The sequence below is a fragment of the Gadus chalcogrammus genome, chromosome 8 (assembly GCF_026213295.1).
Source record: "Gadus chalcogrammus isolate NIFS_2021 chromosome 8, NIFS_Gcha_1.0, whole genome shotgun sequence".
NCBI classification, from domain to species: Eukaryota; Metazoa; Chordata; class Actinopteri; order Gadiformes; family Gadidae; genus Gadus; species Gadus chalcogrammus.
The window spans coordinates 28,450,605-28,522,693 of NC_079419.1; the positions used below are offsets into that span (position 1 = coordinate 28,450,605).

At 45.3% G+C, this 72,089-nt stretch overlaps 2 protein-coding genes across 4 annotated transcripts; both read left to right on the forward strand.

The window, feature by feature from the left end:
- The first annotated feature begins 2,097 nt into the window (after positions 1-2,097).
- Positions 2,098-17,576, forward strand: ripk2 (receptor-interacting serine-threonine kinase 2). The gene is given in 13 exon segments (XM_056595903.1): positions 2,098-2,516; positions 2,753-2,906; positions 4,205-4,360; positions 4,921-5,078; positions 5,527-5,576; positions 5,827-5,988; positions 6,566-6,651; positions 7,073-7,168; positions 7,491-7,584; positions 14,365-14,589; positions 17,003-17,052; positions 17,055-17,282; positions 17,284-17,576. Coding segments are annotated over 13 exon segments (1,800 nt in total). The 5' UTR covers positions 2,098-2,307; the 3' UTR covers positions 17,416-17,576.
- Positions 17,577-18,601: 1,025 nt separating this feature from the next.
- On the forward strand, positions 18,602-59,361 carry LOC130386968 (Y+L amino acid transporter 2-like). Of its 3 annotated transcripts, none has more exons than XM_056595880.1 (10): positions 18,602-20,811; positions 20,917-21,633; positions 22,091-22,216; positions 22,327-22,471; positions 23,277-23,400; positions 23,666-23,769; positions 23,943-24,039; positions 24,599-24,748; positions 56,699-56,882; positions 57,434-59,361. In XM_056595880.1, the coding sequence occupies exons 2-10, from the start codon at positions 21,132-21,134 to the stop codon at positions 57,526-57,528; spliced, it is 1,527 nt and encodes a 508-aa protein (XP_056451855.1). In that variant the 5' UTR covers positions 18,602-20,811; positions 20,917-21,131; the 3' UTR covers positions 57,529-59,361. The 3 variants fall into 3 exon arrangements, with proteins under 3 accessions (XP_056451855.1, XP_056451856.1, XP_056451853.1); XM_056595881.1 differs by having other exon boundaries at positions 21,114-21,633; XM_056595878.1 differs by having other exon boundaries at positions 21,129-21,633.
- The last annotated feature ends 12,728 nt before the right edge of the window (positions 59,362-72,089 follow it).

Genomic DNA, 72,089 nt, shown 5'->3' on the forward strand with positions numbered 1-72,089 from the left:
AAAAAAATAAATAAAAAAAATTATAAAAAACAAGCAAAGGAGCAGGCAAAAGGCTGGGATATGGTGGGGATTGGTCACGTTGACGGGAATGTTTAGTGACATGAGGGAGGGTGGAGGGGGTTAAAAAAAAGTCTCAATCACTATTCGACGCGCATGAAAACCAGCCGCGTAGTTATGAGGGAGGCCGTCCTCACACCGATCTTCCTCATCGTCATCGTCCTCAACGTCCTCCGGTTCAAGCAATGCCACCCCAGCCTTAGCTGCAATGTTGTGCAACATAGCCGTCACACATATCACGGCGCATGACTTGGCCGGAGAAAACTGGAGCCCTCCGCCTGACTTGTGAAGGCATCTAAAGAGCAACTTCCACCTCCCGATCGTGCGCTCAACGATGCACCGGGCAAGACGGTGGGCTTCGTTGTATTCCTCATCATGGACGTCTCCCGGGTTATTCACAGGTGTGAAGAGGAATTATTTAAGGGGGGAAAATGCCGTGAAACGCACAGTGCATTCAGGATTAGGACTGATATATGTCGGTTTAAGCCTAATCAATTGTGTTTTAATGTCTTTAGCATTCATATAATTGCAGTCTATTTTTTTCGTAGGCTACTCTGCTGTTGTCCTTGATGGGGATATATTTTAACCCTTTTTAACACAATTTTCCTGCGACATTCCTGCATCTCCCCCTCCTACGGAGCCCATTTCAGCACCGTGTCAGTAGACAGTTACAATCCTACGACGTCGTGAGTGCAGCGAATGCGCGTTCACGTTAAGAGGAGTTTCGGGAAACGCTCCAAAGAAATTGACGATGGATCGCAAGATCCATCGTGAGAATGATCGTACGAGCGTGGATCCATCGTTATCGGGAAACGGGGCCCAGCTCAGTTCCGAGGTCGCGTTTCCACCGCCGACAGTACCCTTTAAGGTAGGCCCGATGTCGATCGCCGCGGCAGCTACGTAAACATCGTAAACAACGTCTTCCTCCCCAAGAATGCAGACGAACGTCCCCACCTCCTTGTTCGCCCAAGCAAGCTTTTTTACGGGACATGTTAATTGTAAAGAATAATACCTCGAGGCTACTGTTTGTTTGTTTTTATCCCCACGTCGCCCGGAAGTGATGATTCTGTCGACCAATCAACGGAGGGGGTGTGTAGCTAGAATTTCCCGGGACCCTTTCAGGCGTCTCGTCTCGTTTTCAGTACTGAAAACGAGGCCAAAACGGATACAGCTAAGTCCGGGTCACGCGGCATAAAGTGAGTGTCGTGGTACCATTTAACTCTGATTGCGAGTTGCGGCTCTGTCGAGCCAGGTTTTCCCAAGAAAGCCTGGGTATGTTCAGCGAGGTTTGTGGTATACCCCCCGGCTTTCGTTTAGAAATGTCAACAATTTATTTGGGATTTAACATTGAATATTTAACATTCAAAATTAAAAAAAACTTGAACAAGGAAATGTTACATTCAACATCAATACAACCTCCTGCTTTCTTCGTGAGTGCCCGGTTTGTTTACATGATGTGGGCGCATCTGTCTGCGTCACACAAATACCCAGCGCATTTACTGACGCAAATGACGTTTTGAAATGTTCAGCGTAGTGTCCGAATTCTCGTTTGTTCGTTCCCTAAATAGTGCACTATATCATGAACACTATATAGGGAATAGTGAGTGAGTGAATAGGGAACGATTTCGAACACAGCTATGGGCTATAATGTGTTGCCTTAAGTCTTTCAAACTTAAAATATAACTAACCAAATTTATTCACAAATAATGGCAATATTGTGGTTGTTGTTGTTGTTGTTGTTGTTGTTGTTGTTGTTGTTGTTGTTGTTGTTGTTAAAAGGTGCTTAAAGGTGTTAGTTTGCTTTTGGTGGAATAACGTGAACGGACTGGACTGTTGACTGACCCACACACTCAGACAAACACGGTTCTTAATTGATAAGGTCATTTAATGCTCATAAATGTATCGCACAATAAATTAATAATAAGACAAATTATAGAAACAATAACAGCTACATTATTGCGTAAGCTACCGGAAGAACGAGTCAGACCTCCCCACAGCCCGCCCCCTCAAGGGCTTTCACTTCTGTCATCTGACGGGACAGAAAGACAGACATTGTGAACCAGAGACGGGCTGACGACCCTGAGCACACGGGCTTTACTGGAAATGAGCGGCTGATTTCCCCGTTGAACTCGGTTTAAAAAAATGCGTATTATATGTTAACAGTAAGCCTAATCCTAATGTTGAATTGCTCATCCAGTAGTTAGGTTATTACTTGGTTGGAGTGAGTATCGGAGGGACGTGTTGAAGAGTATGGACCACAACGCACACCACACGCATATCGGCTGTGTGAACATCGGCACCCTGACGAGCACCCTGCCGGTGATCCCTTATCAGAAGCTGACTGATCTACACTACCTCAGCAAAGGAGGCTTCGGCACTGTGTTCAAGGCTCAGCACTCGGACTGGCGAACCTCTGTAGCCATCAAGTGCCTGAAAATCGACTCTCCAGTTGGCGAAAGGTACGCTATTTTTCCCTAAGCCCCCTTGATACATCTCATTCTTATGTTAAACGAAACTGATTTGTTCGCAGTAATCTTTAATATTACTTCCTTAAATCAAACTGGCTACGGAAAACGCGCGCGCGTGTGTGTGTGTGTGTGTGTGTGTGTGTGTGTGTTGTGTGGTGTGGTGTGTGTGTGTGTGTGTGTGTGTGTGTGTGTGTGTGTGTGTGTGTGTGTGTGTGTGTGTGCTGCAGGGAGAGAAATAGCCTGCTGAAGGAGGCTGAGGTACTCCACAAAGCCAGGTTCAACTACATCATCCAGATCTACGGTGTGTGCAACGAGCCAGAGTTCTTCTGTATCGTCACAGAGTACATGTGCAATGGTTCTTTGGACCGCCTGCTCCACGAGGTAATGACCTTATTTAGGCTTACTGGTATTTTGCAGTGGTTGGTTAATGCGTGGGTTAATGTGTAGGGATTTGCTGCTGTCAAGCTTAACATAACATTCACCCATTGATGGGGCCTGGTCTTTTTTAACATAAAGGAGAACTAAGTTATCACCGTGGTTCCTCATTCTTAAGTAATGTCTCCCTGAATGCAACGAAATGTCAAATGTAAACACTTTCTATTTGCTGCATTTATTTGTACAATTATTCTGTTTAATTACTTCGACATATTTGTGCCAACATGTTTGACATCGATCTGTTCCTTATTTCAGTTACATTTTTTCCGATGACAGTTTTGAATAGTTCTCAAGCCCGTATACATCTCATGTTTTATTTATCTATTTATTTATTCTTGGCCCCAGTGTTTGAAATTAGTAATTTCAACTCCTGCATTTGATCGGGTGAAGTTTCACTATGGCCAAAGAGAATATAGAATACTATTCTCGATCCTTTATCTCACAATAGCTTGTGACAACATAATTTACCCCCGAGGGAAAGTCCATGAGGGACTTTCCTGAATGTGGTCCCTGACTGCAATGTGCCCACAATAGCTATTTAAATTATTTAGTGAAGCATGATCATAGAAATCATCTCAATGAACAAATCTGTCTTTATCCCAAAGTCTTGTCAAAATGAGGAAAAGTTTTTAAATTGTGCTTTTCAAAACCACCTTCAACAAGAAAACATGACCTTCCTATAAACCTCACCTGTCTATAAACCACACAATATTTAACTGTTTTGGTCTTTGTGTGGCAAAGATTTTGCACAGCACACCAGGCCTTAACAAGGCACTAACCAGGCACTAACCTATTTCATTTCAAGCCAGTAGTGTTCCTCAAAACCGAACTCCAGGTTGACAATCCTAGCCCTGTGGACCTGGCCGGCTCTGGGCTCCCCCTCACCACAGGATATAGGATCATATTTAACATGTTCAATATTATGATTGCGAATGCGCGTTGCCTTGTCAGGTTTGGGGAAGAATAATCCAATCCTAACAGACCCCACACCATAGGATAATCTGCCGATTTATATTTACAGCAGTTATTGTAATAAAACAATACAATATAAAACAATAAATCAATGTCACTGACTCAGCTAAGTATCCGGAATGCAACACATACGCACTGGGATCCACACACCTGGAGTCGGCTCTTAATTTAACATAATGATAACGATAGTACAACCAAAGTGAAGATGGATAAATAACAACAGGTTAATCGCGATAATTGCTGAAGTGAGTCTTGGTCTATGTGTTGTACAGAAAGACTCGTATCCCCATCTCCACTGGCCCCTGCGGCTGAGGATCCTTTACCAGATCGCGCTCGGGGTCAACTTCCTCCATAAAATGACCCCGCCACTGCTGCATCACGACCTCAAGACACAGAATATCCTGCTGGACGGGGAATTTCACGTCAAGGTGTGTGTGTGTGTGTGTGTGTGTGTGTGTGTGTGTGTGTGTGTGTGTGTGTGTGTGTGTGTGTGTGTGTGTGTGTGGTGTGTGTGTGTGTGTGTGTGTGTGTGTGTGTGTGTGTGTGTGTGTGTGTGTGTGGTGCACGCATGATAAGGGAAATACAGCTTGAGTAGTGTACAGCCTTTTCAGTTTTGATTAAACCTTTTGTTGTGAGTGGAGGGAAAGAGTGGATTTGAATCTGAATAAGCTGTCATTTTCCAGCTCAGTTTATGGCTCAGTGGTCCTGTTGGATCTGTTGTGGAATCCCTTATATAGGCTTGTGCTCTTCTTTTCAAATGACCCAGGGTCATTCGAAAATACATCTTGTGATGGACTAAAAATGCATGTGATTGCTTAATGTATTATGGAAATGTATTTCCTTATGCAACAATATTGGTCTCCTTACTCAAGAATTAAGATGGATCATAGACAATCTGCAGAGTACAAAAAACAGTATTTAGATTAACTGAGTGAAACAAGAAATACATTTCTCTTTAAACTTGTAATGCTCATGTTCGGCTGCTTAGATTGCAGACTTTGGCCTGTCCAAATGGCGGCAGTTGTCCATCAGTAAAGGTTCTGGGTCCAAACCTACAGAGATAGGGGGCACCATCATCTACATGCCCCCCGAGGAGTACCATCCCAACAGGATCCGCAAGACGGACGTCAAGTACGACATGTACAGGTTAGAGAGAGGCCACCATGTCTATTAACATACTTATTGCTTTTCTTCCATGTCCAATCAGAAACATACTCATTCATAGTTCATTCCCAAAGCAAAGACCATTCAAAGTGCTTTACATGTGTAATAATAAACTTTTTAAAGACACTTGAAGCACCATCCATAACAGTGGATGTTAGCGACAGTATAGACAGACGGAAACGCTTTAAGCCCTGGTTTAAAAGAGTACACCGCGTTGAGGCAGACTTTCTGGAAGTTTGTTGAACCGGATTTTCAGCATACTGATAGACAATAGACCACACCATGGCATGGCTAAGTAGCTGCCAACCGAACAATCCAACCCACAGCCAGCTTTCAGAAGGTGAATTATTTTAAAGAAAAGGGGAATTACATTGGTGACACCATGCTCTTCGTCCCTCACGGGTTCCCCCCCTCTATGTTCACTTTGTAGCTACGCCATCATCATGTGGGAAGTGCTGTCCAGGCAGATTCCGTTTGAAGGTAACCAGACTGATGGCGTATATGGAAGTATATTTTTAAATTCACATTGAATAAAGTAGTTGAACAGCTCCTACTCTGAAACGGATTCCTTGTCAAAGTGCATTTAACTATCTCATTATCGTAGCAATACAAATTAATCATTGTGTGTGTGTGTGTGTGTGTGTGTGTGTGTGTGTGTGGTGTGTGTGTGTGTGTGTGTGTGTGTGTGTGTGTGTGTGTGTGTGTGTGTGTGTGTGTGTGTGTGTGTCAGACACGATCAACCCCATGCAGATTATGTTCTGCGTGATAAACGGGACCCGCCCTGACACGGGTGCAGGCAGTTTGCCGGACGACACCCCAAGTAGAGAGACCTTGGTCCGCCTCATGACCTGTGGCTGGGCGGGCGAGCCTGACGACCGGCCCACCTTACTTCGTAAGAACACAACACAGGGCCCCCCAAATAAAGGGGCTTGCAGGTCATTGGATTTGGTAAATAAAGCTCAGGGTAACAAAAACGTTCCAGTGGCACCGTACGGACGGCTCCATCTTTGGTAAAAGATTTGTGACAGCAAATACTGTTTACTATTTTGTTAATGCATATAGGAGACGCTTACATAATAAAAGCCATTAAGAAGCAGGTAGGGGTTAGGTGAGCCTCATCTAGTTAATCTATCAACACACTGTAGACTGGCCCCTCTAGATAAACTGTTCTTAAAGTTCTCTTCTAAAAGCTTCGCCCACTCGCACAAATGACTTGCTCTTCGGTAGAATAACCATATAACAAACGGGAAATAAGGCGTAACCCCGCCTCTTTAAGTTTTTGGTTCCTGGATAGGCTCAGTCACGCTTCTCTCTAGAAGTTCTTCTATAACATCGTAGCACTTGGCAAACGTCTTCATTGATCAACCTCAGTCAATTGCGGAGGAAATGCAAAATAGGCCCTAATTCAGGGACACATTTCTAACACACTCACTTGCTCACACTTTGAATGTGTACTGTGTGTCTCTAAGAGTGCTTGATGGAGCTGGAGCCCATGCTGAGGAGATATGACGACATTGACTTCCTAGAGGCCGTCTTTGAAATCAAGAAGTCAAAGGTTGGTCAGAAATCCGAGTTTTTGGGTCTGTGGTGGGTGTGTGTTTGAAGGCTTGTTTTAAAGCAGCCTCAACTGGTCAGGTCAAACTGATTAGTCTCTGGGGCTAGGTGAGGTTGCTCAAACCGCTGTGTACAGCGAAACGTTGCATGGTGTGGCGTTATGAAGACTCATATTGGAGATCATTTTGGGCAAGAGCCGTGACATAGAGTTTGAAGACGCATTTCATTTCCTTTCCTGTTGCAAATACCCTTCCTCTTTTCAGCCTCGGTTTCACATGTTTTATCTTTTAGAATAGTATTTTATTTTTGTCTCATTAGTCAGCATTTATCAAGTTTCACAAAAAGATTACAAAATAAAAAAATTTGGAAGGATGGTTCATCAAGCAAAAAGACCCTTTCTTCTTGTGTTGGACCCACCTTAGAGGAGGAGTGTGAGCTGCTCTCCGGGCCAGGCAGTCTGCCAGAAGGAGGCACAGAGATCCATGGACTTTCTGAAGGAAAGCCCCAGGCCTTGGCCGGTATGTATCCTGCTCTGATACAACCACCATGTTACATAGATAGACATTTAGTTTATTTTCAACTTTTTATTTGACATTCGTTCACTATTTTTTTATATTATTACTGTCCTGTACTTATGCAGTGTTCTATTCCACATTTCCAGTCTGGAATAAGTCAAATGTCTGATCTTAAGTGGCTGATTAAATATTCTGAAGGAATTATCTACCTGCCACAATAATTTCTATAATTACTATCCACATATTTAATTTTTTTTTCAAATGCCAACTCCAAGGAGTGTTGAGTGTTGCCGGTGTGTTTAGCATGTGTCTTCCCCTCCAATAGGAATCCTCCACCTCCTCAGGCTCCGCCTCCTCTCAGGAAACTGACATATCTCAGCCAGGGCTCCTCACCAGCATCGACGCCCCTCCAACTAAAGGTAATAAAGCCACTTGGTATGATGCCATGCAACGCATCTAGCATGCTAGCCCCTTACCATTTATGCTTTGGGCATTTAGCAGACAGTTTTAACCAAAGTGACTTACAAGAAGTACATTTGTCATAAGAAAGTGAAACAACAATATATCACTGTCGGTACATTAAGGATGTTCATAGAACCAAGCAGTGTTGGGGAGAAACGGAATACATGTACCGGCGTTACGTATTCAGAATACAAATTATAGCTTACTGTATTCCGTTACAGTTACAATTGAAATAGTTGGTATTTAGAATACAGTTACATTGTTGAAATCAATGGATTACATGAAGATGCTTCTGTTTCAGCAGTTTATTCGTGCTTTCACACCAACAGCATTTAGTGCGCACTAAACGAGTTTGGTCTCCTTGGTTCGGTACGTTTGCGTTGGCATGAATGCAACCACCTCACTTCGATGTGAACCAAATCAGCCGACCGAGACCTCCCTGATCAGCTGGTCTCGGTTCGCTTCCAAACAAACCCTGGTACGGTTCGCTTGATTTGTGAAAGCGAACGCACCTCGGTCCGATCCAGTTCTACAAAGCATATGTTTTGCCTCTTTGGAAGTAACAGGCACCCGCTCAGCCCCGCACATTATGGGAATTATTGTTTGATTGTCGGACGTCTGGGAATTTGGACAGACACCCACATAAAACGTCTCTCTCTCTCTCTCTCTCTCTCTCTCTCTCTCTCTCTCTCTCTCTCTCTCTCTCTCTCTCTCTCTCTCTCTCTCTCTCTCTCTCTCTCTCTCTCTCTCTCTCTCTATCTCTCTCTCTCTCTCTCTCTCTCTCTCTCTCTCTCTCCTCTCTCTCTCTCTCTCTGCGATTTTATAGGCAACACCTATGCACTTATTTTTCGCATAAACATGCCCTTATAGTCTTTGTTCCACTACAGCAAATTATATAAAATAGTTTACTTTCAGGGAGACTTGGGCTTAACACATTCAGCCAGTTTGAACAGAAGAACACACCAGAATAGGCCTGTTTAGTAAGCAGGATTTGATGCCGCATTCCTACACCTATAAAATGCAATTCACTGTGGAAGTAATCCAAGTATTCAGAATAATGATGAATGATGAAATGATGAAACGGAATACGTTACATATAACATATTTGGGCATGTATTCTGTATCTGGAACTGGATACATTTTAAAAGCAACCTTCCCAACACTGGAACCAAGTGCCAAGCACTAACAAGCATTAGGTTAACGCATTCACAGTACACAACAAAGATAGTGAGGAAAAAATGCTACACAACTAAGTACAATAATGAAGTGCGACAAACAATAAATGTGTACATTAAGTGCCAGGACGAACAACATACGATAAGTAGGAGGGGTGGGACGAGGTTGCTATGCAGAGTCTTAGCAAACTCTGAACAAGTGAGTCTTTTGCGGAAGCTGGTTAGCGACTCTGGGGCTCTGACGTCGGCAGGGAGCTTGTTCCAGCGCTGTGGTGCAAAAACAGAGAAGAATTGTGACTTTGATTTAGACTTTTGCTTGCTCTTGGTGATGGCGGTACCAGATGCCCAGCTGAAGTAGTTGAGCAGAGCACTCGTGCTGGGGTCTGTGGTTTGACCAACAGTTGGAGGTAGGCGAGGGCAGTTCCATTGACCGCCTTGTAGGTGACTACCATCATCTTTAATCTAATACGAGCTGATTCCCGGAAGAGGGGGGTCACATGGGAGAATTTAGGTAGGTTGAACATGAGGCGTGCTGCAGTGTTCTGGATACACTGCAAAGGTTTAATCGTGGAGGCAGGGAGCCAGGAGCCAGGAGCGAGGTGCAGTAGTTGAAACGGGAGATGACAGGCGCTTGGACCAGGAGCTGAGCTGCTTCCCTTGTGAGGGATTGCCCGATCCTCTGGATATTGTTGACGGCTAATCTGCAGGATCGGGCACGCGGTGATGCTCGTGGTGCAGCAAAACTGATTGTCCAGTACCCCACCAAGGTTTCTCGCGGTTGGTGATGAGGATACAGCGATCTCCTCGACAGTGACCAGTCAGTCAGTCCATGTTAGGGCAATCTTTCACTGGCATAAGGAGGAGCTCAGTCTTGTTGAGGTTAAGCTTCCGGTGACATTGTCTGACAGTGCTGATGTCTGCCAGACATTCTGAGATGCCAGACATTCCTTACCACATGTCAGCCTTGGGTTAGACACCCTGCACACATAGGCTCCGCTCACTATTCACGCCTTGTTGCCCAATTCAGATTTATTGCCCACATCTAACGTTACTGTTTGATTGTTCACATAATTTACTAAAATGTGGCCAATATCGGATTCCAGATCAAACTGGTCAGTCCGACAGACCCACATGAGCAAAAGATCAATAACAAAGAGGTCTCATGGCACGCTTCCATCATTGCACATGCAAGGATGGAAGCGTGCCATGAGACCTCTTTGTTATTGATCTTTCAGTGAAAATCTGTTTCACTGAAACAGATTTTGTTTCTTTTCATTGTCAAGGGCTATTTTCTTATCTTCATTACTGATTTTATAGACATTACTACTATTAACTCACTTGTCCCTCCAATGACCTCATTAGCAGCTCTTTTCCATGTTTGCATTCACTGTGTGTTCAGAGTGGTGTCAGAATGACCCAGTGACTGAAAGGTTGCCTGAACTCTGACCTGTATCTGATATAGGAACACAAATGTTCACAGAATAAATTATGTCCACTTTTGCTTGCACTGAACGAGGCCATATTCTATACCATTTACCGTGCCTTAGAAGGCATGGTATTGCATATGGCATGTAAATTGGCTAATGGACCAACATGCAATCATACATTTTGTTCGGAATTGCACCCTCTAGTTTAGAAAAGGTAATTCAAAACGGGAATGGGGGGCATTAATGGCTGCGCTGTTGGAATACCAGAATGGTCATTCAGTTTAACCTGATGAAACAAATTACTTGTTGAATCTTTGCAGTAGAATTACAGTGTGTTTAGGGTGCAGGTTTGAGTTGGCACCCATTGAGGAGATACATGTGATTCTTAGTCTCTCTTTATATATGTTGTAGCGGGCCTGTGGGTGTGGGGTTTCCACGCTACCAAGTTGAACAGATAAAACGACACAACAGCTCTAGCTCCAACTTCCCCTTCACATGTCTGTTTGCTAGCCCTCTTAATCCCCAGCACCCCTGCTTAACGATCCCCAGGCTTGCCTGGTTAAAAGGAGGAAGTCCATGTAAGGCTTTGGGGTGGAGCCAGCAGGTTTCCAGACCTACCACTCCGCTCACTCCTCCCTGCAGTCTGTCAGACACCCTCCACCTCAGACCGGGAGGGAGGGGCGGTCCGGCTCCCTAGAGCAACCCTCCTGGCCAGGGCCTCTGCAATCTCCTGTGCTGGGTCGTCCCCCACTGCGTCGTCTCCGTCTCCCACTGCGTCGTCTCCGTCTCCCACAGCGTCGTCTCCGTCTTCCACTGCGTCGTCTCCCACTGCGGCCTCGTTTCCCGCTGCGGCCTCGTCTCCCGCTGCGGCCTCGTCTCCCGCTGCGGCCTCGTCTCCCGCTACGGCCTCGTCTCCCGCTACGGCCTCGTCTTCCGCTGCGGCCTCGTCTTCCGCTGCGGCCTTGTCTCCCTCTGCGGCGGCGTCCCTTTCGGCGGCAGCGGCGTCTCTGGCGGTGGCGTCTCTGGCGGCGGCGTCTCTGGCGGCCCATCAGCTCCATGTACCTAGCCTGCTGCGCAAGGTTCGCGTCCACCAGTTTCCTCACCAACGCTTCCATCTTTTCTGTGTGCTGGTCTATCTATTCAACTTGGGATTGTTACTAGCACGAATCCTCCACAATATGTAGCGGGCCTGTGGGTGTGGGGTTTCCACGCTACAAGTTGAACAGACAAAACGACACAACACACAGAGAGCAGTTCAATTTATTCACCTTGTAAACAAAACCAGGGTGGGAAAAGGGTCATCCACTTCCTTTATGCTCCAGTCCAATGTCTGTCCAACACCTTCCACCTATCTCTCTCCCTTTTGGCGTACCACGCTGCCAGGCGATCACACAGATCCTGCCTTTCCTGTGCTTACCCTAGCCTCCCTAGCTCCAGCTCTAGCTCCAACTTCCCCTTCACATGGTTAAAAGGAGGAAGTCCATGTAAGGCTTTGGGATGGAGCCAGCAGGTTGCCAGACCTACCACTCCCCTCACTCCTCCCTGCAGTCTGCCACAATGTACACGTGGAATCAATAGCTGGAATTAGCACATTTTCAAAATAAACAAGCTGCAGATTCATGTCTTCAGACGTCCTGACTAGGGATGTCGGGAGAACCGATACTTCGGTAACAAGTCGATGCCACAATTCTAAAAACGTGACGGTACTCGTTCTTCTACAGTACCGTAGGTACCGGTGATACAATTCCCCCGAACGTCACATGGGCAGCATATACACCTACAAGTGTTGTAGTCTGCCGTCAAATGCCAAAGGAACACAGAAGATGGTAACTACAAGCTGTGACGGCTCCGCCTCGAAAAATAGCAAGAGTCTTTTCTGGAAGTACCTTGCGTTTGAGGCCGATGATCATGGATTAATAATAGATTCGCAAAACCTAAATGCAAACGGTGCCATTGAGCTTTTCAAACGAAAGGAGGAAACACTTCCAACTTATCGAAGTACCTCAAAGACAGACATCCAGATTTATTCAAAGAATTCAAGTCGACTTATCCTGAAATACACTGTGAAAAGCGAGGGTCGCATTTCCACAGAGCCTACCGAGTTTCCCCGTTTACCGTTTGCATGCACACATAGCGCCACACTACAAACAACCACCACACACCTCAGTTTAACCCACTTAATCCATCCACCATTTACTCAACATGATGCATATTTCAAGCCATCAACCATGCATTAATTTGTATATCAAACGCAACGCTTAAATTCATTAGTTTATAGTGGTACAACGGCTCACGGATTTCCTGTCATCCATACGGATCAACCCTCACGGTTCGGGACCTCACGGAAGTGATCTTCAGATCGGCCGATTATGCAAAAACAAAAATAAACTAGAACTGCAAGCAGTTTATGCAGGGGTCCAAGAAATGTGCATTTCGCCGGCACAACGCAAAGCATGTGTTCAAAACGCTACCGTGAACCTGTGGATATAAAGGTTTTGATTGTGGGAGGTTCGGTGTCGGAGTTATATCCCCAAACGCGTTTTCAGAACATTCCTTTGCCCAATTAGGAGATTAGGAGAACGATTTATTTTCGCGTGTGTCTGAAGATGTCGTGTGCAAAGTTTGGTGTCCATTGGTCAAAAAATGTGGCAAAAGGCAGTTTAGCAGTTTTCGCGATTTTGCGAAAAAATGCAGCAGACTCCAGTGAATCTGTGTGTCTAACGTTTTGGACTGTGGGAGGTTCGGGGTGGGAGTTATAGCCCCAAACGCGTATTCCTTGGTACAGCGCCACCTAGGGACCGTCGTGTCTGGATTTGGTCGTCTGCGGTCACCTCACTTACCTGGATCTAGTCATTCATTTGGCGTGTGTGCAGCATTTACGGTTTGGGCTGTGGTACCACTTCTAATGAAGGAAGTATAATAATCCCTACAAAAACAATAGGGATCCAACCTGTTGGCTTGGACCCCTAAAAAGTTGTCCGTTCACGTGATCGGCGCATGTTTAAATGACAATTTCGGTATTTAGCACATAGCCCCCTTTCTGGTTTGTCTAGAATGAAATATAGTGGCACACGCACACGCACACACCATGGCGGGTGCTGATTGACTGCGCACACACACAAACCCTGCTCACCGTTAGAAGAGCTGTAGGTGAAGTAGCCTCATCAGAGACTCTAATTGTATTCAACAGCAAAGTCTCAGAGATTGGCGACTTAAATCTTTTGTGGACTTTTGTCAGCAGCTCCTGCCTTTCTCTACGTGCAGTATCACACAAAAATACGTAATGTTGGGTCGCCTAGATTGTTGTATATAGGCCTATAGAGGGGGGGTCTGTTTAATTGAATATTGCATAGTTTCCAATAGCTCCCGCTCAGCCCCTCGCAGTTTACGTGTGACCGTGATGAGTGTGTCTCTAACCATCCTGGAGTAGTAGCAGGATTTGATAAAGTTAAATTCAAAAGCGGTTGTGAAAGAAAAATAAAGTTCACTGTATCCGGCCCTTTACATTTAAGCTAACAGATATAGATATTCGATAATCAATATTAAAAATAAAAAATAATATAACTTAATAATATAACATATAACTTCAGAATAATCTGTCTGGCGGGCCAGTTATGGCCCGTGGGCCGCCAGTTGCCGACCCCTGGTGTAGACTCTACACTCTCCCCAGGTAATGCAGATATAAAATAATTTCAAGTTGTTAATCCAGGTCTGCTGTGCTTCCTTTGGACGCAGGTTTTCTATTTTATTTACTATCCAGGTTTAAAAGAAGAAGGAATAATGCCTAATTTTGCACTTTATATTGTTTGACACTGTTCTTTATTTGTATTCCTTACTTGAAGGCTACAAGACATTGCCACTGTATTTTGTAATGTTCAAATGTTTTTAATAAATGATTATGTTGAAATACACGATTTATTGTTTTGTTTTAGTTTTTTTACCGTGGTATCGAATTGGGTATCGAGAATCGTGGAATTTCACTGGTATTGGTATCGACTACTAAATGTCTGGTATCGAAACATCCCTAGTCCTGACCAAACATGGGAATTCACCCGCTGCAGTTCTACTCTGTACCATGCTGAAGATTCACCCTCACTTTGTTGTTCCTCCTATTGACCTTTGGACCCCCCTTCAGACGGAGGTCAGGCGTCATTCCTATGCCTGACCCTGGAACGTCCGGCACCCCTGAGGGACCTAAGCCCCGACCAGGACATGAACTGTCCCCACGCCATGCCCACCAGGCCCATGAAGGACCCCGGCCAGGCCTACTGCCACGGGGGCGTCGCCTTGTGTGAGACCCTCAAACAACAGACAACGGACGACTTCCCCGTCATGCCCATCGGACAATTGCAGGAACAAGGTGGGGCCAAGAGTTATCTTGTTATTTTTCATCCCGTAATGTCTAATTTACTCATAATGTATCCTCTTCAAAATGTAACACAACCTAACAGGTTTTGGAAAGTTGTTCATTCTCATTAGTAGAGTGGTATGTTAGGAGTGGAGTTATCGCTTAACATCTATGAGCATCTATGAGTAATGATGAAAGGTGGAAATAATGTGTGTGATTGCATGTGTTTGCCATGAGTTACACACACCAAATCATTCACATACATAGGTTATGTAAACACACACCAGTGGTCCATATATGCTGTGGATGAGGTGTATTCCCAGGCAAGAGAATAAATGTGGTTGCAAAGCAAACCACACTATTGCTATCAGCTCCCTTATTATTCACAGTGTATCTGTGGATACCTATTGTCTTTGTAGGGTTTATGTATTATTATATTGGATGGTAACGAAACGCTTTAGAGCTCAGCCCCTGATTGCACAAAAGTTTTCAAATGCCAACGACATTTGTATTCCCAGGAAGGAGATGCTCAAAAAGTTTGGTGCCAAAGTTTCCATAGGTGGCGCTATAAATCGTGGTCAAAGTTAAATGCTCGGCATATCCGCCCCGATTGCAGAAAAAATCTGAAATTTGATGGTCTTGCCTTATTTGGCATGCTGAACATTTTTGGCTGATGGACCCATAATGTCAGCCAGGATATATATATTTTGCTGTACAGTGACATTTTCGTGAATTGTGTTTCAAACAGAATAATAATAGCTAGAACTGCCAAGCAGTTATCCAGGTGTCCCAAGCGATGTGCATTTCGCCGGCAACATCGGCGAATCATGTATTCAAACAGCTACCGTGAACCTGTGGATATAAAGGTTTTGACTGTGAGAAGTTCGTGTGGGAGTTATCGCCAAACTCGTTTTCTTGGTATAGGCGGCCACCCCGGTGACCGGCTGTTCTTGATTTTGGCGTCTGAGTAGCAGTACGTACTGGATCTAGTCATGCAATGGGCGTGTCTGCACAATTACACGGTTTGGGCTGTGGACCCACGTTTGAGGGTGGGAAGTATAAATAACAACACGTCGTTCGTTTATGGGCGCCGACTTGTGCCGTAATTTTCCGAAGAGAATTTTTCTCCTGGCGGAAATTTCCGAATTTTTTATCGAACGCCATTAAGGGTAGCACCGACATATGTGTAAAATTTGGACTCGATCCGATGTCTAATTGATGATTTTTTTAGATTTATGATTTTCCACGTGTAACGTAGCTAATAAACAAATATTCAAAACGCTACCGTTTCGTCGTCGATGGTCGGATCACAAAAGTGTTTGATTTTCTTTTTTTGTATGCGTCTGAAGATGTTGTGTGCAAAGTTTGGTGTCGATTGGGCAAGAAATATGGGGAGTGTAGCGAAAAGGCAGTTTAGCGGTCTTCGCGATTTTGCGAAAATGGCAAATGGGCGTGGCCTATGCCAAAATATGCAGCAGACTCCAGTGAATCTGTGGGTATAACGTTTTGGACTGCGGGAGGTTCGGTGTGGGAGTTATAGTAATAATAGGGGATAAGAATCGCTACAAAAACAATAGGGATCCAACCTGTTGGCTTGGACCCCTAATAATAATATGATAAATTGTTTTTTATTATTTATTTTATTTATAACATTTTATAATATTATTATTTAACATTGAAAGTGAATGGGGGCTTTGGGCCTTATCTGACATGCTGAATTGAAGATCCATAACATCCATCTCGATAGATTTTGCTGCACTTTGAAGGTTTTGGAAGAAATAAAAAAAATGACCCAAAATTTTGTCTACGTGCTCCTTGATAATGCCAAACTTTATGTCATCATAATTCTCTTGAATCTGTTAAAAAATAACAGTAATGACAGATTTACGCACAAATATGATTATGCAAATTAGCTGTCATCATTCAATCAATCACAGGTCTGCTTCAGAGAAATCCAGGGTCCGATTACTTGGTGGACCCCCCTTAGATATTGTGTAAAGTTTTGTGTTGATAGCGCATAGAAAGACGTCAAAGTGTAGGGGGGTACAGCGCTGAGTGTGTTTTGAGGAAAGCTGACTCCACATATTCCAGGTTTTGTTTCATGCCCCAACAGCCGCTCAAGAGCTGTGACTGGCACTACTCTGACGTCATTATTTGATGCTAAATGGTCTATCCGATAGAGCTGAAAGATGTTTTTTCACAATAAAAATAGGAAAACATCCCATGAATGGGCTATGTGAAAAACAGCATTGAACAGATTCTAGTATGTGTCCTATTTCACTGATAGTTACCGTTCCTTAGTGTTCTAGCCCAGATCTGTCAGAGGGGTGGTGGAAAGGGGGTCCCATTATCAGGCCCCACTGACACACTTTTTTTACTAAATATTTTGTATTTCTATAAAATAATGTCCCCTCTCCTCCCCCATGGGCTCCAGACTCGGCATTGGTTCATCAAGCAACAAGAAATCCCTCGGGGCCGGGCACAAGCAGGGCCCGGTGGGCCGCTGGATGACATCTCGCCGCGAGGAGATCGTGGAGAACATGACGGAGGCTTGCCTGAACCAAAGCCTTGATGCCCTTCTGGCCCGCAGCCTCCTGATGCGCGAGGACTATGAGCTTGTGCTGAACCAGCCCACGCGCACGGCCAAGGTACGTCAGCTGCTGGACACCGCCCACCGGCACAGCGAGGACTGCTGCCGCCTGGTATGTGCAACACCTGTACAGTAACCAGCAGAAATATAGACTGCAGCCATACCCAGCCGTGATCGTGTCCCCGGTGACGCCGGGGCCCAGCGCCCCGCTGCTCTCCCTTGGTGACACCGGCCCCGAGAGGAGGTAGCAGCAGCAGCAAAAGAAGATCAGCAGGGCTGCCTTGAAGTGGACTGATGGGGCAGCTCATGGAGGGAGCTTCCACAAAAATGGGTCAAATAAGGAGACTTCTGGGATTCTGGCGGACATCTTGGTTTTTTGGTTTCCCAGACAGACAGACAGACAGACAGACAGACAACAGACAGACAGACAGACATACAGACAGACAGACAGAACAGACAGAAAAGACAGCCAGACAGACAGACAGACAGACAGACAGACCAGAACAGACAGACAGACATACAACAGACAGTAACAGACAGTAACAGACAGACAGCGACAGACAGACAGACAGACAGACAGACAGACAGACAGACAGACAGACAGACAGACAGACAGACAGACAGACAGACAGAACAGACAGACAGACAGACAGACAGACAGACAGACAGACAGACAGACAGAACACCAGACAGACAGAACACCAGACAGACAGACAGAACACCAGACAGACAGACAGACAGACAGACAGACAGACAGACAGACAGACAGACAGACAGATCCGACAGACAGACAGACACACACACACACACACACACACACACACACACAGATAAAGACAGACAGACAGACAGACAGACAGACAGACAGACAGACAGACAGACAGACAGACAGACAGACAGACAGACAGAAGACAGACAGACAGACAGACAGACAGACAGACAGACAGACAGACGACAGACAGACAGACAGACAGACAGACAGACAGACAGACAGACAGACAGACAGACAGACAGACAGACAGACAGACAGACAGACAGACAGACAGACAGACAGACAGACAGACAGACAGACAGACAGACAGACAGAAGACAGACAGACAGACCAGACAGACAGACAGACAGAAGACAGACAGACAGACAGACAGACGACGACGACAGACAGACAGACAGACAGACAGACAGACATACAGACAGACAGACAGACAGACAGACAGACAGACAGACTAGACAGACAGACAGACAGCATACAGACGACAGACACATACAGACAGACATACAGACAGACAGACAGACAGACAGACGACAGACAGACCATACAGACAGACAGACAGACAGACAGACATACGACAGACAGACAGACAGACAGACAGACAGACAGACAGACAGACAGGACAGACAGACAGACAGACAGACAGACAGACTAGACACGACAGACAGACAGACAGACAGACAGACAGACAGACAGACAGACAGACAGACAGACAGACAGTACAGAATTCATAAAGTTGCACAGCGGTATGAAATGGTCGCAAGGAAGATGATGAATTCTTTGGAGTTGGCGTTGAATACGGTCGACTGCTTCCGTTATTGCTTATATGTTGTTTTTAAAAAAGTTTTATGGAGGTTCAGTTATGTATAGCTCTGTACATAAGTCTTTTTGTATGGCCATTTATTTATAAAAATGCTAAGTATTTTCAGTTGGTCTAAATTAGATAAGTATTTAAGTTGTGTTAGGTATAAATGGAAGAACAAGAGTAGCTGTGTCTTCTTTCAATGCATTTCATGGCAGTTCAAAATATATGGTTCATGATTTGTGATTTGTTATTAAGTGCGGCACTAAGGTAATGCTGTCATTAAGGTGCATAACTTGCAGTAGTTGAAGGACGGCTTGTGTTGGACTTAACAGGAGGCACCTCTACCATATTCTACTCAGTAGGATATATGGTGCCTTTTATATAATATATCATGTTCAGCATAATGTTGCAAACATCGTCGTTTGTGAGAAGCTAAATAAATGATCTGGACTGTATTTCACTGGATAATTGTGTTATTACCGTTGGAGCATCCAGTATTTATTACAGGTGACAGTGAGCATTCCTTCCATTCATGAGACAGTTTAATTAGAGTAGAACTGTAGACAGGATCAACTTGCTTTGTCTCTACTCCATAGCAACCTTTTGTTATGTATTTAAGGCTTTTTTCTTTTCATTTGCATTTGCAGTTTTTACACACATGAATAAAAATGTTCATAGTATGTGTGATTTTATAATTTTCTTTAAATGTGTGTTGAAATTGCGGTGCTCTTAACTGTTCCCCTTTCATCTTTAAAACAGACTGTGGCTGTAGGTGCAGATGGGTTCAGGACCGGCTTTCTGCCAACTGCATACCATTTCTATCTATTGTCCACATTTTGATTGGCTCTAGTTTTCAAAAGTCAAACCTCTGCATGGGGTTCACTTTTTTCAATCGCTGTGAAGAAAGCACGAAAGGCTGTCATCATGGCACAATGTCTGATGTCCATCAAACTGCACATCAAGTGCAGGTTAAACGGTCTCTCTTAGCCATCGTCTTTAATGGCTGCTTCGCGAAGCCGCATGCAGGAAGTTGCTCTGAAGATTCAGGCGGAATATGATGGAAACGACACAGAAGAAAGTCCTGTCTCTCTTTGGCACCATGAAGACAGGCAAGGCCCACAGACTAACTGACGCCAGCAGCTTGCATCTCCGCCAAAGCCCCTTCAGCAGCTGCCGGTCCTACTTGGGGCAGGGGACGCCTGAGGGATGGGATGGGTATGTCCGGTGTGGACCATGTGTTCCACAAGGTGTGTGTGGCCCGCATCGCCTCGAGTAGCAGCAATTTTTACCCCCAACATTTAAAAACACGCCATAATCCTTTTCGCGAACATAACCGCACCATCGTGGACCGCTATCATTTAAAGTTGTTAGTTACCATTGTCTAAAACGATGACATGACAGAAAGAGGAGTTATCTCCAAGGTAACCTAATAATTTCCAGGGAAGTGTAAATTACGCACCTTATTTTTTCTGACCTGTGGTGTGTGGGTGTGTGCTTTATTTTGCAGGCATGCAATGCAATGAATTAATTTACAAGTACATGTACATGGAGCCATGGTAGGGCTGGCCAGTGTGTCTTTGGCATGTTGTCAGAGCACACATTGTGTTTAGGACTACAGGAGAAGGCCTTCAGTAAACATCCTAGAGGACATTCTGGATACAGCTCTGCCATTGCAATGCCTGAAACTAACCCTAGTTCTTGTAGGTCAAAAGTACTGGGTATGCTGTGCTGCAGATATGGGAATGCTAATAATGAATTTATGACGAGACATCAGGCCTGTAATTGTGTCCCAGTTCCCTTTAAGGCTTCACGCAGAAAAGGAGGGGCCTTACTCCCTTTCAAAATAGACGGTTGGGGGACGGGATGTGGTGAGAAGTGTTGAGTAGTGTATGCTGTTGGAAAAACCCTCCTGGCTGGAACCGGGAGGCAGCGATTGCAACACTGACAGGCTTGTTGCTTACCCCCTCAGATGTGATTCATGTGGTGCCTTGCTCAATTTGACTCAAAACATTCCAGTGTAGTGCTGGCGTGAGGATTCCTTGTTCTCTTTTTTTATGGTGAACACACAAGGTGAGTTCCCTCTTGTTTTCATTCACGTGTTTTTGGTTTCCTGTCAGTGATATTGCAATTTATAAGTGTTAATGAATCAACATATTTTCTGACTCACCCTTGTAGGTGGTTCTTGAAGGTAGATGGAGCGTATATAGATCAACTGTTGTTTTAACTTTCACACGCTTAAGTGTTTAATCACAATTTAAAGGCATACAATCTGCATTTGAAATCCATCACATGAAAGTAAGACAACACAATCCACTCCACTTTTGAGTGTTGAACTGAACGTCTGACCTGTGGCACCGTGGTCTCGGTAACAGTGTGTGTTGGTGCAGGGTATGGGGGAAGGGGGTCAGAGTTCGGGGGCGCTATGTACCCGTCAAGCTCCCTCAGTCGAAGATCTCAAGGCGACGGGCGGGAAGGTTGAGAAGATGCAGATGAAGCGGGAGATCTCGCTGATCAACGGCATATGCCTCATCGTCGGCAACATGATCGGCTCGGGCATCTTCGTGTCGCCCAAGGGGGTTCTGATGCACAGCGGCTCTTACGGCCTGTCACTGGTCATCTGGGGCCTTGGGGGCGTCTTCTCCGTGTTCGGCGCGCTTTGCTACGCCGAGCTCGGCACCACCATCACCAAGTCGGGCGCCAGCTACGCCTACATCCTTGAGTCCTTCGGTGGTTTTCCGGCATTCATCCGCCTGTGGACGTCGATCCTGCTGATCGAGCCTGCCAGCCAGGCAGTCATCTCGCTCACCTTCGCCAACTACCTGGTGGAGGCCCTGTACCCCACCTGCCATCCCCCCTACGACGCCATCCGACTCATCGCTGCTGCTTGTCTATGTAAGGTCTATTTACTCCAGCTAGCAGAAACAAGCCTTTGAGCCATGTGTGACGTTTAGTTTAGACCGCCTGCATACAAGTTTAGGACTAGTGGTTGTAAAATAGGCAGCCATTTAAAGAGCTATGGCCCCAGTGTGAACAATTTGACTAAGTAAGCGGTATATGATACCATTTTCTGTTCCAACTTTCTATTCCAGCCCCCCCACCCAAAGATAGTAAGGCTATCTATTGTCTACCGCTCATGCACACAACTCACACACAGGACAATTTGGAGCAGAGCCACACACTTCTGCAAACGTATGTGTATTAATAGTTGTGCTGTACATTTGTCCTTTGCCCCTCTCCTTCACAGTGGAGCCCACTCTCATGGTTCAACGGAGAGTGGGTTTAGAAACCAGCTGACCTTATCAGCTAACCTCTTGTTGTCTCAATGTTCTCATTATATTGCTTGGTCCAGGTGTACTGATCTTCATCAACTGTGCGTACGTGAAGTGGGGAACGCTTGTCCAGGACATCTTCACGTACGCAAAGCTCATGGCGCTCATCCTGGTCATCGTCATGGGGATCCTCAAGATCTCTTCAGGTGAGATCAACATCGAGACACGGAGACCAGAGTGCATTGCGGCGTATGACGCCGGTGTCTGTTGAAGCACATCCTGTTAATGCCACGGTGGTTTTCTTGTCTCCTTCCAGGGGAGACAAGGAACTTTGACGCTCCATTCGAAGGGTCTTCTTCGGAGCCCGGAGCCATTGCCCTGGCTCTTTACTCTGCACTCTTTTCCTACTCGGGCTGGGACACGCTCAACTTCGTCACAGAGGAAATTCAGAATCCGGAGAGGTAGCATATCGCCCCCCCTCACACATTTTTACGCTACTATTCATTCAGGAAGCAACTTCCATTGACTTCAGATACAAGAGATTGAGGAGAATGTATAGGGGGCAGGCCTCTTACAGAAGGACTCCTACAGGCCAGGCGGAGCTACCAACATCTGGGATCAAACCCAGTATCTTTCGCTGGGGAATTTACCATAGCTACTACACTAAAATGTCCTGCTGCATTCGCAGGCAGGCATGCAAACAAACAAGTGCGTACACCACACACAAAAGCACACACAGAAGCATCCAGTCTTCATGGTTTTAATTTGTAGCTCAGTTTCACTCTGAAACTGATAGTTTACTCGCACACCCAACCTAACCTCTGATCTAAATGTTTCATACGGCCTGTTTACGGTTTCCTGTTTTTAAAAGGGAAACAGATGGGTCATTTCCAAATGACCCTCTGTCAGCTGCGGGTTTGGTAATATATGTTGGAGTATGTTATGAAACCTAAAACTGTTCTACTGAATAGGTGATGACATGATAAATACAATTATTATATATGCAGTATTTTAACACATAGTATTATTAGGCTTTGTTAAGTGTAGTATATGGCTTACTTGACTGATAATTTTAACACTGATAGCATAAAAGCCACTTACAAAAATATATTTTGTTGCATAGCCTTTTCCCATTCCCAGCATATGACATTCAGAACGCAAGGCCAATAAATAAATAGATTTTCTCTGGATAAACTATTGCAATTGTTTTATGAAACTGTTAATGGTAATAGTAATTATTTTTCAGTAGTGGTTGTTTGGTTTCAGGAACCTGCCACTGGCCATTGCCGTCTCTATGCCCATAGTGACCATAATCTACCTGTTGACCAACGTGGCGTATTATGTGGTGCTGGACATGCCGTCCCTGTTGGCTAGCGATGCAGTGGCTGTGGTATGTTACTAGGCTATATTTAGCATGGCTCTTCTTAGAACAGTTTAATTTCATAAAGCATATGCAACCCTGATAATAAGAACATAATAAGAACAACGCCTTGGCATATTTGAAGATAGACGACCCAGTAAATTAAAGATACGTCATTTTACTTTAAAATGTATTATTCCCCAAATAAATACTCCACAAATGTCTATGCTAGCATGAACAAACGCTGAGTCCCTCTGATATTAAGTGTAATGACTCTTTTGTATCCGACCGGCAGACCTTTGGGAACGCCGTCTTGGGCCCTTTCAGTTGGATCATCCCAGTGGCGGTGGCCATGTCCTGCTACGGAGGACTCAACGCCTCCGTCATCGCCGCCTCGCGGTGATCCCCAAGCCCATGTTTAATGATGCCTTTATCTGTTCTGACATCTTACACAGAATCAATGTGTCTTTAGGCTCTAACGTAGTAAACACATGTATATTCATGTGTTCATTTGAGGATCTATAGCTGTGTTAACTCTGCGCTGATGACTCTAAGCTAATGTTGTCATCCAGGTTGTTTTTCGTGGGGGCCAGAGAGGGCCACCTTCCAAACAGCCTGAGTTTGATCCACATGGAGCGATACACTCCCATTCCTGCACTGCTGTTCAATGTGAGCATTCATGCATTTTTACCAATGATGAAATGTTTTTATTACAGAATAGCTACACAACAACACATGCATGTGATTCAAATATATTTTCAAAAAGTAAAATAATAATGAATCAAAATAATTACAAAAATAATAAATTCATAAACTAAAATAAATACTAAATTCAAGCAATGTTTAAGGAATTTGCAAGGTGATGAAATGCGCAAATTTGTATGTGGTACATGCAGGATATGGCAAAAGCACATACAGTAATCAAAATTGTGAATATCACAAACAATGATAACTACTGTCAATTGTAATATATTGCAGGTCACTCATGTAAAATCAACCTAGATATGATCATATAGGCCCATTCAGGTGTGAGAACAGAAGTGGAGGCAAATTAGGTGAAGATAAAATAAGATTTGAATAAAAAAGTGGACTGTCAACTGTCTGTGTGTGTATCAAGAAACTTAAAATTAAGTACAGGGTTGGCCATGGAAACCTTCCGTGTGCATGTATAGTAGTGCGTTATTATGTCTGTGTTTGTGTGGACCTAATCGAGCTTGTTGGGTCTCAGGGCCTGATGGGCCTGATCTTCCTTTGTGTTGAGGACGTCTTCCAGCTCATCAACTACTTCAGCTTCAGCTACTGGCTCTACGTGGGCCTCTCCGTTGCCGGCCTTATCTACCTGCGCTACACCCAGCCGCTCAGACACAGACCTGTCAAGGTAGGACAGACAGACACCATGCAGACTCACTAGATTGAGGTACAGACAGGGAGGCAGGTAGACAGGCAGAGACAGACAGACAGACAGACAGACAGACAGACAGACAGACAGACAGACAGACAGACAGACAGACAGACAGACAGACAGACAGACAGAAAAAAGGAAAGGCTCAGAAGTGTCAAGGTAGAGGATGGTCTTCCCCATCCTCTAGTGTGTGAGTAGCCTGTTTCTGGAGCTAATTCCTCTCTACAGCGACACCATTAACTCCCTCAGAGGGATAGGGATCGCTCTCTCTGGGGTCCCTGTCTACTACGTGGCCAATTACCTGCCTGAAAAAGACAAATAATAAGACAGATAAAAGTAGAACAGGAAGTCATACAGATTAACAGACAGGCAGGCAGGAAGGCAGGTAGATAGACGGACAGGTTATGTCAAGGTAGAACAGATGAGTAAGACACTTCGGCAAACAGCAGATGCCTGTGCCCCTGTCCAAGATCCAGGTGCGCCGAGATCGTCTATTGGCCTGTGGAATGTGCCACCGCGACCACTGACATACCATGGCATATGCCGTTCAGGAACGGTAAATGCCGTTCCCAACAATGGTATATGATACCAGCACGCCCGCCTCCTCCCTATAATTTCACGAAAAGTATTGCCCCAAATGTAAAGCTATATATATTTGGTCTTTATTGACACTATATCACAACATAGCGCCGTAAATAAAGGGATTCATATGTTTCTCTGGTCCGTTCTGTTGTTAGGATATGAGCGATCTGTTTGTTGTTGCTTTTGAAATGACAGATGCTTTTGAAAACAGCCAGACTTGCCCCGGTGATGGTGGTTAGCCTAGCCACCTAAACAGGTCTGACTAATCGATAAGAGAGATTTAAAGCTATACAGTCTATGTCTACAGAGGCAGGTCCCTATACCTACAAGGGGGTGGCACTGTAGCCTATGGCTAGACATTCATCAATTTTTTCCCCGTGTTTTATCAAGGTGTCCTAGTAGCCTATATAGCCTACTGTATGACTATTCAATAGGCCACATTTTAAGTTTTGCATTTGTTCTTATTGGTGTTTAAACAAAAAATACAGTAGGCCTACAGGTTCCTATCATTTAACACCGATCCAGTGTCATAAACCTTCCTAAACGACATGATCCAGTGGTATCATGGCACATAGGCCAAGCTACCATTTCCTACTAGAACCTACCGTTTTTCCACTGGCATGCCACTCATGTAAATGGTATGTACCATTCCCTACTGGCACCTACCGTCTTTCCACTGGCATGCCACTCATGTCCTATGGTATTTGCCAGTTCATACTGGCACCTACCGTTTTTCCACTCGTATGCCGCTCATGTAAAACGGTAAGTACTAGGGATGTGCATTTCTGGCAAAAATACAATTCAATATTCGCTGAGAAGTATTCGAATAATATTAGAAAATCGGTCAATCAAGAACCCCCCACGCAAGCACGCACACAAGCACCTCGGATACACGCACACACAATGACACAGAGAGAGGCTTTTATGATTTGTATGAAATCAATCTGTTCATTTCAACAACTGCACCATCAACATTTAAAGGTGCCATGGCATGAAAATCTCACTTTATGAGGTTTGATAACATAAATATAAGTTCCCCTAGCCTGCCTATGTTCTCCCAGTGGCCAAAACTTGCGTTCGGTGTAAAACAAGCACTAGGTGATCTGCTCGCCTTTGAAAAAAACGGAGGCTCAAGCGCGCTGATTTGGAATGTGAGTTTCTTATGGCGTCACACTGCAGTAAGCTCCTCCCCTTACTCTGCCTGGCCCGCCCAGAGACATGGCCCGCCAATGAGACACGACCGTGCGAGCGTGTGTGTGTGTGTGTGTGTGTGTGTGTGTGTGTGTGTGTGTGTGTGTGTGTGTGTGTGTGTGTGTGTGTGTGTGTGTGTGTGTGTGTGTGTGTAAGTGTGTGTGTGTGTGTGTGTGTGTATGTGTGTGTGTGAATACACACACTGTAAAGTGTTTCTTGTCGGTTCTTTGACGTCTCTTGTATTTCCACAACGAGACTGTAGTGGGGGTTATCTCAGCCAAGTTTGAGAAGGAATTGGGGGAAAGGAACTTTGGCTTTGACTCCCTGAAGTACATGAACTGCGACATGCCGCCGGTTGCCGCGAGACACCACCGCCGCGAAGCACCACCGCCCGGCAGCGGGCAGCCGGCAGCCGGCAGCCGGCAGCAGGCAGAGCGCTGTTCAGTCGTGAAAGTGGAAGAACCAGAGACGTCGCAGAACCCGACGAAGTCGTCTGTGATTCATAATATCGTCTGGAGGCGCACACAGCTTTTGGCCGTGATAATATGTATTATATGATATAGATATCTATGTATTATATGATATTATTTGGATATAGAGCTCCAGGACTGTAACGCAAGTGTTGTACACTTCCTTGTTATATGTATAACCGTTCTGCTTTTTGTGTTATTGCGCATAACACGTCGGACTCTCGTCTCTGGTATTTTACAACGAGTATTGTAGAATGTATGTGTGTGTTTGCTTGGATCACTTTATCCAGGACGGTAACTCCGGTCAGAGAGTAGACGCATACACAGGGAACAGTTCAGGATGTTTATATCTCTTGCAGACGAATGACATCAATGATGGCTTCAATAAGCAACCGAATGAATGACGGAATGGATGAACAGATGTAGGAATAAATGAATGATGTAGGAATGGTTTTTCTGTAAGACAGAATAAGAAATAGACAAATGGTTATTACTAGATTTACCTACTAAAACACCGGGCTCTAGTACTAACAACATCTCATAAATGCTATCTAAACATAACTGGCATAAATAGCTGCCACATGCACACGTTAACACAATAATGCAATAGTGCAATATAACGGCCGACATGGTGCGGCTGCGTGACGCACACGTGCTACACGAGGTGCAGGCTAATACACTAGCTACCCAATTCATGAGTAAATCAATTAACACAGTAACAGAACCACACAAATCACGGCTACTATAAGGAACCGAGTTACGGAATGTATATAACATTTATATAACGTAGATACACGTAGTTCAATATTACTCACTCTTCACGAACGCATTCTCTGTCATGGCATGTTAAGCAGTCGCGCGCAACGAGCTCTGGCGCAGCCCCGTACAACTCGTAACACTAGGACCCTACGGCGCTACCTGGGCTGCCCAAACTGCCTGAATAGAAATAACGCTATATATTATACGATACGATATTACAAACTATAGGGAATTTACAACAACGAGACTCGTAGTGGGGGTTATCTCAGCCATGGTTGTGAATGAATTGGAGGAAAGGAACTTTGGCTTTGACTCCCTCAAGAACATGAACCACGACATGGAAGGGAAAGGGATTGTTGGCGGAGAATGTCTCCCGCTTGTGCCCCGCTTCCCGCTGCCGATCAGGGACCACCGCCTCGGCGCTGCAGGAGGCGGAGGAATCCCTTTCTCCTCCTTGTCGAGGTTCGGTCTACTTCACATTGATGTGGACGTGAAAGAACCAGGAACGTCGGAGCTACGGTCGTTTTAGATTCATAATATCGGCTCACACAGCTTTTGGCCGTGATAATATATATTATATGATATAGATATCTATGTAGGCTATATGATATTATTTAGATATAGACCTCCAGGACTCACGTGTGTTCTAGAATATTTACAGAACACGGCTTAAGGCTGTGTGCGCCTCGCCATTGCGATACATCCACTGTAAACAGAGCGCATGGTACCGTGGCTGCACACTGCTCAGGGCCACACACCCACCCTCCTCCTTGACCCGCCTCGCTCCTCCTCCTTTGCATTAAAGCTACAGACACCAAAACAGCGCATTTGAGGGAAGCTCAATGTGCGACTGGCTCGGAGTGGCTGTAACTCTGCACCACGGCTGAATTTCAGGAGCGTCTTTAAATACTGTTAGTGGCCCACTAATACCTATATTAAAGCATCCATAAAATAGCATGTCATGGCACCTTTAACATCACAATTATTTCAACTTGGGCTTAGGCAGATAGGCCTACATGTGCCGAAAACAGATCGCAATTTATCTATTTATTTTACTGAACACAGCCTGCATGAACTAGACACGGCATTAGCATATGGAAACTATGGCATATGGTATAGCGTCCTTGGTAACAAATACATTGTAAAAAGACACACCGTGTGAAGTTATAGTTCTATTTCATGCATGCTACTCCGTCTAGGCTTCGCCTTATCGGCTTGTCCCGTGCGCGTGCTCGTGCTCGTATGCACGGATATTTTCAACTATGGACCCATCAACGTGGGCACGGCCCACATTTCCCACGGCACCGTGTATATAAGGCGGCGCATACCGCCGCTCATCCTCCCTTTTCTTTCAGCTTTCTACTAATCAACAGCTATGACTTCAAAACTTCAAGAACCTTGTGGCAGCGGCGTGGGCGAAGTGACGGACCAACGGCCCTTAAAGGGGCCATTAAAGAGTGATTCCTTGAGAGCTGGGCCCTTTTCAGGGCCTCTTTGCTCTTCTTGTCCTGCCTCTCTCGCGCCGGGTGACGGGCACCTGGCGTGTTTCAGGTGCCTCAGCGCAGGCCACGGGTTGCCTTGTCTACCCCCGCCTCTGCGCCACCTGCCGCGTGCTGAAAAGGTGCCTGAAGAGCAGCCCCTCTTCAGGCACCTTTTCTTTTCACCGTCGGTGGCTCTCTCCGAGGCCATCGTCATTTTTAAAGCCGGAGTTCCGGACGTTGAAGACGAGGACCTCATCGAGGTGGACGACTCCACCTCCATTGACGACGTCTTTGCAGACTCCGCGTCCGGGCTCTCCCACTCCAGGGCTTCCATCTCCATAGTCGTCCCGAAGGGAGAAACCACGCCGGATGGCCGAATTATTCGGGGAGATCATGGGCGAGGCAGCGGCCATCAAGGGCATCGCTATGCCAGCCCTGCCTCCCGCCCTCATGTCGGATGACATGCAGGGTGAGTGCTTTCGCACCCAGTTTTCCTCCCGGCGTGCTACCCAGTGTCCCCTGTTCCCATCCGTTTAGCATTTCTTCACCGCTGCGGGTTGAGACCCTTCTACACTGAAAGCCCCGGTGAAGGCCTTCACTGACTTAATCAACGTGGAGGGGTGGGCTGATACTCAGGCGAGGGGGATCCCTCGCCTGGAGCCTCCCCTGGCAGCGCTTCTCTGTCCGGGTCGCGGAGAGCGCCTTAACGAGAAGCCGCTGCCCCCCGACCGCCTCCAGAAGCAGATGTGCTTACTTTGTGTGTTACTTTGTGCCTCGCAATCTGCGGCGGTGGTCAACAACATCGCCCTGTTCTATGCCCTGGTCTCCTTGTCGGCTGGCAGGGAGGCTTACGGCCCGGAGGAAGCGGCAAGATGGCTTGCAGTTTCCCGGTTCTCCAGCGCCATCCTCCAGGCCATTTGGCTCTCCCACACTGTGGTGCAGGAGCGAGAGCGGGCCAGCCTCGTCCAGGGTCCCATTAGCTCCAGATGGGCTATTTGGGCCCCGGTTCTCGGAGGTGCTCGCGCACCAGCAGTCTGTCCGTGAGAATCGTTCCCGTTTCGGGGCGATTCTCCCACCAGCAGGCCGGGAGGAAGCGGGGTCGAGCCAGGTTCCAGCATTCCGGGGGGCCTCCTTCTACCCCGATGCCACCGCCGCAGCCACCCCAGCACCAGCGGGGGGGAGCAGGCGCAGCACAGCGGAGCCAGAAGTACCACAAGCTGGCTCGCGTTTTTTCTGTACCATTGAATAAAGATTCAAAAGACCGTTCGGCCGAACCGCAGTACATACTTCCTAAAGGGCGATATTCCTTAGGCCAACTGTGTCCTACGCTTGTTGTGCATTCCTCTAGGCTGCCTCTTTCCCCCCCTCAGTCTGGTGGCTGTAGGGTGGTGGCCGGACGGCGTGTTTACATAACCTCTGGTTCACCTGCTTCAAATATGCGGCGTCCCTTTGAGATTCGTGGGCGGACTGGAGACACGTTACACAAGCCCGTAGATACGGATGCTTTTATCAGTCTCCTAGTACCCCACATTATCCCCTGTCCGCTCCCCCTCTCTCTGACCGAAATTCAGAATGCTCACTATCAGAGCACTGCTCCGATGGGTGAGAGAGGGCGACTGGTTCACATCCCTGGATCTCAAGGATTTTACTTCCATGTCCCTGTTCGGCAGGCACGCAGGAAGTTTCTCCGCTTTGCCTTTATGGGGGTGGCGTACGAGTACCATTGCCTGCCATTCGGCTACTCCCTGGCCCCTCGCACCTTCTCGAAGTGTGTGGAGACGGCGTTGGGAGCGGTCGGGCATCAGGGAAAGAGGGTTCTCTTATACTTCGACGACCTACTTATTCTGAGTGACTCAGAGGAAGCTGGGGGAAGGGACACCATGACGGTGATAAACCATCTCTCTTTCCTGGGTTTTGCCATCAACTGGGAAAAGAGCTCCCCGCTCCCCAGCCGGCCAATAATCTACTTGGGGCTCTACATAGACTCAGCCACCATGACAGCGATGCTCTGGCACTTGTGTTCGCAGAAACGTGACCGCACTGTCCACCATGCGCCTGTTAGGGCTGATGGCAGTCGCCCATCCCGTGGTTCCCCTGGGTCTGCTCTTTATGCGCAGACTCCAGCAGTGGTTTGCTCGCCAACAGTTGGACCCCATGCGACACAAGCTCCGGTTGCTCCTCGTACCCCGTTCGGTGTCACACGACCTTGAACATTGGGAAAACCCCCCGCCCTTCTCAGGGGTGTTCCCCTGGGCAGAGTGACGTCCTACGTAGTGGTCTTCACGGACGCCTAGTTGACGGGTTCGGGAGGAACGTGCCTCTCCTACTCAGTCGGAGGCGAGTGGCTTACGCCCCCCACAGCACACATAAATGTGTTGGAACTCGCCGCTGTGAGGAAAGTGCTGTTGCATTTCTCGCACCTGGCACGTGGCCGCCACGTTCTGATCAGGACAGCCAGCGTGTCGGTGGCGGCGTACATAAACAGACAGGGGGGAGTGCGCTCATCTGCTCTCAACCGAAAGGCGGTCGAGCTCTGGCTTGGGCTCATCGGTATCTCCTCAGTCTAAGAGCCCTGCATATCGCGGGCGCCCAGAACTTTGGGGCGGACCTCATGTCTCGTGGCGGTCCCCAACGAGACGAGTGGCAGTTGCATCCCGACATTGTCAGACTGATCTGGCAGAGGTTCGGGACGGCTCAGGTGGACCTGTTGGCATCCAGGCAGTGGCGTTTTCTCCCGAAGGCCAAGGGAAGCCAGGCTTCCCTGTTTTTTTAGACATCTAATAAGGCAAGGCAAGGCAAGGCCACTTTATTTATATAGCACTTTTCATACACAAGGCAGACTCAAAGTGCTTCACATATAAACATTGTTATACAATAAAATAAAATAATAGATAAGTAAAAGAAAACATATGCAAAGAAATGAGTAAAATAGAAAGTTAAAAAGGCTTTTTAGTAAGTAAAATTGAAAGTGCAATGTATTTAAGAAAGTGAGAAAATTAAATTGAAAGTTATTTAAGATCAGATCAACAGTCTCTCTGGAACCCAAGTCGGGACTACAACCCGACCTAAAGGACAATATTCTAGGACTCTAACCCAGCTTCTAGGACTCTAGCCCAGCAACCTTTCTCTCTGGTATCAGATCATGTATTTTTCTGGTAAAAGTAGAAAATAAAGGGAAAGTTAAAAAGGCATTTTAGTAAAATAAAGGTAAAGTATTTAAGATTTAGCAGAAAGCTAAAGCAAACATAAAAGTCTTCAATCTTGTTTTGAAGGTGCTCAGAGTTGGGGCAAGTCTTAAATCCTCAGGGAGTTTATTCCAGCTATTTGTTGCATAGTAACTAAATCCTGCTTTCCCATGTTTCGTGTTTACTCTGGGGATAATTAACAGATTGGTCTCAGAAGATCTTAGTGTTCTAGAAGGCTTATGTAGTGGAAGCATATCAGTTAAATATGTTGGGCCTAAACCATGTAGGGATTTATAGGTTAGCAACATGATTTTAAAATCAATTCTCTGACCTACAGGAAGCCAATGTAACGATTTAAGAATTGGTGTAATATGTTCAAATTTTTTGGTCTTTGTTAAAACTCTAGCAGCAGCATTCTGAACAAGCTGAAGCTTCCTTAGAGTTTGTTTTGGGAGACCTGTAAGGAGACCATTGCAGTAATCAAGCTTACTAGTGATAAAGGCATGTACAAGTTTTTGTAAGTCTTCTGTGGACATGAGCCCTCTAAGTCTTGCTACATTTTTAAGGTGATAATATGCAGATTTTGTAACTGATTTGATGTGACTTTCGAAATGTAAATCAGAATCCATGATAACCCCTAGGTTTCTGGCTTTGATTGAGGTTTTCAGGGACAGAGAGTGAAGGTGTTGGGTTACTTTAAGCCTTTCCGTTTTAGCACCAAATACAATTATCTCTGTTTTATCCTCATTTAGCTGAAGGAAATTTCGGCACATCCAGTCTTTCACTTGCTCAATGCACTGGCACAGCAGATCTATGGGTCGATAGTCATTTGGTGATAGCGATACATAGATTTGCGTGTCATCAGAATAGCAATGATTGTCAATATTGTTATTATGCATGATTTGCCCTAGTGGGAGCATGTAGATGTTGAATAAAGAGGGTCCTAAGATGGAACCTTGTGGGACTCCACACATCACGTTGGTTGATTCTGATACAAAGTCGCCGATGGAAACAAAGTAGTTCCTATTTTGTAGGTAGGTTCTGAACCATTTTAAGACTGTGCCTGTAAGCCCCACCCAGTTTTCTAACCTGTCCAAAAGTATTGTATGGTCTACAGTGTCGAATGCAGTACTGAGGTCTAGTAGCATTAGTATTGAGGTTTTGACAGAGTCTGTGTTAAGACGGATGTCGTTTACAACTTTAATGAGGACGGTCTCAGTGCTGTGCAGGGGTCGAAATCCTGATTGGAAGGTGTCATAACAACCAGTTGATGCCAGGAAGTGATTAAGTTGCTGGAGGACAACTTTCTCAATGATTTTACTTATGAAGGGCAGATTTGATATTGGTCTGTAGTTGTTAATAATAGAGGTATCTAGGCTCTCTAGGATTTTTTAAAAGGGGTTTAATAACTGCAGTTTTCAAGGCTTTTGGGAAGTTGCCTGACTGGAGAGAGTTGTTAACTATCTGCAATATGTCTATTGCTAGGCAGTCAAAAACATTCTTAAAGAGGTTGGTAGGTAAAGAATCAAGGCAACAGGTGGATGGCTTTAGTTGTGTAACAGTTTCCACAAGAGTTTTAGAGTCAATAACATTAAAGCATGCCATCCCTGCCACGTTACTTTTGCCTGAACAGGGTGGTAGTCCAACATTTTTGTTTGAAGTGGAGATATTGATGGCGCGTCTGATGCCTTCAATTTTATCAGTATAAAAAGCTGCAAACTCATTGCATTTCTGCGTGGAATGGAGATCAGGTGGAATTTGTGTTGGGGGGTTGGTCAGTCTGTCAACAGTTGCAAATAGGGTTTTTGCATTATTATTATTGGATTTAATGATATTGGAGAAAAATGTTTCTCTAGCACTTTTTAAGTCTGAATTGTAGGGACGGAGGCTCTCTTTGTAGATATCATGGTGAATATGAAGTTTTGTTTTACGCCAGATGCGTTCAACCTTCCTGCATTCTTTTTTCTGTGCTGTTACAGAAGCAGCTTTTCTCCAGGGTGCCTTTTGCTTTCCAGAGATCGTTTTAACCTTATAAGGTGCAATGACATCCATGATTTTCAAAATTTTCAAATTAAAGTTTTCTACAAGATCATCAGCAGAACATGGGTTGAGAGGTGGTAGTAAGGAGATGGCCTTTCTAAAAAGTAAATACGATTCTTCATTGATATACCGTTTTTTGACAGTATTTGATTTTGTCTGTATGTCGGGAATAAAAGATATATTAAAGAAAACAAAAAGAGGTCAGACAAGGAAGGATCAGTCACAGAGAGATCAGAAACATTGAGGCCCTTTGTGATAACCAGGTCTAGAGTGTGGCCCTTACAATGAGTAGTCTCTTTCACATGTTGGGACAGTTCAAATGTGTCCAAAATGGTAAAAAGTTTTTTTGCACACTTGTCATTCAAATCATCAGTATGAAAATTTAAGTCACCAGTAATAACTAGACAGTCAAAGTCTGTGGAGATGCTAGACAATAATTCTGTGAATTCATCGAAAAAATTTGCAGAGTATGTGGGTGGCCTGTAAATAATTAATAGGAGAACTCTGGGGGAGCATTTCAATACAGCACAAAGGTATTCGAATGATGGAAAATCACCAAATAACATCTGTTTCCCCTGAAAATCATTTTTAAATATAACAGCAACCCCTCCACCTCTTTTTCCAGATCTACATGCATCAAAAAAGTTATAGTTGGGAGGAGCTGTCTCTATCAGAATGGTTGCACTGTTATTTTGTTCCAGCCATGTTTCAGTTAAAAACATAAAATCCAGTTTAGAGGTGGTAATAAAATCATTAACTAAAAATGATTTGTTATTAAGAGACCTAACATTAAGTAGACCCATCCTGATGGTGTTGTTGATAGGCTTTAAGGTTGTTTTTGGTTTGGAGGAAATATGTATGAGATTTGTGAGGTTAGCAGTGTAAAAGTGTGTCTAAGTTTCCCTTTGTTTACTCTCTTAGTGGTTACAGCAGGAATGCAAAAGTTGCCATGTTTTGACATAGGCAACCTTGGGTTCAGCAGATTATGCGAAACGTCCTTTATACTTTGTCTACGGCTGAACCCTTTTTTGTCTCAGTAATACTCAGGACTAATATCAGTACAGGGGGCGGGGGGCAGGGGCGCCCTCCGCTTTGGTGTTATCAGCCTGTGGGACTGACCTGGCGATGCTATCATTGACACAGATGCAAGTTTGATGCCTACATATTCCTGTTTCTTAAATTCAGCTGGAAAATCGCAAAGGGAGGAGACAGTGGAGCTGGAGTTGTTGTGGCTATGGGAGAGATGAGGAGGGGGGTGGCCGTTCCTCGCCAAGCCAGCATCAGCGATGGGGGAGGGCACGGTGTCCATGGTGTCGGGCAGGCTGTTGTCTCTCTTCAAGGTCTTTGGTCTGTAATGCAGAGGAGGGGGGTGGCCGTTCCTCGTCAAGCCAGCATCAGCGATTGGGGAAGGCACAGTGTTGATGGCGTCGGGCGGGCTGTTGTCTCTCTTCAAGGTCTGTGGGCTGTCTGCTATCTGTGTGTCAGATAGTGGCAGAGTAGATGTGTGGGGGAGGCTGTAGTCTCGCTTCTTCTCAACCTGTGCTCTGATTGTGGCCTGTGCGTCAGACCATGGCAAGATTGTGGCCTGTGCGTAAAGCGAGAAGAGAAGATTGTCCCTCAACAGTTTTGAGCCTAACCTGTTTGGGTGTAGGCCATCTGCTCTGAAAAGATATTTGCGCCCCCAGAATAAGTTGAAATTGTCAATAAAGCCCCTTCCTCTTTCATTGCAGACTCTGGAAAGCCATGTATTCAGTGCAAGTAGACGACTGAATCTGTTTATTCCCCTGTCAACTGCTGGTATGGGTCCACTGATGAATGAGTTGATGTGTATTTTTATCCAGTGTATCCAATAGATCAGTGTAATCCCTCTTCAGAAGTTCTGACTGTTCTCTTTGAATATCATTAAATCCTGCATGCACAATAATCTGTGAGATTTTGGGGTTTTCCAATATGATTTTGGCTAGTTTATGGTTGATATCACTTACCATTCCATATGGGAAGTTGCATGTTTTGATCTTCTTACCGGTTATATCCTTGATGGTTGAGTCTCCTATAATCAGAGTGTCTGGTTCATCTGCTTCCTCTGAGATGGGCCCTTGTTGGACGGTGGCAGACATATGCGCAGCCCGCCTCCGTGGCGACTGGTTGTTCCATGTCTGTCCGTACCGTCTGTCCGGACACATTTCAGGGGTCAGGGGTGCACAGGTGGCCGAGGCATGCGCAGCTCGCCTCCATGGCGACTGGTTCATGTTCCGTCTCTGTCCGCACTGTCCGCCCGGACGCATCTCGGGGCTCAGGGGTGCATGGGTGGCAGGCTCGTTCGTGGACTCTTGAAGTGGCAGGAACCGGTTCTTCAGTGGCAGGGTTAATTTCAGTGACGGGCTAATCCGGCTGATAACTTTAGCTTTGGGTAGTTTAGCATTTGGCGTTGAGTGATCTTGTTGATTCACTTTGGTATGTTGTTTTGGCTTAGCGCCGACTCTGTGCCAGTGAAACGCAGCTGGAACTGTCTCTCTCTTGTCCAGCTTCGGGAAGGATACAGTGTAGCTTTGATCATCTTGCTGTATCTGAGTGAGCTCAGCAAACTCACCCATCGGCACTGTATCCTGTAGGGGTCCGTTGCATTTTTCTAATGCTGCTAGTCTCGTTTCAATTAAAGCCACCCTCTGTTGCATTTTGGTGCAGTCTGTGCATTTCCCAGTCTCCGTGCCTGAGATATCCGAGTACAGAGGCATGTTGGCGATAGGAAAGTCCAAGGCTTTTTCTGCGGTCTGATCCGGGAGTAAAAAGTGCCAAAATGTATTGTTGAATCGAGCGATGGAGGACGACGAAAACAAACTATATACTGTTAGGTATTATGATCATGAAATAAAATAAGATAAAGTAGATCTGAACGATGAATTAAGTAGTTTTTTCCAATGAGTGGCTAGCTGGTATCGCTAAACTTCAGCTACTATTTTGCTGGCCATGTCTTCTTTTTGGCAAAGATTCATGCTCCCTGAACACTCCCTGGGTCTCTTATTGACCTCTTCGCCACCATGAAAGACTGGCCTTCCTCTACAAATAGGGTGAGTATAATACACACCTCCCGGTGCCGCATTACTGTTCCCTGAGCTGTCCGTTAATAATTGTTTGTGTTATTATATTTCTAATTGTGCCTTGATTGCCTGGAATAAGTTGCATTGGTCCATCAAATTAGGTTGTTGATTTATCACGGTTGTTAATGCTGAGAATCAGCACCAGGGACAGCAGGGCTCACCTGAACAAATGCGGCTGTGGTTGCTTATAGCCGCTTGTTCTGGGTTGTCTTGTGTTGTCTTTTAAGTAGTGTTGCATAAGGAACATTGTTTAAGAGGACTGTTAGAGAGAGAGAGAGAGCGAGAGCGAGCGTCGGTCAGATTACAGGAGTGTGTAAATCCTGGTAAAATTACCAGTGGAGGCTTCTCCATTGAGGAGAGGGAGAAAGATCCTCCTTAACATTGTTGAGAATAAATTATGTATATTGCCCAGACTACTGTAAATAATTAATGCCCTTAAATATGACTACTTTAATGCCTTTGAAATTATAATGTTTGTTTCCCTGGGTAAAGGGACATTAGCACCCCCTATCGCCTATTGACAATTACTTCAGGGAGGACGTTCCTCCCTCAGCCTCTGTTGACTCCCATTCATTTCCCCGAAAGTACTGGCGGCCGGTGAATAACATGGGTTTCAATGGGAGAGAGGAGAAAAGTCATCCTCTGTGTGAGTGTGACCTTAAGGGGTCTGATCCGCACAAAAATCGAATCACTTTGCGCTATGAACCAATAAGCAGGAATCCCTGGCTGGTGAGCAGTGTTGCCAGATTGGGCAGATTTCCCACCCAATTGGGCTACTTTTAACCAGGTCAGGCTGGAAAAATTATCATTGGGCGGGAAATCTGCCCAATCTGGCAACGCTGTCAATAACAAACCCGCTCTGCATTGCCGCTCAGCCTAAGAGATGCAAAGCAGCTTAAATCATCTGAACGATAGCGAGATTCTAACATTTGCGAAGGAAGTGTAAAATGGAAACATTGGAATCAGAGGACACTGTTCGTGTTTTATTACACAAAGCATTTCATTCATTGAGTTACAGTGCTAAGTTAGCGACCAAAGAAAAAGGTAGACCACTTCGCAAAATCAAGATCACCAAAAGTAATGGAAACATCAGTGTTGTGGGTGCTACATGGTTTGCTAGGTACTCATGGCTTACTGGTAGCATTACTAGCAACCAACTGTATTGCTGGCCCTGTTTGCTAATGAATAATGGCAAATCTCCAACGTGGTCTGTTCATGGTTTCACTGATGTGAAAAATCTTGATAGGGCAACCAAACGCCATGACAAGTGTCAAGATCACGTTGGTGCTGCTATGCGACTTTCCTTGCTAGGCACCATGCCTTTGGATCAGGTTGTTTGAAATAATGTTCTTGTTCTTTTACTAGTTTGTTACCCTGACCGTTCTGTTTGATATTGTGGAAAGGGTGTGGAAAGGGTGAATGATTCAGAGCATGATGCATTTTAAATGGCATCACTTTTGGTCTTGAGTCTTTTCTTAAAACAATTCATCAGTCATTGAGGGCAAAAATAGGCCCAGATTTTTTTATTTACTTTTACAAATCAAGAGTAGGTTTGATTTGACTATTGGGCTTTGCATTCTTTCCTTCTGCCCTTTTAGTCTAAAAACATGCTGCCCACCATCTTTCAAATTACAGTGATGCCACTGGTGGCTTTGTATCAATTTTATTCACATAACTATCCCTCCCTACTATTTTGTAGTTCACCAAAACACCCTGAAACAACTTGAGTCCCACATTCTTATGCCACCATACACCAACAGTGCAAGCAGGCCAATGGCAACCAAGTCTTTCCTCCCTCACTTTAAAAATGACCAGCCGCCACTGAAAATTATCAGGCGCTCAAATAGCTCTTGTAGTTACATTTAATAGATACAAGCTGTGACATACTCTTTTCTGTCCCCCACCTTCAAAAAAGTATGTAGATTAAAGGTTTTGTCTCATTTGGCATCCTCAAAAGAAATCCCCACGCCATTGCGTCCAGGGAGAACACACACTGCGGGTGGTGGATCTCTCTCAACCCTCGGGATCTTCCCCCTTTAGGGATGGATGCGTTGGCACACACACCTTGGCCGCGGGCTCTCTTGAATGTGTTTCCCCTGCTCCAGCTGATCCTTCCGCTGGCTGGGCGATATGGACCAAAACCCGTGTCTCGATATTTTTTGTTTGAATGGCGATATGCGATATTATAACGATATTTTGAACAAAACAGGTAAAGTGTGTAGTTTTAACTCTGCGCCACAAGTATTCACTATCAACCATTTATTTAGTGTTTTTTTTTTTTTTTTGCTCAGCGAAGCACAGCTGTGCTTTAAGAACAGATATGTAAGGGATAATGTAAAGAACGCCGGTTATTATCGGGAAAATAAGCTCCGACAGGGCGAACAGGACACTGACCTGAAGGGGCTTATTTTCAATAATGACCGACGACGTTCTATACATTATCCCGCTTATTACACAGCTACTTGCCTAAACGAACAAATAACTTCATGGTGTTTCTTTTTACAATTTATTTGTAACCAGCATTCGTAGTGTTGTTCAGCAGAGAAAAAGTCTGCCAAAGACGTTGACGTCGCATAGCAACCGAAGACGCTGGAGTTGACAAGTTACCGGACTATTTGCAGAGTGATACCAAAGACGTCATTAGAGACAAAAAATCCTGCTTTCCTTGACAGCCTCTTCTATAATATGAATGATTTTAGCTTGTGTGTGCCTGTGCCCGCGATAAATCACACACAAGCTAAAATCATTCAAATGAATGTGCTTTATTTTTATCTTGCACAATTGGAGCACGTACTACTCTCTTGCGCTCCGCCTCTGACTACGAGATGGTTAGTGTTACAACTTTCCCTCCAGGGCCGATGATCTCTCATGGGCAACACACCCTTCACTCTGACCGGCAGTGGGTCTGCTTATAGGTCGGAATATGGTCGGAATGAAGCGGCCAACGATTCTTGCCGGGTGCTTTATTCTTTTACACACAACCGGACTCGATCATTACTTCACATGACTGACATGCACGCTACCGCTCGCTCGTCCACTGCACTCACACGCTGACCACACACACACACACACACACACACACACACACACACACACACACACACACACACACACACACACACACACACACACAGATATGCGCACCAGATACTTTCTCGTGCTAACGAGATACTTTCCCGTGCACACCAGATACTTTCTCGTGCTCACGAGAAACGTTAAAAACATTATTTTTACCCCATGTCCTTTTACGGCTTGCGTTTCTGCAGTACTTATGGAAAAAGATTTGGCCTTCTCCACTCCATCAAGGTCTATGCGGCAGCTGTTTCGGCTGGCCATGAAGGCTGTGACGGTAGACCGATCTTCAGCCATCCACTGGTCAAGAGATTCTTGCGTGGGGCTAGACGTGTTAGGCCGGTTTCGCACATGCTTACGCCACGCTGGGATCTCCCCGACGTGTTGCGCAGGTTGTCCAGGGACCCTTTCGAGCCTCTGTCTTGGGCCCCTTTGGATGCCCTGTCCTTTAAGACGGCGCTCTTATTGGCTTTGGTTTCTGCCAAGCGGGCCGCTGAGTTGACCGCTCTGTCTGTCAGCCCAAGCTGCTTGTTGCTTAACGAGGACAGCTCTTTTGCGCTGCTCAGACCTAATCCTGAGTTCCTCCAAAAGAACATTAACAGTTCTTTCCGGTCAAGCGATATTGTGCTTAAGGCTTTTCAGCCCCCGCCTCATTCTAGTGAGGCGGTGGCGGAGTTGCATCTCCTGTGCCCGGTGCGGGCGCGGGCTATGTACGTGAAACGCTCGGCCGCGTTCCGCTCCACACAACATTTGTTTGTGTTTTATAGCGACTGTAGCGGGATTCACAGAGCGCTTGGACACCAGGTTTGCGTTATCAATACAAAGACTGTTTATTTCGATCCCCCAGCAGTCCAACAAAACACAAGTCCTTAAACATAAATCATAACTCCGCTCAAAGCGGTCACGGGGGCCGTTCCTGGCGATCTCTGGCAGCGATCGCCCCTGTCTCTCTGCTCCCCATTCCTCCTCACTACAAGACAAAGCAGGCACATAAATACACACTCCTGATTGGTCTGATTGCGAGCAGGTGCCCGCAATCAGACCTATTCCCCCCCAGCAGATCCGGTGCGCTTCCAACATGCCCATAATCCCCCTACAGGCCAGACGCCGCGCGTCCCCCCACACACCCCCACCGCCCGACACATGCCGGGGACACATCCGGCTGCCAACTCACTCCCCCCCCCCCCCCTCCCCGGAACGGGAGAGGAAGTCCGCCATGGCCATCTGCGCCCCAGGTCTGTGCACAACCTGGAAATTGAAGGGTTGCAATGCGAGATACCACCGGGTATTCCTCGCGTTGACATCCTTCATGCGGAGGAGCCACTTGGGGGGGCGTGGTCAGAGTAGAGGGTGATAGACGCTTGTGCGGATGGCCTTGACCTTCAACATCCCGTAAACCTAATCGTGCGTGACATGATATTGGTGCCCTCATCAGTGATAATCTCTTTCAGAATTCCCACCCGCGATATGCATGAAACAACGCCTGCGCAACACTCTTCGCGGAGATGTTGCGCAACGGAATTGCTTCCGGGTATCGGGTTGCGTAGTTGATCAGGACTAACACAAATCGATACCCCTGTGCGGAACGTTCTAATGGCCCGATAATGTCCATGCCAATGCGGTCGAAGGGGGCTTCTACCAGGGGAAGGGGCCCTAAGAGAATCCTGGGGATGGCCGGGGGATTCACCAACTGACACTCGAGACAGGAGGCGCACCACCTGCGCACCTTCGCCCGAATCCCCGGCCAACAGAACCGAGCCATTATCCGGAGTGTTTTATCGTATTCCAAATGGCCCGCTATCAGGTTATAATATGCCGCCTGAAAAACTATATCCCGGCGGCTCCTGGGTACCAGCAAATGGGTGACAACCTCCTCACTCTGGGTGTCACGACCCACCCGATAAAGCCGGTTCGATTCACGTGCCCGCTCTGAACCGGAGGCCCCCCATTTTGCCCTCGGCACCGGGGTTGGCCTGTCCCGCCCCAGGGCAGCTGCACCGGTGTGGGGGCCCGGTGGTGCTGGTCGCTGGGCCGTCGGAGGGTTTGGGCGGGTGGCTCTCCGCTAGGTCGACAGCCGCCGAGAGGCCCTCGGGCCGGTGGTACCAGACCCAGGCAGAGGTTCTGGCGGGAAGCCCCTCGATAAACCTCTCTAGGGCTACTTGTTCCATGACCTCCTCCGCCGTGTTCCAGTCCGGGACCAGCCACCTCCTCGCTTGGTCCCGCAGCTGCTGGGTATAGGCGAAGGGTCGGTACCCCTCTGTGAACATCAACGCCCGAAGCCGACGTCGATGTTCCTCGGGATTTAGGACAAGCCGGTCCCAGACGGCCTTGGCGACGGTGTCGAAGTCTCATTGGGCCCCTGCCGGCAGACTGAGGGCTGCGAGCTGGGCCTCCCCCGTCAGGAAAGGCAGGAGACGGTGAGCCCACTCCTGACGAGGCCATCTAGAGATCTCAGCCACTCCCTGGAAGGTCTCTAGGAAGGCCGCAGCATTGTCCGCCTACCCCATCTTGGGGACATGGATGTGGGCCACGGCTCCTGCCCTTCTGGGTTCACCGCCGCTTCCTCCGAAGGCGAGGAGCTCACGGAGAACAGCCCAATCAGCCGCCAAGGACTGGGCTAGCTCCGTGAGCACCTCGTTCTGTGCGAGCTGTACCTGGCTCTGTCGTTCGGACATCTGGGCCAGATGCCCGAGCATACTCACGAGTGGTGTCTGGTCCACATCTGCGCTCAGCCCCACATTGGGCTCCACTGTAGCAGGATTTACAGAGCGCTTGGACACCAGCTTTGCATTTTCAATACAAAGTCTATTTATTTCGATCCCCCCTACAAGCCAGACGCCGCACGTCCCCCCACAGCGAGGCTGGCACGGGCCGCGCTCTCACTAAACAGCGGTTTTCTCGCTGGATATGTGAGGGTGTTTGCTTAGTTTGCTTACTGAGTACTCTCAGCAGGGCTTAGCGCCACCATTGGGCGTTAAAGCTCACTCGACATGGGGCGTGGCCACTTCAACGGCTCTACTCAGAGGCGTTTCAGTGGTAGACATCTGCGCGGCTGCGTCTGGGTCTTCCCCCGCCCCTTTTGTCAGTTTTTACATGCAAGAAATGTCCAGGGCCACTCTGCGTTGGAGTCCGGGGCCCCTTCTACAGCTTAAGAATCCAGGCATGTTCTTCTAAGCGGCATCGTTAATATCCTCTCGCCGGCTGGCGAGTTGGATTTGGCTGCCAGTATTTCTCTCCCGCCATTTTTTTAAATGAGAAACGGACGAGAGAAGTTCTTTGGAGTTGGACTCTCAATAGCTCCGCCCCCGGTGGTAGTGGACCTAATGGAAAACGTCTTACTCCGGTTTTTCTTTTCCTTTTCATGGATTCCATAAAGCACGGCTTGAGCCGGAGTTTTTACAGACTCGCCTGACTTGCCTGATCTAGGAGGAATTACGATTTTTGACTGGGGTCCAGCAGGAGTACATTGATTGGGCTCCGCTCAAAGCTTCGCCTTGGCCCATAAGGCGAAACCTAGACGGCGTAGCCTGCATGAAATAGAACGATAGTTATGATATTATAACTCTAGATTTTATAACTTCTATGATTGTAGGCATAGCCGTCTAGTTTCCCACCTGCTGTACCCTCCAAATGCTGAAAGAATAGCGTGGAGGATGAGCGGCGGTACGCTCCGCCTTATATACACGTGCCGTGGGAAATGTGTGCGGTGCCCACGTTGATGGGTGCATAGTTGAAATTATCAGTGCGCGCGAGCACGCGCACGGGACAAGCATATAGGCGAAGCCAAGACGGCTACGCCTACAATCACTGAACTAGTTATAATATCATAACTATCATTTCCATATGCCATAGTTTCCATATGCTAAAGACGTGTCTAGTTCACCGTCATGCAGGCTGTGTTCAGTCAAATAAATAAATAGTGATCTGTTTTCGGCGCATGTAGACCTATCCACCTAAGCCCACGTTGAAATAATTTTGATGGTAAATGTTGATGGCGCAGTTGATGAAATAAATTGATTTCATACAAATCATAAAAGCCTCTCCTTGTGTCATTGTGTGTGCGTGTTTCCGAGGTGCTTGTGTGTGTGCGTGCGTGGGGGGTTCTTGATTGAACAATTTTCTAATATTATTTGAAAACTTCTCAGTGAATATTGAATAGTGTAATGCACATCCCGAGTAATGCAAATCCCTTTTACTCAGCATTTTACATGAGTGGCATGCCACCGGAAAAACGGTAGTTGCCAGTAGGAAATGGTACATACTAGGGGTGTGACCATACACTCAGCTCACGAGACGAGACGAGACACGATATTGGGTTCACGAGAACGAGACGAGACGAGATTTTAAGAAAACTACAATGACAAATTATATGACTGGACCTAACAGACTTTAACAGACTTTTATTTAACCAAGTGGCGCATGTATTTTGAAATGTTTTATTATAACTCTTTACATGCATGAAATTGAAACTAAAACTAAAATTTATAAAAGTTAAATTAAAATAAATTAAATTAAATAATTCTCTTTTTTTCAATTGCAAACAATATTATGTGCAAAACCAAATAAAGTACCCAAAATGTACTTTGATTAAAGGTATTCGTTTTCGCGGTTATTCAGCCTCTTCTTCTCCTCCGGAAAAACACGACTGCATTGCATTGTGGTATACGGGAGTAACATGTAGGCTACATCGTATGTACACTGAAATTTTGGGTATTTTAAGAGCATTATATAGTGCATGAAATTAACCACTGAGAATTCGAACACCGCTACAAAATGGCGAGCACCCTAAATAATACAATATATACGTGATAGGGAACGATTTCGAACACAGCTTATGGCTGCTTTCGATGCTTCCCCTGCTTCCCCTCCTTCTCCTCATCTTCTTTTCCTTCTCCTTCTTTAGGTTCTGGCAGCCTAGATGTAGCAAAGGCGCATTACTGCCCCCACAGGGGACAAATGGAAGTTTGGATAAATCACAAATCTTGCGAGACCGAGTTTTAACGCGACGGGTAATATCGTCGAGTTTAATCTCGCGAGATCTCGTGGCACGAGATCTCGTCACACCCCTAGTACATACCATTAACATGATTGGCATGCCTGTGGAAAAACGGTAGGTTACAGTAGGGAATGCTAGGGGAGAGCCGGGTCGATTGAAACACAAGTGTGATTAAATACATATGTTGGATGATCGCGCTGTTTTTAACTTTGAACGTGTGTTGACATTTGTTTCAAATACCCCGCCTAATCGGGACGTTTGAAACACATATGCGGGACGAATGAAACCGCATATTTTAAACAGAAACTATTGACCTTGCTCTTGGTTTTATGCAACATACCGGAAAACATACTAGCTAAAATTTCACATAATTTCTCATAATATAAATAGGTCAAAGCATATTTTTGTCCTGTGCGTAATTGTCAAGATGCACACTTCGATTAAAATTCACCTTTCTTCTTTTTTACAAGTTGGACGGCTACATTTTCATTTCATTTACTAATTTTCCCTGTCACCTAAGTCATGTTTAGGGATACATAGTTGAACATCCTGTTATTTATTTTAAACAAATTGGTGACGTGCGGGACGTTTGAAGCAAGTGTTTCATTCGTCCCGACAGCGCATACTGGCACTTAAAACTCTGACATTGCACACTTTAGGACAGGTTTAAGTACTAATTCATCTGTTGTATTGTCATATTATTATGCCATGAAACAGAAAACACAACTGTTTATTACAAAAAACTACCGCACAGAAGATTTTACTTGCCGCACTCAAAAACAGGTTCGCGGGGATAACATTTGAACAACATCATGACACAAAATTTCGCGGGGTTGGTCAGTCTTGTGTGCTGAACGTAGTGACGTAATTTGACGTGAAAGACTTGCATGGTTTTCGAGGAAATTGCTGTCTTTCAATCGTCCCGTGTTTCAATCGACCCGGCACTCCCCTACAAACCATTAACATGAGTGGCATGCCAGTGAAAAAACGGTAGGTACCAGGAGGAAATAGTAATTACCATTTTTACATGAGTGGCATGCCAATGGAAAAACGGTAGGTTCCAGTAGGAAATGGCACTTCCCATTAACATAATTGGCACGCTCATCTGAATGTTAGAGAGGGACAGAGATATCTGAAAAGAAAAATCGATTTTATGCTCTGATCCTTATTTGTTACCCCCAGGTTGTTTTAGTCCATTAGTATCGGCCTCACGCTTGCCTCAAATCAATTTTCATGACATATATATTCATATATATGTATACCTCCCCATACAGAGGAGATATCTTGAAAGCGTTCAAGAGCACTGATGCCTACCAATATGCTGTGGCTGGATGGGTGAAGGACGCTAAAGTGAGGCACTTGGCCACCAATAGTTTTTATCTGATAATGGCAAAGTTAAGTACTATATATTTGGGACTTCTTGTGAACAGTTTGTGGTGGGTTACTATCATTGATCGTTGAAATCAGTCATCAAATCGTAGACGGTAATTACGCCGGGGACGCTTGGGACGAATTTCTTCAAGATTCATTTTGTACTCACTACAAAACCCGATTTGAATTATTATGGATTATTTTGGACAATGAATGAGGTATTAATACCAATACTCTTTGGCCTGGACGTTTTCAACATTGGGTATATGGAGCAAAACATAGTGGGTCATATGTCAACGTTTTTTGTATGCATTTTATTCATTAATAAGCTACATGGATATGCCATCTTTCAGAACCTTTCATTACCTGCACTAAAGAGAATAAAAGAGCGCATGTCATTGTTTGATTGTGGTCGTAGGTGTTGTTGTTGGTGCTGAGTTACCACTGAAATCAGTGGGTCAGTGGGTGGGATCGGTCATCAAGAAGGCGGCGCAAAGCTACGGTGACGTCAAGTGAACCAAACGAAGGCGCCGCCTTCTACTAGGACACCTTGATAAATCACGATTGAAAAAATTGATGAATGTCTAGCAATAGGCTACAGTGCCATCCCCTGGTAGATATAGGGACCTGCCTCTGTAGTCATAGGCTGCGTCTCAATTCAGGGGATGCATCCTTCGAAGGCTGCATTTGAAGACCGCTTGCGAGAGAAGAGTTGCGACACTATCTGATCTCGCCGGCAGGGTGGTCACGTGGTTCATGTAAGCTTGTATAGTTCCAAAACACGCCGCGCTGCTGTGTTCTTCAATGGGACTGACAGCAGCGATTGCAATATTGAATGGTAATTATAATTAAAAAACATTTTTAAGTTTGAGGGAGAGCTTCACCTTCATGTTAGCATGGGTAGCACTAGGCTACTGACTTTAGTGGCTTAACCTTAACTTTACCTTACATCTGTTCTGAAATCAAAGACGATTCAAGATGTTCATTTTTGCGCGACTGGAGTATTGGATTTCCTTGATTTTGCTTGTAATTCCGATTCCCTTACCCGTGGTCAGAGAGCGTTTGAGAAAGCAGAGTAGCAACAGTCCATTTAGCATTTAATTTCCTTCTGATGAGGCAGGAGCTGACCACACAACCATGATACTTTTAAGACTAAGCCATACACAAAGTATCACATACATTAAAGATTAACAAATCATTTCGCTTGGATGATGAAATAGTATATTTTTTATTAAACAATGGGTGAGACAACAAGAATATGTGTGTGTATCCAACTTGAAAAACCAGAACAAAGTGAAGGAACAGGGATGAAGATTGTATGTATAAGTGTTAACAAGAGAGGAATACGGTGAGGAAAGGAGATAATTAAAATAGCAATACAAGTAAAATGGACCACTGGTTATAAAACCCTCGAGCAAATGCAGATTCCACTGCCTAACATCTGCACGCTGCAAAGGAGGATGCAGCGTGTAAAGCTGGACCCAGTGTTTGAGATGCTTGAGTGTTTAGAAAAAAATCTAAAAAAAAAAGATTCTAAGAACAACGAAGCAAACATACAGTAAGTGTGACACAAATGGGTAAACAGGTGTGCGTGTATATCTAACTTGTAAAACAAGAACAATGTTAAGGAACAGGGAGGAATATTATAAATTATTAATAAACATAGAAAATACTCCACATACATCAGGCTGGGGTTAAGGATAGTAAAGTGCATCAGGTTGAATGGAAGGAAACAATCGCAGCCGTCGCCGCCGCCACCAGCAGTCGCCACCACCAACAGCCGTCGCCAGCACAAGCCGCCACCACTAGCAGCAGAAGTCGACACCACCATCCTTCGCCACCACCAGCCAGCTCAAGCCACCAGCTGCAGCAGCCACCGCCATCATCAGCATCCACCATCAGCCGCATCCACCATCAGCCGCATCCACCATCAGCGGCATCCACCATCAGCAGCCACCACCTGCAGGAGAGTGAAAATAATCAGAAGACCTTGAATATGCCTGTAGGTCAATGAGTTTCCCCACACATGGCCAAATGCTGCCAAGCTGGGGAAGGGGTAAAAAAAAGAATGACACTACTGTCTGTGTAATAACATAGGAAAGCTTGTCGTTATGGCTTATATTTTTTGTGTGGAATAATTTCTATTCATATATGTAATCCAACAGCCTTTTTTTAAGGGTATAATTAAACAAAAACAACCTTATTTCTACTAGCTATAGCATCAGACTCACAGTACTCCAACACCGTAGCTAACACCGTCAGGTTCAGCATGTTAAACCCGTCGTTAATCAACCTTATTGATCCTAGTAATCCTACATCAATAACTAACCGATAAAAGTAGTCAGACTCACTACTTAACTTCTGGTGCAGTGATACCTTCACAGCTGGCGAAATCGAGCTGACGAACTAGCAGGAAATGACTGAAAATCGGTCGTCAACCAAGATAAAAATATATTACGCATTGCACATACAAATAAAGATAAGTATATGCTTCATAAAGGCCCTCTGATATAAAATAGAGGGTTGACAATTCAAAAGAGGTAGCAATTTAATAAATTTACTCCCAGAGATACCTTCACAGATGGTGAAGTCAAGCTAACTGGTGACTTCAATTTTCATACTGATGATTTGAATGACAAGTGTGCAAAAAAACTTTTGACCATTTTGGACACATTTGAACTGTCCCAACATGTGAAAGAGACTACTCATTGTAAGGGCCACACTCTAGACCTGGTTATCACAAAGGGCCTCAATGTTTCTGATCTCTCTGTGACTGATCCTTCCTTGTCTGAACACTTTTGTGTTTTCTTTAATATATCTTTTATTCCCGACATACAGACAAAATCAAATACTGTCAAAAAACGGTATATCAATGAAGAATCGTATGTACTTTTTAGAAAGGCCATCTCCTTACTACCACCTCTCAACCCATGTCCTGCTGATGATCTTGTAGAAAACTTTAATTTTAAAATTTTGAAAGTCATGGATGTTATTGCACCTTATAAGGTTAAAACGATTCATATTCACCATGATATCTACAAAGAGAGCCTCCGTGCCTACAATTCAGACTTAAAAAGTGCTAGAGAAACATTTTTCTCCAATATCATTAAATCCAATAATAATAATGCAAAAACCCTATTTGCAACTGTTGACAGACTGACCAACCCCCCAACACAAATTCCACCTGATCTCCATTCCACGCAGAAATGCAATGAGTTTGCAGCTTTTTATACTGATAAAATTGAAGGCATCCGACGCGCCATCAATATCTCCACTTCAAACAAAAATGTTGGACTACCACCCTGTTGAGGCAAAAGTAACGTGGCAGGGATGGCATGCTTTAATGTTATTGACTCTAAAACTCTTGTGGAAACTGTTACACAACTAAAGCCATCCACCTGTTGCCTTGATTCTTTACTTACCAACCTCTTTAAGAATGTTTTTGACTGCCTAGCAATAGGCATATTGCAGATAGTTAACAACTCTCTCCAGTCAGGCAACTTCCCAAAAGCCCTGAAAACTGCAGTTATTAAACCCCTTTTAAAAAAGCGGAGCCTAGATACCTCTATTATTAACAACTACAGACCAATATCAAATCTGCCCTTCATAAGTAAAATCATTGAGAAAGTTGTCCTCCAGCAACTTAATCACTTCCTGGCATCAACTGGTTGTTATGACACCTTCCAATCAGGATTTCGACCCCTGCACAGCACTGAGACCGCCCTCATTAAAGTTGTAAACGACATCCGTCTTAACACAGACTCTGGCAAAATCTCAATGCTAATGCTACTAGACCTCAGTGCTGCATTCGACACTGTAGACCAGTGGTTTTCAAACTGTGGGGCGCGCCCCCCCTGGGGGGCGCCAGAGTTCTTCAGGGGCGCGACGTGAGAAAAAAATAAACCCGAAGAAAAACCTGAAAGTCGATGATTCAAATCATCAATCGTACTTCAACTGTAGAAGTAACCTAACTAAATCAATTTTCAACCGTTTATCTTCGTGCAAACCATTTAACCAATCTACACACTTGTATCTTCAATAATATCCAAACAGAATTTCGATATCATTTAAAATGTCTTCAGAACCACCGTTTTAGTTTCATACCGCTTCGTTTTCAGCTGTTTTCATTGAAGACGTCTGCCCATTCTGATACACCTACTTCTAGACATCGTAATAACTCATTCATTTTTCAACCGTTTACCATCGTTCAAACCATTGAACAAATCTACACACTTGTATCTTCAATACTATCCAAACGGAATTTTGATAGCATTTATACTTTTTTCAGAATCACAGTTTTAGTTTCAAACCGGCATCGTTTTCAGTTGCTTATAATGATTTAGGTCACCATAGCAACGCCGGTAAACAAACCCCGCCGAATAGTCGAATCTCTGGACTGAAAAAGCAGATCTGATTCGACTCTGAAAATTCAGAGTCGGGGACCCTGAAGGAATCTGTGTAAACTGGCAGTTTACACAGATTAAGATGTTCAAATGTATTTAAAAAAGGTTAAGCTAAAACATGCTTAGATAAAGTTGTTAAATTGTGTTAAGAAATGTGTTTAAAAACGCACAAAGATGTTGTAATGTTTCAGAAATATGTTTAAAATGTTTAAAAAATATGTTTCAAATGTTTTAAAATTATGATCAGAGATGTTTAAAATGTGTAAAATAATAAAGATAGCTTTCAAAACACAGGTCTTTAGAAAAAAAATTTTTGGGGGGGGGGGGGGGCTCAGCTGAATTTTTTTCTCTGAGGGGGGGCTCACTCTCTCACACTTTGAAAACCCCTGCTGTAGACCATACAATACTTTTGGACAGGTTAGAAAACTGGGTGGGGCTTTCAGGCACAGTCTTAAATTGGTTCAGATCCTACCTACAAAATAGGAACTACTTTGTTTCCATCGGCGACTTTGTATCAGAATCAACCAACGTGATTTGTGGAGTCCCACAAGGTTCGATCTTAGGACCCTCTTTATTCAACATCTACATGCTCCCACTAGGGCAAATCATGCATAATAACAATATTGACCATCATTGCTATGCTGATGACACGCAAATCTATGTATCGCTATCACCAAATGACTATCGGCCCATAGATCTGCTGTGCCAGTGCATTGAGCAAGTGAAAGACTGGATGTGCCGAAATTTCCTTCATCTAAATGAGGATAAAACAGAGATAATTGTATTTGGTGCTAAAACGGAAAGGCTTAAAGTAACCCAACACCTTCACTCTCTGTCCCTGAAAACCTCAATCAAAGCCAGAAATCTAGGGGTCATCATGGATTCTGATTTACATTTCGAAAGTCACATCAAATCAGTTACAAAATCTGCATATTATCACCTTAAAAATGTAGCAAGACTTAGAGGGCTCATGTCCACCGAAGACTTACAAAAACTTGTACATGCCTTTATCACCAGTAAGCTTGATTACTGCAATGGTCTCCTTACAGGTCTCCCAAAACAAATTCTAAGGAAGCTTCAGCTTGTTCAGAATGCTGCTGCTAGAGTTTTAACAAAGACCAAAAAATGTGAACATATTACACCAATTCTTAAATCGTTACATTGGCTTCCTGTAGGTCAGAGAATTGATTTTAAAATCATGTTGCTAACCTATAAATCCCTACATGGTTTAGGCCCAAAATATTTAACTGATATGCTTCCACTACATAAGCCTTCTAGAACACTAAGATCTTCTGAGACCAATCTGTTAATTATCCCCAGAGTAAACACGAAACATGGGAAAGCAGGATTTAGTTTACTATGCAACAAATAGCTGGAATAAACTCCCTGAGGATTTAAGACTTGCCCCAACTCTGAGCACCTTCAAAACAAGATTGAAGACTTTTATGTTTGCTTTAGCTTTCTGCTAAATCTTAAATACTTTACCTTTATTTTACTAAAATGCCTTTTTAACTTTCAATTTAATTTTCTCACTTTCTTAAATACATTGCACTTTCAATTTTACTTACTTAAAAGCCTTTTTAACTTTCAATTAAATTTTCTATTTTTACCAGAAAGATACATGATCTGATACCAGAGAGAAAGGATAAGGGTTACTAGAATCCGGGTTGGAGTCCCAGAGAAAGTACCAACTTCCTTTTAGGTCGGGTTGGAGTCCCGACGCGGATACCAGAGAGACTGTTGATCTGATCTTAAATACATTGCACTTTCTATTTTACTCATTTCTTTGCATATGTTTTCTTTTACTTATCTATTATTTTATTTTATTGTGTAACAATGTTTATATGTGAAGCACTTTGAGTCTGCCTTGTGTATGAAAAGTGCTATATAAATAAAGTTGCCTTGCCTTGCCTTGCTTTGCCTAACAAACTAGCAGGCAATCGGTTGTCTACAAAGATAAAAATATACATAATTACGCTGTGCATATACAAATAAATATCAGTATATGCATCATAAAGGGCCTCTAATACAATATAGACAGTTGACAATTCAAAAGAGGTAGCTATTTAATGCACTTACCCATAGGCGTCGATTACGCCGGGGACGCGTCCCCACCAGATTTCGTCATGAATCATTTTGTACCCACCACTTTTAAAAAGAATGAATAAAAAAAAAAAAGTTTTATTATTATGGATTATTACACGGATCTTCTCAATGCCGTGGAACGCTCCGTTCACTTGCATGGGCTCTTCACAACTTTGCGGTGAATGCTAGATATAAATTGACCGCTGACAAGGAAAACAAAGGACTTTTTGCCTATAATGACGTCTTTGGTATCACTCCTCAAGAGGTCCGGTAACTTTTCAACCCCAGCGTCTTCGGTTGCTAAGCGACGTCAACGACTTTGGCAGACTATTTCTCTGCTGATCAACACTACGAATGATGGTAACAAATAAATTATAACAAGCCACACCATGTGAAGTAATTTTTTCGTTTTGGCAAGTAGCCGTGTAATAAGCGGGATAATGTATAGAACGTCACCGGTCGAATTTAAGCCCCTTCAGTGGGAAGCAATTACCCTCGCTGCGCGTCGGTAACCTGTTCGCCCTGTCTGGGCTTATTTCCCGATAATGACCGGCATTCTATACATTATCCCTTACTTATTACACGGCTCTTCTCAATGCTGTAGACTACATTCGTATTCGGTTGCTAAGCGACGTCAACGACTTTGGCGAATTATTTCTCTGCTGATCAACGCTACGAATGATAACAAATACATTGGAAAAAGACACACTGTGTGAAGTTATTTTTTCAATTTGGCAAGTAGCCATTACTAATAATACCAATACTCTTTGGCTGGGATGATGAGGCATCAGACAATCAAGTCATTTTAGCCTGAATACATAGGTAAGAAGCACCAGAGCAGGTTGCTAGTACCATGGACAGTATCAGAACGATAACCTGTTGAACTTAATGGATGTGGTAGGCTACACCACGGGATGCATCTGCAGACCACTGCCACATGAATAAAGGTAAGACGTGATATTTATTGCTTAAGATTTGCTGGTGCTGTGGCGAGGTCTTTTGTGTTTTTTGCATTCAAGTGGTCGGCTGTTTTAAATTGCAATTGATAGTCGGTGGAGTCAGTCTCTTGTTGACACAAAGTGACTTTTGGTCATTCTTGAATTCTGGCATAATTGAGGGGGGGAGTTCATGAGTTTTGGTCAGAATGCCTGATGTAGGCTAGTTTTAATGGAATGTGTGTTGTGAATTGAGAACAGCCAGCTCCTGATGTGATAGGCTACAGCGTTCAGCTCTGCAACAAATATTTCTTTCTTTCTCAATCTTGACGACTTTTGTAGTGCTGTGTGTAGCCACACCTTTGGCCCTTCTGAACTTAAACACGCAGTTAAATTCCTTTCCTAGCTCCTCTTGTTTATGTTGTTAGCTTAGCCATTTCATGTCACGTTGTCAACATTGGATACATGGAGCAGAACATAGTGGGTCATATGTCCGATGCTTTTTGAAAACGTTTTCTTCATAAAACGTGCCAGACTGATTTTGTATACATTTTATTCCTTAGTAATTAGCTACATGGTTATGCCGTCTTTCAGAACCTTTCATTACCGGCAGTAAAGAGAGAAAAAGGAGTGCATCCTCATTGTACCCAGCACTTCTAAAAATGCACTTCCGAATGCGTCTCTGTCCCCAGCACATTTCAAACCAAACTGACGCCAATGCACTTACCTCAGAAGTTACCCGACGGCCAGCAATGGAAATTAATGATCTCCTGCGCCATAAATGGATGTTTTGGAACTATGCAAGGCTCCATACCCCAGAAATAGGAGGCAAAAAATGCTACAACGGAGCCCAATGGAAGTGTCGACACTCTTATATCTGTTATATCTATCACTCTGGGCTGTCCCATTTCGAAGGCTCCTTCAAATGCGGCCGAGAAATGCAGCCTTCTTTTCCCAGATTTGAAGGGTCCACCGGCTGGATCCTTCAAGGCCCCCCCCCAAGATTCATTGCGCATTGGATTTTTTCAGAAATGGCGTCGGAGAGAGCGGTAGCGGCAGTTGCAGCAGATTACATAATGACAAAACTATGTAAAAACATTTTTTTATCTTAAAATAAAGTTGGGACTATTTTAAATTTGTAACTTTATTGTCAAAGTTCAATGCCATTAACACGAGCCATATAATGTTAAACTAATTAACGTCATATTTTATATAATTATTATATAACGGCTTTTTCTCCTCCGCCGTCCGGTTTGAACCGCAGTTCTCAGGGTTACTAGGTGACAGGGGCAGCGCGTCGTCACGCAAGGTATTAATTTGATCTTCAAATGCACCGTATGTCAATGAAAGACATGTTTAAAATAAAAGAGACATTGAACTTTAAAGTTCATTATGTTTGGTATTCATTGAATAAATCAGCTATAATTTACTTGAATTAAATTATTTTGAAATACCTTCTCAGAAAAATGTAAGTATGCGATTAATTTAGATTAATTAGTCACAGAGCCTGTAATTAATTAGATACATTTTTGTTTATCGCTTGACAGCCCTAGTTGTGATGTCAATAAAGACCATTACATTTACGGCAATACTTGTCGTGAAATTATAGGGAGGAGGCGGGGCATGCTGGTATCATATACCATTGTTGGGAACGGCATTTACCGTTCCTGAACGGCATTTGTCATGTTATGTCAGTGGTCGTGGGGGCACATGCCACAGGCCAATAAACAAACTCAGCGTCTCTCCCAAAATCTGTCAAGGGAAGGACAGAGAGTCAAACAGAGACCCAGGGGCGGCCCCAGCACATTTGGCGCTCTAGGCGAGGGGGGGGGTGTATGAAGCGATTGTTGACGGGGGGGGTATAAAGCGATTGTTGACGAGGGGGGGGGGGGGGGGCGCGTGTTATTGACGGGGAGACGTGACCAATAGGTTTTTTTGTTTTTTTTGTTTTTTTTTCGCGCATTTTATATTTTGCGCCCCCCCTCTAAATGGCGCTCTAGGCGGCCGCCTGACCCGCCTGTAGGGAAGGCCGCGCCTGCAGAGACCCATCAAAGTAGGCCAGACAGAAAGGCAGACAGTCAGAGTTAATACACACTGGTCCAAGTAGGGCATAAAACAGATGGACAGAGGGACAGATGGGTAAACCATAGGTAATTTAGGACCAGCCAGATGGAAAAAACATGAATGAACCAGTGTATTACCAACACGAATAAACCAGTGTATTACCAGTGTCTGTTTTGTCTATCCCCCCCTCCCAGCTGCCTCTGGTCTTCCCAATCCTCTACTGTGTATGTAGCCTGTTTCTGGTGGTGGTTCCTCTCTACAGCGACACCATTAACTCCCTCATAGGGATAGGGATCGCTCTCTCTGGGGTCCCTGTCTACTACGTGGCCATTTACCTGCCTGAGGACAACAGACCCAAACTCATCGGCACAATGAACGGTTTGTTTTAAATGGAAAACACAGCCTTGTGTGTGTGTGTGTGTTTGTGTGTGTGTGTGTGTGTGTGTGTGTGTGTGTGTGTGTGTGTGTGTGTGTGTGTGTGTGTGTGTGTGTGTGTGTGTGTGTGTGTGTGTGTGTGTGTGTGTGTGTGCGCGCGTTTGTTGTAAGATGATATATCCTCAAGAAGAAAGTCACTGCATTTCTACGTATACATGATGAATCCAGTTCAAATGTAATTTGTTATCACAGTGCATTCAAGTTGCTGTGTTGTTTGAATAGATGGAATAAACAGGATGTTTATAAAGCCTAACTTGACCACCATGGGTTCGTTTCTGGTGTTGTTACAGGACACACTAACATAATCACTGCAAGGAGTACCAAGCTATAATTCCCCTGGTCATTTTCTGTCTGTCTATCCGTCCTTCCGTCTGTCTGTGACCCTCTGGCTCTCTCTATATATATCCTGTATCTTGATCTTTTTATATCCCTCACTCACACACATAGACACATAGAGAAAACACAAAAACTCATCATCTGGTATGTTTTCCCAGCCTTCTTCACCAGGTACACCCAGATGCTTTGTTACTGCTGCCTCACCGAGCTGGACACCGAGACCGGGGCCCCAATGGTTGATGAAACACAGTGAGGGGGGGGCCCAGTCGGCAGCACCCCACAAAACACCCACTGTGCCTGGACACTCCCAGAGCATAGAGCGGATCGGAGTATGCTATCCTCATTATCATCATGGATGTGGGAAGGCAGCATACTGTCTGTCCAGTTCAGCGACCTGACAACGTAAACAAACACACTGCCATCAAGAGGAGGAGGAGGAGCAAAGCTTGATTGTGTTTCATTAAAGGATACCATCTGGATATTTCTACCTTGACAATATTTTCCCATCATTTTTGGTTTAAAGGACTAATGCATAGCACAATTTCTTTTAATTGGTCCAGTACTGAGCGAGACCGTTGCAGCCGAAATCCGTTAAACTGGCTACAAAATAATCCTTATTGGGAAATATGTGCTTTTTTTTTCTTTGAAGTACTTTTGGATGTTTATATATGCCCATGTTGGAAGTGAAAAGATTTAGTGTGAATACAATAGTTTTATAGAACCACAGTTATATAATTAGTACCATACCACAAATTATATGAAACTGTTATGGATTTGTAATAAACACATTTCAATTTTGATATAATAGGTGCATGGTGCCATTAGAGAGTGCCACAGCACAGCCACTATGAGCAGTCACAAAGTGACCCTCCATGTCAGCCCAACCTTCCCAACGGCAGAAACCTAGGGAGCCGGAGAGACGTTTCACTGAAGTACTTTAATCAAGTCAAATTAAGGTTATTGTACTTTTACTTAAATACTGATGGATTCCAAAGTAAACATTGTCTTCTATTTGTACTTAGACATTGTTACGGCCACATTGGCCTTTCAGTCGTCATTGTGTGTGTGCTATTCGTTTTGTCTGCCTTTGCTCTCATTGGCCTGGTCCTGAATATTCCACTGTCTTCTGCCCCGTTTCTTTGTTACGTCTGAGCCGCGTAACAACATGCACGTTTAAATAAAAAGTAGGATTGAAAGAAGGACATCCAAGTATTGTATATTATTCTTCCACTCTGTACAGGGTTTACATACAAGCTATATGTAGCCCTAGTGGGCAGTAGAGCATTCAGATATGAACTTGTCAATAGGTTCGTAATGAGGGAAAGAATAAAATGACAAAACAATGATTAACTGGAGCCAAAGGTTAACTTTTAGATTTACTGTATTCAACCTTGTAGAAAAATAATAAAATAGATTTCAGTGCAATCAAGCATATTCAGGAATTCCACAATTTAGACCCTAACATTAGGTCGGAAACAATTATCGGTAAACACCATGAAATGCCTGAAAAATGTCCATAAGGAAAAAATGTAATATAAACAAAGATAAATTCCTTGCAAATGTTCCTTTAATTGCCTTGGTTCGGCCAGTTCAGCGTACTTTAGTCAAAAAAGGGGAATGTCAAGTCAGAAGTCAAAAAGTAAAAGTCAATTGGTCATGTCAGAGCGCTTTCTCCCGATATGCTCAAGTGATTGATGTAAAGGAAGATTGGTATCCTCCTCGGCACAGGTGATGTCGGTCCACTCCTTTGGATAAGGAGGTGTCTTCACTAGCTCGCCACCCCTTCGTCAAGGGGAATTCCATCAAGATTCTCAAGGGTTTCCAAGGACTCCAAAAAACCTAGCCTTTAGTAAAAAACAGGCTATTACTACATGGGTCTTAGAATAATACTCTTTATGGCCATAATGGATATCATCAAAATCCTCAACATACTGTTGAACCACCATAGTAATACAATGAATGAATTATCTTTTTTAACTGTACAGCTTTTTTCCACACATGAAATGTGTTAATCTTTTGACTAAATATGAATTATATTTAGCTATTTATCATGAATCACAATCACTTCAACTCTTTTAACCATGAAATATGATTAAATAAACCTTATTTAACCATGTGTCTTTTTACTCTGTAGCCTAACATAAAACACATCTTACAGGCTACACCTCAACATATTAAATTCAAGGCTATATAAGTGCATATAGAACAGTCTTTTTAAACATATGCTACGTACCATTAGCACAAGTAGTGCATAACAGAGCATACATACTGAAATTGTAAACATAAAAACACCACAAAAGTAAAGTGCAAATAAATTGAGCAGCTTAGCTTCATATTTTCTATCAGATTATCAGTGAAATAATGTTCTGCTTTAAGTGTAGCTTCAATACTGTACAACAGTTTACATAGAGTCAGGTTCACAGCATCAGCAGTAAAATTACGAGCTTCTTACGCCTCGTGCCCACTGCATCCGTCCGTTGACTGATCCCCATTGACTTTGAATGGGGACGTACGCGCAATGCATTGTGGATTTCAACTTTTTCGGCAGCGACGGATCCGTCATCCAATCAGATCGCGTCTGCAAATTTAAGCACTGTGACACTACTCGGGCTCCTTCCGACGTCTTTTGACTGATGGTGCAGTGGGCACGAGGCATTACTGAGGGCTTGTTCACACTACCTCCCTCCATCGACGGATCTCATTGACTCTGCATGGGGCGTTCGCGAAATGCATTGAGGGTCCGTCCGTCCATTCGGCTCGGAGGCCTGCGTCAAAAAGTTGAGAAAGTGTATAATACAATAATATTTTCATAAAAAACACACACACACACACACACACACACACACACACAGACACACACAACAGAAAAAAGACTTAATCAAACAAGGCCACCTTTAAAAGAGTGAGCTGAGACAGAGAGAAAGGTTAGAATGATGGTTGAATGGAATTATATGATCACATTAGTAGTAGTGTATCTGTAATGAAGACAATGTGGAGAGATAGTTGCAACACGCTACAAGAGCAGCTTTCTCAATAGCTCACTCTTCGTAGCTACCCTGTCAATGAAAATGTCTGAGTCCAATGCCATGAGGATGTTGTAGTAGATTAATCGAGATATAACCACTTAGACTAATTCAAGAGAGAGAGAGAGAGTAAAATAAATCGAGGGGTCCGGAGCAAGAATTGACAAAAGACTTTATCGTGAAGAAAAACAACAATGATAACAGCCGAGTAGGTCTTAAGAGTCACTCCTTGAACATCGATTCCAGCTCCTTTATATACACACAAACTGAGCGGCTTCTCCTTGAGGTGTCTGCCTCCTGTTCAGTCATAAATTCATCTTAACCTGAACAGTCAGCAATTGGTCAGCAAATGGTCAACAAAGATAGCCCAAAACACTAGGCTAAGGTCAGCATGCCTTATCCCCGTAGCGTCCTGCTCCTTTTTAGGGGCCCCACCATCTGTTCTGAACCCAGACACCCAGGCCCCGTGTGTTTCTCCACTATTAGACACACAGACCTCATCACAATCATGGTTCACCACAGAATATACTCCTTAATTTCTACCACAATGTCTATCTCGGGGGCCATCATCATGAACATCTCCAGCTGGTTTGCCGACAGGCTGCTCCGAAGTCTGTTTTTTATGAATTTGAATGTTGAAAATGTTCTTTCACTGGCCACCTGAGTCAGGGAAAGGGTCAGCAAGTACTTGTACGCAAGCCCAAGGAGATGATAAGTAACTGCCAGCATGTTGAATCGTCTGAGGACTTGCCCACTCTGATAGCAGCAGAGTTGGCAGTTCTTGCAGGACGAACAGCTTGTGGTCACAATCTTTGTTTCTTCTTCCTGTGCTGCAGATCCATCTTCCACTGTTCTGATCTCATACTCATCCACATGTGATGCCTTAAGCATGTCCCACTGTCCTGCAAAAGTATGTAGTTCTGACTGAAGACGGTTCACTGTAGCCCTAGAGTCAAATTTGAGCAGACATTTCCTTAGGTTCTTAAGTGCATTACTGGGAAGTGTTGTCCTGATCTGAGCAAAGTTCCTGGGGTCCAGCCATGCCAAATCAGCAAGGAGAGTGCCATGGGTGAGAAAGCGCCTGCTGATGGCCTCGGTAGCTGTGTCTAGAATAATGTTGTGCACATTCACCGCGTATGCTCTCTCCGCATTGCTAAGTGCTTCATCCTGCGCAATCTCTCCAGCCATGCCTTTGTTTTTCTTTATCCTTTTCTGAGGCAGTGCAGCCTCAACTTCAATGATGGTTCCTTCGTCCACCTGAAGTTTTCCATTTGTCCATTTAACAAATGTGTCTGCAGCTGCCTTCACGGTTGTGAAATCCCTAGTAATGCCTTTGAGGCTAACTTGTGTGGCAGTGACCATACGATGGGCAGAAAGGATGTCCATACCTTTTGTCTGCAGGTAGTTGGAAAGTTGAGAGGTTTGCTCAAAGACTCTGAGGAATACTTGTGAAGTTAAAATTGTTTCATATTTGAGAGGTTCTTGCATTTACAGAGGGCTTTTCTTTTGCTTGCTGTTCAATGGCTCCCAGTGTGAGCACTGCATCAATTAACAGGCCATTGTCAGGTTTTCCAAAATGTCCAAATACTTTTTCAAGAGCATTGTGCTTGGCCCACCACCGTGTCTCACCAATTGGAAGAGGCGTCTGTGGCTTTTTTCCTGAGTTTGATTCTCCCATAGAATAACCCTCTGGTAGGAGTCCTTGAACACAGCTATGTCATTTAGGAGATGGAACAGTGACCCACTCTCAATGTTGGTTTGGGTAGTTTCAGCCAGTACAAGATTGAGTACATGTGCATAGCACCACACAGGTACATGGTTAGGAGACTCGGAGGTCATCATTAGTGCTGAAAAACCTTTGTACTGGTCCTGCATATTGGATGCCCCATCTGTTGCATTTGAAATGCACATGGTCTTGTCCAGTTTCAGACGCTCAAAGAGTCCAGAGAGCAGGTCCGGAAAGTATTGCCCAGTGGATGCTTGGCCCCTCAACACAGCAACAAGCCTGTCATGCACATTATCAGTCACATACCTTAATATTACAGAACACTGATCATGACCTGTTATGTCCTGTGTTGTGTCTAGCTGAACAGAAAACATTCCAGCTTTCTGGACATCACCGGCAATGGTCTCTTGAATGAGATGCCCAACCGTATCTATGACAGAGTTTGCCATTGTTTTGGAGAGTAGGGTGATGAGCGACCCTCTTCCTCTTGTTCCACAGGATTGGTGCAAAGTTTTGCTTTTGTCTATGCAGTCATGAAGTTGCTCCCTTGAGCAAACATCATATTTCCCCAATAACAGGATGAGCTCCAAAAAGTTACCATGGTCTATGGTGTTGTCAGCCAGTGTATATGCTGCCTCATTGTCCACATGCCTATAGCTCAGTCCCCTTTTCCCAAGCAATTGAACAATCTCCACAACGTGCTCTAAAACCTGGTGTCCCTTTTTCACCTGTTCCCTATGAGCAGACATCTGACTGCCAGCAAACATGCTCTTGACATCCTTTTTTGAGCACCTTAAAAAATAAGCTTCAGCACAGGTCCGGTGTGCAGTGCTCTTTTCGTGCTCCTCTGTAGGCCCGCCATTCATTCCCCTCTTCGTCCCCGCCTCCGGCATCCTGCTCGGCCTCTGCCGCTGCAATTTCCGACGTAGTTGGTGGTGGCGGTGCTGATGAAGGGCCAGCTCCAGCTGTCGCAGCAAACATGTTCGATATTTTTTTATTTTTTTATTTTGTTTTCCTCTAGTGCTTGTCTTTTTTTGTCTCTGAGTTTCTCTGCGCCTTCTTTACGTTTCTTTTACATTGTTTTTTAGTGATGTGATTGACAGATTGACAGCCGCGGCCTGAGGGGCGGGACCTCGGCCCTCCGGTGTGTGTGTGATTGGGCCAAGCCCAGCCCAGAACCATTCTTGGGGCCCTATCTTGCATCCGGCGCAAGTGACTTAGTCACTGGCGCATGTGTCGTTGCTAGTTTACAACTGGCGCAGAGTGTTCTTTTCCCACCAGCGCCACTCGCCGGTAAATTAGGGATTGATCATGCGCCCCAAGGGGCGGTTCGGCGGAAGGAGGAGGCGTGTTCTGGCGCAAACGGTATTTTGCCGTCTCTGAATACCATTGCGCTACTGACCAGGAAATACCTGGTTTAAAGTCAGTGGCGCGTTGTTCAGATGCTATTTTAAGGGCGCATGCATACATGCGCATGCGATGCATACGGATTGCTTGTGCACCTCGCGCATACACTTTGCTTCTCTCATCTACCTAGCCGCACATTCTTGGTAAATTATTTGGGAAAGAACAGCTGATGCAGCGGTAATAAGTTGTACTTTTAAATCAATGCATCTGCAAACACCGTACAGCAAACGCATATTTTCTTGACACAGACATCGTGTAGGCCTACATGCCCATAACTTTTAGGATTGATGAGTAGGCCTATTTGATCGTGAAAAACATTGTTTTACCGCGAGTGAGTGTTAAAAAGAATGAATGAATGCGGGCGCGCGTGTGTGCTCTGTTTAAACACACGCAAACTAAACACTCTCATCATCATCTCATCTTCGTTCGCTTATCCGGGGTCGGGTCGCGGGGGGAGCAGCTCAAGCAGGGGGCCCCAGACTTCCCTTTCCCGGGCCACATTGACCAGCTCTGACGGGGGGATCCCGAGGCGTTCCCAGGCCAGTGTTGAGATATAATCTCTCCACCTAGTCCTGGGTCTTCCCCGAGGTCTCCTCCCCACTGGACGTGCCTGAAACACCTCCCAAGGAAGGCGCCCAGTGGGCATCGTTACCAGATGCCCGAACCACCTCAGCTGACTCCTTTCTAAGTAAAGGAGCAGCGGCTCTAATCCGAGTTCCTCACGGATGGCTGAGCTTCTCACCCTATCCCTAAGGGAGACGCCAGCCACCCTTCTGAGAAAACTCATCTCGGCCGCTTGTACCCGCGATCTCGTCCTTTCGGTCATAACCCAACCCTCATGACCATAGGTGAGGATAGGAACGAAGATCGACCGGTAGATCGAGAGCTTTGCCTTGCGGCTCAGCTCTCTTTTCGTAACAACGGTGCGGTAAAGCGAACGCAATACCGCCCCCGCTGCTCCGATTCTCCGGCCAATCTCACGCTCCATAGTTCCCTCACTCGCGAACAAGACCCCGAGGTACTTGAACTCCTTCACTTGGGCAAACTAAACACGTAACGCATAATACAATCAATGGCAATGTCTATTACCGCGGGGACACATGCATATTAGAATAGCATACAATACTGATAAGAAACAATGTTTATAATGTATTGCGTATATCATTAAATAGAACCACAGTTACCGCATATCATATGTTATAGCCTATCATACGTTTTCTTTGCCGACATTTATTTGAGGACTCAGTATTTCTGAAGTTGTGGAAGAAACCCCCTTATTCCATGTGTGAATTAGGCCATATTATTTGGCAATAAACTAAGCCATTTGCAGTTTGAAATTCATGTGCATCTGTCTCATCGGAGACTGCAGACGCGCTGTCAAAATATCAACTCGTCCGATTCAAATGCGCTCATGGCTCTTAAAGGGGATGGGAGCTGGCACTCTCATTGGTTTGTTGCACGTTACGCCCAAACCACACCTACGGGTAATTAGGCTGCTTCAGACCAACCCTTTTGACACTTGCGCCGCGGCGCAAGCGTCATTTATCCGCCTGTAAAATAGCGATAGCACCGTAGAACCGCCCACAAAGCTACTTGCGCTTTGCGCTTCCCACTTGCGTTTCAGACCGTTAAAATAGGGCCCTTGATGTGCAGGGCTCCGAACCGGTTCCAGGAACGAAAACCAACAACGAACGGAATTTTACGAGGAACGGAAACGGAAACGAAAACCAAATGGTCTTCAACTGATCCGGAACAGAAACGTTATTCTGAAATCCCCAAAACCGGTTAATAACAGGTTTTTTTTTGTTCTCTATATAGCCTATAACATTTCACAAAAGCATAGCCTATTTCATGAAAAAAATGTTAAAAACTGGTTGCCGCGTTCACTTCGCCACCCGCTAAGCTCAGTTGTCACAAATTCCCACCACCGCCCTGGCGAGAGGCGATTTGGAAGCAACAGTTTCACGTTACCTTCGACAAATGTAACGTGATTTAAATTAACCAAGTCCACTATATTGCCTTTGCATTGTTTCTTGTTGGTGGGCGTGCTCTTAACCTGCGTCCGCGTCCAAGTTTCATTGACATGATGAAACAGCCCGCCCGCTCCCTGATGACAGCCCTCACTGCTGTCTACACAGCTATTTGATAAATGCCAGATTATAAAACCCGCATTTCAAAAATCGAGTCTGACTGTCAATAACAATTAGGGCTGGCCCGAATGCCATTTTTCAGGCTTCGAATACTCGTTGGTTTTTCCGAGCGAATATTCGAATACTCGTTCCAGAAAAACACACCATCAAAAACAACATTAATAATCCCTATACACTCCTGGAACCAATTTTGACAGTATCTGCATATGTTGTTGAAGATTTAATAGCTTTTGAACGTTAATTAGTAGGCCTAAGTAAGTTGGAGTTACTTAGTTTTTTCCCCGTGGAAGCGAACAGCTGTTGTTCCGTACCAAATCAGCTGTCCTCTGCCATCTCAGCCCTTGCGGGAGCTTTTCAATTCATTCTGGAACGTGCATCTTTTCAGGGAATTTGTACAATAAATCCATAACAAATACCGAATATTGATTGTCGTATGTGTCCATATTATATCTATTATATTGACCGGGTATTCGCAAGACGCTCACCCTCTGCAGCAAGCCAGTCACAGTTGATTGGCGCGGCGCTGTACAGCGAACGTAAACAAACAACTAAGCTAAGGTTAGCATTTAACTAAGCATTTATTTTCCTCCCGAGATCCCGCTAATGTTGTTATAAAGTAAAGGGAAACAAGATATCTATTCTTCCTCCACCTCCCTCGCTTCTCTACTTGGTGTCGCTTATAGTTTGCCTCCCTCGCTCTGGAAACGTCACGTACGTGTAACAACGAAGCTCCAAATACTTATTTAAGCTTCGAATACTAATACTCCGAAAGAGTATTTGAATATTCGAATAATTCGGGCCAGCCCTAATAACAATGCGGGACAACGTCTCAATTTGCGGGACGTGTACAAAGTAATGGAAATGTGGGACTGTCCCGCACAAAGCAACACATCTGGTCGCCCTATATCGACCACAAAAATAGACTAGGCCCAATAACACTGCCGGAACGTTAAAGGTCCCATGACATGCTATTTTTATGTATTCTTTAATATAGGTATTAGTGGGCAACTAACACAGTATTCAAAGACGTTCCCGAAATAAAGCCGTGGTGCAGAGTTACAGCCACTCCGAGCCAGTCGCACATTGAGCTTCCCCCAAATGCGCTGTTTTGGTGTCTGTAGCTATAATGCAAATGAGGAGGAGCGAGGCGGGTCAAGGAGGAGGGTGGGGGTGTGGCCCTGAGCAGCTTGCAGCCACGGTACCATGCGCTCTGTTTACAGTGGATCGCAATGGCGAGGCGCACAGCCTTTAGCCGTGCTCTGTAAATATTCTAGAACACACGGGAGTCCTGGAGCTCTATATCTAAATATTATCATATAGCCTACATAGATATCTATATCATATAATATATATTATCACGGCCAAAAGCTGTGTGAGCCGATATTATGAATCTCAAACGACCGCGTTGGGTTCGCCGACGTTCCTGGATCTTCAACGTCCTCATCAATGTGAAGTACACTGAACCGCGACAAGGAGGAGAAAGGGATCGTTGCCGGGCAGCGCTTAGGCACCTCCGCCTCCGGCGGTGGTCCCTCAGCGGGTCTCAAGCGGGAGACATTCGCCGCCAACAATCCCTTTCTCCTCCATGTCGTGGTTCATGTTCTTGAGGGAGTCAAAGCCAAAGTTCCTTCCCCCCAATTCAATCTCAACCTTGGCTGAGATAACCCCCAATACGAGTCTCGTTGTAGAAATACCAGAGACGAGAGTCCAACGTGTTATGCGCCATAACACCAAAAGCAGAACGGTTATCCAAATAACAAGGAAGTGTACAACACTTGCGTTACAGTCCTGGATCTCTATATCTAAATAATATCATATAATACATAGAAATCTATATAATTTAATACATATTATCACGGCCAAAAGCTGTGTGCGCCTCCAGACGATATTATGAATCACAAACGACTTTGTCGGGTTCTGCGACGTCTCTGGTTCTTCCACTTTCACATCAACCTGAAGTCGACTGAACCGCGCGCTGCCTGCTGCCGGCTGCCCGCTGCCGGGCGATGGTGCCTCGCGGCAACCGGCGGCATGTCGCAGTTCATGTACTTCAGCGAGTCAAAGCCAAAGTTCCTTTCCCCCAATTCCTTCTCAACCATGGCTCAGATAACCCCCACAACAGTCTCGTTGTGGAAATACAAGACACGTCAAAGAACCGACAAGAAACACTTGCGTTACAGTGTGTGTATTCACACACACACACACACACACACACACATGTGGCGCTCGCACGGTCGAGTCTCATTGGCGGGCCAACGTCTCTGGGCGGGCCAGGCAGAGTAAGGGGAGGAGCTGAGATTCTTGGTGCCGTCATAAATACAGACGTTCCAAATCAGCGCACTTGAGCCTCCGTTTTTTCAAAGGCGAGCAGAACAGCTAGTGCTCGTTTTACACCAAACTGAAGTTTTAGCCATTGGGGGACCATAGGCAGGCTAGGGGAACTCATATTTATGTAAGAAAACCTCATAAAGTGAGATTTTCATGTCATGGGACCTTTAAGAACGAACGTTATTTTACGGTCCGAACCGGTTCAGGAACGATATGTTGGTGGCGTAACGCAAGAACGAAAGCGTTAAATATACCGGTGCCGTTCGGAGCGGAGCGGTTGAAAAATAATTTCGTTTTCAAGCCCTGATGATGAGTAATGGGCCTTTCAAGTTAAGTTGACACTGACAGGCAGCCTGCGAGGGAAAGGACCTCGGCCCTCGGTAGGGTGACCAGACGTACAACTTTGTGAGGGACAGTCCCGCATTTCCATTACTCTGTACACATCCCGCAAATTGAGACGTTGCCCCGCATTGTTATTGACAGTCAGACTTGATTTTTGAAATGCGTGTTTTATAATCTGGCCTACAACCCGTTTCCACCGTTCCATGAAGGCGTCCCTATGGGCCAGCTTGAAAGACAGCGACTGGGGGAATAGGCTGCCATGGGTAATGCTCGGTCTCAGATGTGCCCCTAAGGAGGACCTGCATAATCATTTATCAAAGAGCTGTGTGCGGAGACAGCAGTGAGGGCTGTCATCACGATAGGGATGAGGGATTATCTGTTATCGCGGACTGAACCCCTCCCCATGTCCCCCTAGCCATCGGCCCTCGGCTGTGTGACTTGGCCTGGCCGGGCCGGGCCCAGAATTATTATTATAATTTTCTTTTTACATGTATACATTTATTTTTAAACCTCGTCGGCCCAAAATGCCTGCCGGCCCACCGTATGCCAATGGTCAGTCCAGTCCAACAAACCCTCTGAGCATATGGAGAGGATGCTCAACCTGCTGGGTGCGGAAGAGCCTAACTTCCTCTTCATAGAGCTGTTCCTCCAACACATGCCACCGCAGGTCCGGACGGCGCTCGCGGGCACGAGGATTACCGAGCCACGCGCGTTGGCAGAAGAAGCCGACCGGTTTTTCCTGGCTGCTCAGAGTTTCGTGCCCGAGGTGCTAGCCCCAACACGCAGTGTCTAACCCCCGGACAATGGCAGACTAGCCAACAGAGCCCCAGTGGCCGCCGAAGGCCGTGCCAGCACAGGTATGTGCTACACTGTAAAAAAAAAAGTTTAGTTTTGAGCCCATCAAAAAGGTCATTTTCTTCTTTAGACAAACTTGAAAGTTAGAGTTATACCAACTAAGATTTTTATATTTTACAAACTCAAAAAAAGGGGTGTTAACTTAATATTTCAAATTAAGGTTAATATTATTTTAAAAAAACACACCCATCCGCACGTATGGTACAAAGTCTGCGGACCTGTGCTTTGGAGGCCAGCATTTTAGGTGGGATTTCGTCACTGCCGACATCTCCTTCCCCCTCAGGTGCTCCGGTCCAACCACGTCAACGTCGACCTGGTTGGACCGCTTCCCTCCTCTTACGGGCTTACCTACCTCTTCACCATGGTCGACAGGATGACCCGCTGGCCTGAAGCTGTTCCCCTCTCCTCGACGTCGGCTTCTGACGTGGCACGCGCGTTCATCGGCACGTGGGTCGAGCAGTGCTGAATGTAGACCAGAATGCCCACATTACCAACAAGGATCTGTACGGGCGGCTGCCGAGGCTCAGCCAGAAGGTAGCATCCAGGAGGATGAAGCTGGCCGGCCACTGCCACAGACATCGGGAGCTCCCGGCCAGCAGGCTGGTCCTGTGGGAACCAACGCGCGGGCATCGATCGCGAGGACGTTCCGCGCTAACGTACGTGGACGTGCTTAAGAAAGATGCGGGAGCTGAAAGTTCTTCGGAGCTGGCCGGGTGTATGGAGAACCGAGAGGATTGGAGACTCCGATGGAAGCTCGTCTGAGGACGACCGAGAGGTCGCGCGCTTTGGGACTCCTTCAGACCTCTCCTCGGACCGGGGCTCGCAGTTCACCTCGGATCTTTGGAACGCGGTGGCTGAGGGGTTGGGGGTGAAGCTGCACCGCACTACCGCCTATCACCCCCAGGCAAACGGCTTGTGCGAACCTTTCCACCGTTCCATGAAGGCGTCCCTACGGGCCAGCTTGAAAGACAGCGACTGGGTGGATAGGCTGCCATGGGTAATGCTCGGCCTCAGGTGTGCCCCTAAGGAGGACCTGCAGTCCTCATCGGTGGAGCTGGTCTACGGGCAGGCCCTACGAGTGCCAGGGGATTTTATTCCTGATGCCTCGGTTACCTGGTCAGAGGCCAGACAACGTTCCTCCCTCCTGGAAACCACCAAGGTTTTCACTCCCGTTCCCACGTCGCAAAACGGCACCCCCACTTTCCGCATGCCCCCCGATCTGCGCGCGGTGGACTATGTCTTCATTCGCCACGACGCCCACCGTGGTCCCCTACGCCCTCCTTACGATGGCCCGTTCAGGGTTTCACGCCACGGCGACAAGTGTCTGGTGGTGGATGTCGGGGGTAGGCCTGAGACCGTTTCCTGGGATGGGATTATTATTATCCCGTCACAAGGACTTTGACTATGGGTGAATTCTGGGGGGGCTTGTGTGGTGGTTAACATAATTCACCCATGGAACTATGGATGGGGGGTGTGTTTAGCACAGACTCTTTTAGCAGACGGAACGACCAGTTCAGTCTGGTTTTGCCTTTCGAATGTACTGCAAGTTGTGTTAGCCAAAACTCAGTGCCACGCAATCGATTAGTTTCTTGAGTATTTCCCGATTTTTCCTCACGATTTCGTTTGGGTGTCTCCGAACGTCTTCAACAAGACTGGCATGCAAGTGGCCCGCCGTACTTTGGTGTCTTTGGTGTACTTTGGTGACTTCCTTTCCAACAGACCACAACAAGTGAGACTCGGCCCCCATCTCTCCTCCCCCCTCACACTCAGCCCTGGCTCCCCCCAAGGCTGCGTGCTGAGCCCACTTCTGTATACTGTATACACATCTGACTGCTCCCCCTCCCACGCCTCCAACCTCATCATGAAATTGGCTGACGACACCACTGTGGTCGGACTCATCTCGGGGGGCGACGAGACGGCATATAGAGATGAGGTCCAGCAGCTGTCAGCATGGGCTTCAGCAAATAACCTCCAACTAAACACATAAAAAACTAAGGAAATCATCATAGGCTGTGTCCCAATTCAGGGGACGCATCCTTCGAAGGACGCGGTCTATGAAGGTGTGGCCTTCGTAGACCGTGAAGGCCGGACCGAAGGCCGAACAAACGTTTTTAAATGAGACGGTCTAGCCTACCGACCATTTCCGGTTTGCGTAACAAGCCGTTAACGCCCTTTGCCTTGCGTGATGACGCGGCAAACGTTTCACAGGAAAAAAAATGGAGCCAGACACTTGTCTAAGTTTTTATATTTTATTGGAGGAGTTACTGGATGTTCACCGCCTCCGGAGTCGGCGGGTGTTATATCTCCGGCTCAGAAGAAGAGACGACCAAAGATTGGTAAAGCTGTGTAACCTTACTTTTACCTTACCTTTTGCCTACTTTTAATGAGCGGTAATGTTAGCATTAACGTCAGTTTGCTAATTAACAACCAGGGCTGTAGTGGTCAAATTGGAGGTGGGTAAACTATGAATTTTGTGATCAGACCAACCTCGACACAACGCAACGCAAAGTGTTGTGACTCTGTAAGGCTAACCTGGCTATATTCCATTATGTTATCAATTAAAGTCATATTAAATCAATCATTGACAGTCAATGAATGTGTTTGTAGTTTATTCAAGTTATTCAAATTTCAACAGTAAAGAAAAGTATGTGTAGATTAAGAATTATCTATATATGGCATGTGTGTATGTGTGTGTATTAGTATGCATGCTTTTCACAGTAGTGCCCAGAGGGCCTCCTTGTCCTCCACGTCAGGTCCTGCCTTGCAGGGGTGTGTTCTGGGGTTCATGGCTCCCCAGTGCTTCACCAGCCAGGACTTCACAAACTGTGTTGGATTGAACTTTGTGAGTGGTGGGCCATTCAGTTAAATAAACATCAAGGACGAAACTGTGACCATGCGCAGACTGCATCTCAGGGAGCACACTATGATGTTCATTAAGCCGAACCCCCTCTCACAATCAGCAGTGCTAACTGGAAAGATGGTG

Coding starts and splice junctions, on each gene's coding strand:
- LOC130386968 (XM_056595880.1), top strand. CDS start 21,132: ATGGGGGAAGGGGGTCAGAGTTCGGGGGCGCTATGTACCCGTCAAGCT. Junction 23,401..23,665: donor CTAGCGATGCAGTGGCTGTG/GTATGTTACTAG, acceptor TCCGACCGGCAG/ACCTTTGGGAACGCCGTCTT. Junction 56,883..57,433: donor ACTCATCGGCACAATGAACG/GTTTGTTTTAAA, acceptor ATGTTTTCCCAG/CCTTCTTCACCAGGTACACC.